The 72,089-nt window shown below is 37.5% G+C and overlaps 2 protein-coding genes across 3 annotated transcripts; one reads left to right on the top strand and one right to left on the bottom strand.

Annotated features, from left to right (window-relative positions):
* Nucleotides 1–27,794: 27,794 nt before the first annotated feature.
* Nucleotides 27,795–33,712, top strand: LOC121970226 (transcription factor LHW-like). 2 transcript variants are annotated; one of them, XM_042520790.1, is made up of 10 exons: nt 27,795–28,365; nt 28,678–28,872; nt 28,967–29,039; nt 29,624–29,665; nt 29,789–29,848; nt 30,000–31,733; nt 31,843–31,944; nt 32,917–33,057; nt 33,147–33,272; nt 33,372–33,712. In XM_042520790.1, exons 2-10 carry the CDS (start codon nt 28,841–28,843, stop codon nt 33,525–33,527), a joined length of 2,466 nt encoding a protein of 821 aa, XP_042376724.1. In that variant the 5' UTR covers nt 27,795–28,365; nt 28,678–28,840; the 3' UTR covers nt 33,528–33,712. The 2 variants fall into 2 exon arrangements, with proteins under 2 accessions (XP_042376724.1, XP_042376723.1); XM_042520789.1 differs by having other exon boundaries at nt 27,795–28,256.
* Nucleotides 33,713–70,861: 37,149 nt separating this feature from the next.
* LOC121972510 (pentatricopeptide repeat-containing protein At2g29760, chloroplastic-like) lies at nt 70,862–71,455 on the bottom strand. The gene is made up of 2 exons (XM_042524170.1): nt 71,205–71,455; nt 70,862–71,120 (listed from the first exon to the last, which is right to left on the bottom strand). The coding sequence occupies exons 1-2, from the start codon at nt 71,453–71,455 to the stop codon at nt 70,862–70,864; spliced, it is 510 nt and encodes a 169-aa protein (XP_042380104.1).
* Between the last annotated feature and the right edge of the window lie 634 nt (nt 71,456–72,089).

Raw genomic sequence — 72,089 nt, forward strand, 5'->3', positions numbered from 1 at the left:
TATTTGAAGAAAATCCCTCTTTAAACTCTATAAGAACAAACGATGAAGAATTACAATTTGAGTTAGAGAAACTAACACTAAATGAGGTAAATCATCAAGGAGAAGAAAATCAAGAAAGTGATGGTGAGAAAAATGAACCTTTGCCACTTGAACCCGAAATTATAACAAATCAAGACTCAAGACCTACTAGGACTCATGTAAATCATCCCTTAGATCAAGTAGTAGGAGACATTACTCAAGGAGTGAGAACTCGATCTTACTTTAGAAATGAAGGAAGTCAAGTTGCCTTAATATCTCAAATAGAACCAAAAACCATTGATGATGTCTTGTTTGATCCGGATTGGATTTTAGCAATGCAAGACGAATTATCTCAATTTGAGAGAAGTCAAGTTTGAGATTTAGTTCCTAGGCCTAACAACAAATCAATTATTGATACAAAATGGGTTTTTAGGAACAAACTTGATGATAAAGGGATAGTGGTGAGAAACAAATCTAGATTGGTTGCTAGGGGTTTCAATCAAGTAGAAGGGTTGGACTATGATGAAACTTATGCACCCGTAGCAAGATTGGAGTCAATTAGAATGATGTTGGCCTTTGCCGCCCACAAGGGCTTCAAATTGTACCAAATGGATGTAAAATCAACATTTTTAAATGGTGTAATAAAAGAAGAAGTATATGTTGAGCAACCATCGGGATTTGAAAATTTGGAGTGCCCAACCCATGTATATAAACTTTAAAAGGCCTTATATGGACTAAAACAAGCTCTTCGGGCTTGGTATGAACGATTATCAACATTTCTAGTATCAAAAGGGTTTCATAGAGGAAAAATTGATCCTACTTTATTCTTGAAAAATAATGGTAATGATTTGTTTGTGGCCCAAGTATATGTAGATGACATTATTTGTGGTTCCACAAATAAAGACTTTTTAAATGAATTCATTAATCACATGGAGAGTGAATTCGAAATGAGTTTGGTTGGTGAGTTGACATTTTTCCTAGGATTACAAATTAAGAAAACAAAAGAAGACATTTACATTCATCAATCCAAATATGTCAAAGAGCTATTTAAGAAATTTGGAATGGAAAATGCAAAGGAAATATCTATTCCCATGGCCACTAGTACTAAATTGGATAAAGACATTGAGAGGAAAGAAGTTGACTCCAAGGTATATCGGAGTGTTATAGGAAGTCTTCTCTATCTCACGGCTAGTAGACCCGATATACTTTTCGCCGTAGGTATATGTGCTAGGTATCAATCTTGTGCCAAGGAGTCACATTTGAGTGTCGTTAAGCGAATTCTTCGTTATCTCAAGGGGACTCAAAATGTTGGTCTTTGGTATCCTAGAACCGAAACTTTTGATCTAGTGGGCTATATCGATTCCGATTATGCCGGATGCAAGTTGGATCGCAAAAGCACTAGTGGTAGCTGTCAATTTCTAGGGTCCTCTTTAGTAAGTTGGTCAAGTAGAAAACAACATTGTGTAGCTCTCTCTACAACCGAAGCGGAATATATTGTCATGGGAGAGTGTGTATCACAATTATTGTGGATGACTCATACTCTAGAAGACTATAGACTTACCTATAACAATGTTCAAGTACTGTGTGATAATGTGAGTACAATCAACTTAACCAAAAATCCCGTTCATCATTCAAGAACGAAACACATAGAGATTAAACATCATTTTATCCGTGATCATGTAACTCGAGGTGATATCATTTTGAATTATGTTGGATCAAAATCAAACTTAGCCGATATCTTCACCAAACCTCTTCCCGAAGTTAAATTTAGCTTTCTTAGAAGAGAATTGGGAATGTGTTGTATTGATTAAATCAAATCCTCCATGGTCACTTTATAGGTAAAGCTTTTAGGTTCTTCACCTTAATTTTTGCCTCTCACAAACACATAGGGTTATCTTCTTTGTGTGATTTAGATGGGGGGTGAGAGGTTAGGAACATTTATCTTGGTCATAATGCTTGTTATGATGCATTAAGTTGGCCAAGAAAAATGATTTTCACATGAAACATTCATTTGTCCAATCATAGGGAAAGCAAGTGTACAACTCATGTGCCCGTTGCCCTACGATTATGATTGGAAATTTTCAAAATACCATATAACAACTCACTTCTGAAACATTGGTTGAAGTGTGTTATTGGATGGGGATTATTATGAAACAGGTAGATACAAACTTCCTCATATCTTTGAAGTTTTCAATAATTTGTGGTTTTGTGAAAATTTTCACTAAGGCGAGTTCATTTTTATTAAACTTTATTTTTTTTATAATTTGGGACATACATATAGTGTCTATGCAAAATTTCGTGATTTTTAGAGTAGTGTACAATTAGTTATGCTTTTCCAAATCTTGGTTCTAAAAGTTTTTCAGATGTGCAGAAATATCAGGCTTCCCAATCGATTGGTCAATCGATTGGGAGGCTCGCACTTGGCCACAGAAGGCATCTGAATCGATCAATGGATTGATTCAGAGCACCTCGATCGATCAATGGATCGATTGAGACGCTCGTCGGTTTTCCACAGAAGGCATCTGAATCGATAAATGGATCGATTCAGAGCACCTCGATCGATGAATGGATAGATTGAGATGCCCTTTTCGGTTTTCCACATAAGGTGTCTGAATTGATCTATGGATCGATTCATCCGTTTGTTCGATTTTCACAGAAGCATTGTGAATCGATCGACCGATTGATTCACTCACTCTCAATCGATCGGTCGATCGATCGAGATCTTAAAACCCGTCTTAAACCCTTAGATCCGAATCGATCCCCTCATTCTATTTCTTCCTTTTTCTCTCTCTCGACGCGGTCTTGCCCTAGGCGACTTCCCAGGCGACATTTTCGTCTGTCTCGATCGTCACTCCGGCGTGCTTCTCCGGCGAAGGGGAGCTATTCCACTTCTCTTCCAGTTCTCTCTCGACGCACTGGGCAGCTCCTTTCTGTTGGAGGATCTTGCGGCCTGCTTGAAGGGGGGTTGGATAGACGGTGCCCCCAAATCCTTGCTTCCTATGATGTTAGCGCAACGGAATACAAACAAACACAAATAGAAAGCTAAACACTAAATACAAGAATGGAAATGCAAACCGCTAACACGATTGTTTACGTGGTTCGGAGATAACTTGCTCCTACTCCACGGCTGTCCGTAAGGTGGACGATCCCTCAATCCATCGGTAGATTAGTCCCGGAAACTCCGGCTAGCTCAACCTCCTTGTGGGTGGAGAAACCTCACCACAACACTCACCAACAACACTTGGACACAAGGGAACTTTGAGCACTTTGGTGACTACTAATTAGGCTTTAACCAAGTCTAATTTCGTCACCTTGGCCGGCCATACCAAGATCCTTCTTATAGAGCTTGGAACAAATCAGAACCTGATTTGCCCGTTACCAGTCGACTGGTCCTTGCACCAGTTGACTGATGCCAGCCCAACGACTCTCCAACGGCTATCTACCAGTCGGTGGTCCAGGACCATCGGTGATCGAGACCGATCGGTGATCGATCATTTCGAACACAAAACCTCTCTGTGCTCACCCCGGTAGGCGGTTCGATGCCGATCAGTCTGACCTAAACTTAGTTTCCCATCCCGAGTACATTTCTCTACTTTCGGACCCTCACGACTCACTTGACTCTTCTTTGCGGCCTTGACCTCTTGCCTTGAGCCTACTTCCTTTGGCTCGTCCCTCGGATGCATCAAGCCCGCGGCTCGTCCCCAATGCCATCCTTGGCGTATGCCTCAAGTCGCTTCCCTCGGCCCTTGTCCTTCGTTGCCTTGTCCACGGTCCCTCGGATGCTCCATCCTGGACCCGAAGCCGTCAACCTGAGTCACATGTGTCACCTGCAGTCCTGCACAACTCAAGTACACATATCAAATAACGAGGGTAAACCTAACTTAAACCTTTTGCCCAAACACCAAAACACATGGTCCCGCGGACCATTGGGATTGCTCCAACAATCTCCCCCTTTATGGTGTTTGGCAATACGTTTAAGTTAGGGAAAACATATAGCAAATAAACATGCTAAAAACAATGGACTTACGATGCCAAGGCTACACACTTGGACTTACACCGCCGAATGGACTTACGTTGCCAAGACAACACACTTGGCAACCGCCGAATGTACTTACGTCGCCAAGGCTACACACTTGGCAACCGCCGAATGGATGTATCATGTATTGGAACCTATCCCAAAGCTCCCCCTACACCTATGCTCCCCAATGAGCTAGGATTTTCCCACAGAGCTTTTTAAGAACCTATCCCAAGGCTCCCCCTACTCAAAGACACTTTCAGGTTTTCCCAACTAAACCTTACTTCTCCCCCTTTGCCTAACATCCAAAAAGTTCTCCAACAATATCTCAATTGTTGAAAACTTGTCATCTAAATTGACCCTAAACTCATGTATTAATCCTCCTTGGATCCCATACATCTAAGCGAGTTGACATGGTCACAAACCAATGCTGAAAACAATTTCAGACTGGTATCAGTCGACTGCCCTAAGTGCCAGTCGACTGGCCCCTTCGACACAACCTTACGGAACCATTACGTGGTGAAAAACACTTGTTACCGGTCGGTGGTGTCGGTGGGTCATTGCCCTCGTCGAAATGAGCTTACGGAGACATTACGTGCTCAAAAATACTTATTACCGGTCGATCGGTACCTATTTACGAAAAATCAGCCTTTTCAGGCCAACTTCAGAAATACACCAGAAATTCCCTAGACCTCCAAAAATTCTCAAATTTTGTGGAGAGGTCTATTGTACCCTTGTCTACTTGGGAAAAATACATTACAAAATGTATCTATCACCAATCCCAAGATTGACACAAAATCCAAAACTAGCTAAATGGTTCAATTGAACCTTGACCTAAAGTCCTAGTTTTGGCTTTCTCTTGATGTATTTACCCATACCAACCCACAATGCATCCCTAGCATTGGTTTATATGACATTTATACATCCAAAACCAATTTTCATGTTATATGACCCCAATGTCATATTTCCTTGCATGAAACACAATCCATGTGTGTCAAATCCCTAGGTTTGAGACTCAAGTCCGTCTCTAAACCATTTGGCACACTCCATGGATCCTCTAGACCCCCAAGTGGAACCCACCTGAGATCCATTGGCCATGGGTCCCAAATTTACTCTTGGAGCTCCCCCTAGAGCTCTTTACCTTAGTCACCTCCCTAGGTGACTCATCTATTGTGGCTACACCACAATGATGTCCCTTAGAAGATCTCCTTATCTTCTTGACCTTGGACACATCATCCTTACCATAGTCATATGCAACCCTAGCATATTTATTTTTGGCCTTGGATGACTCTCCTTTGCCCTTATCATGTGCCACCCTAGCACACGGTCTCCTTTTAACCTTGGAGGGATTAGATTGGTATCCCAAGCCCGATCTATCATTGTTGGGTCTTTGGCTCCCCAACACCATACTCAATCCCTTAGATCCAATAGTGAATCTCTTAAGAAATTTTTCCAAACCATCAAGCTTTGCCTTCAAAGCTTGATTTTCCCTTTCTAGGTTCCTAAACCTAGAGTCAACATGTCCACCTTGGACATTCCTAGACCTAGCCTTTCTAGGCATGTGTCTCCCCTTCTTTGGATTAATGCCTTGGGCCTCCTTAGGTCTACCATTCCTAGGTTTTTCATGAATTGGCCTCCTAGGGTTTTGATCTACATTAACCCTATTCCTATCATGATACTTAAATCCAAAATTTTGCATGGGTAAATAATAAGAATTATTCCTAGCATGCATGAGAGTATAAAAATTTGAATTTGACTTTGAATTACAATTCAAATTAGGGTATACCTCCCTTACCCTTGAAGCTCCCCCTTGACTCAAGCTCCTCTTCTTCTTTTCCCACTTCTTTAAATGCGTAAACTTCTTGATTTCCCCCTTTTTGGGGCATTTGGTGTGGTAGTGTCCCTTCTCCTCACACGTGAAGCACACAATGCGCAATCCCCTCCTTTGGGCTTCTTCATTCCTACAACTCTTGTTAGTGTTTAAATTAACTTGAATGAGTTTAGGATTTACCTTCTTCTTACTCATTGGACACCTACTCTTGTAGTGTCCCTTCTCATTGCACCCGAAGCAAATGATGTGGTTCTTTGACTTTGCTTCGATGGAGGTGTTCACTAGGTTGACTTCTTCCAAGATTTCTTCTTCATTTGTCTTGGACTCTTCTTCAACCCTTGAGGATGTAGATGATGTTTCATCTTTCTTCTCCTCCTCGGTTGTTGAGCATTGCTCAACTTCCGGTTGCTCCTCCTTTACTTGAGCTTCAATATCCATTTCTTCGAATTTTTCTTTGTCTTCTTCTTCTAGTGTAGGCATAGGTTCTTCCCATTGAACCTTCTTGACCTTGCTCCACAACTCATGGGCATTCTCGTATTCACCTACATGACTTATCATGTTAGAAGGTAAAATTTCAATCAATATTGATATTACCTTGTCGTTTGCCTTCGACCGTGAGGTTTGCTCCTCCGTCCAATGTCGTGGTCGAAGCTTCTTTCCTTTCTTGTCTTTCGGAACTTCGAATGGCTCTTTGACCACCATCATGGTGTCCCAATCCGTGTTGAAGAAGACCTCCATCTTCATCATCCAATATGTCAAGTCTCATAAGCCTCCGCCTTCAAACTTTGGCGGTTCTATCAAGCCGGTCATCTTATGCTTCCTTGGCGGTTAGTCCAACGGAGAGCGGTCTCGCTTTGATACCACTTGTTGGAGGATCTTGCGGCCAGCTTGAAGGGGGGTTGAATAGACGTCACCCCCAAATCCTTGCTTCCTATGATGTTAGCGCAGCGGAATACAAACAAACACAAATAGAAAGCTAAACACTAAATACAAGAATGGAAATGCAAACCGCTAACACGATTGTTTACGTGGTTCGGAGATAACTTGCTCCTACTCCACGGCTGTCCGTAAGGTGGACGATCCCTCAATCCGTCGGTGGATTAGTCCTCGGAAACTCCGGCTAGCTCAACTTCCTTGTGGGTGGAGAAACCTCACCACAACACTCACCAACAACACTTGGACACAAGGGAACTTTGAGTACTTTGGTGACTACTAATTAGGCTTTAACCAAGTCTAATTTCGTCACCTTGGCCGGCCATACCAAGCTCCTTCTTATAGAGCTTGGAACAAATCAGAACCTGATTTGCCCGTTACCAGTCGACTGGTCCTTGCACCAGTCGACTGATGCCAGCCCAACGACTCTCCAATGGCTATCTACCAGTCGACTGGTCCCAAAACCAGTCGACTGATCCCAACCATTTCGGGCACAGAACCTCTCTGTGCTCACCCCCAGTCGATTGGTTCCAGTACCAGTCGACTGGTACAACCCTAAACTTAGGGTTTCCCATCCCGAGTACATTTCTCTCGCACTCGGACCCTCACGACTCACTTGACTCTTCTTTGCAACCTTGACCTCTTGCCTTCAAGCCTACTTCCTTTGGCTCTCGTCACTCGGATGCATCCAAGCCCGTGGCTCGTCCCCAATGCCATCCTTCGCGTATGCCTCGAAGTCGCTTCCCTCGACCCTTGTCCTTGCTGCCTTGTCCACGGTCCCTCGGATGCTTCATCCTTCACCGGACCCGAAGCCGTCAACCTGAGTCACATGTGTCACCTGCAGTCCTGCACAACTCAAGTACACATATCAAATAACGAGGGTAAACCTAACTTAAACCTTTTGCCCAAACACAAAAACACATGGTCCCGCGGACCATTGGGATTGCTCCAACACTTTCCTCGTCTTCGCGTCCTCACACACAATGCGGACTCCAAACCCTAACCCTAGGTAAAGTTTTGCTCTCCTCCTTGTTGTTCTTTTTGCTCCTATTTTTTGACCTAATCTATATGTTTCTTGTGTGTCTGTGTGCATTGCATTATTCCTCATGCATTGCATTACTTGCATTGCCCTTGAATCTTTGCTTATCCTTCCCGTTCACTGTCAAACCGTGTGCATCTCGTGCATTTATTTTCTATTCCACAAAAAGAAACAAAAGGTTCATGAATCGGGCGAAGGATCGACTGTACCTTCCTCATGTCCTCAACCTCCCACTGATCCTAGGTTTCCAAATGCTGCAATGCAACAAGCTTTCACCAAAAACGCTTTCAAACTTATACCCCCTAGATCAGTTGATTTGCAATACTATAGAACATCTTGTTTTGATACCTATAATAGGTTCAAGCATTATAAACTTGACTCCTTGTTGACCTGTGAGAGGGACGTCAATATAGGTCTTGTCTCCGAATTCTATAATAATTTACACACTTCAGATGGTGTAAATTATCGCACTCGTGTTGCAAAACGAAGCCTGGACTTCTCTTATTGTTGGTGCAACCTTAGGTCAAGGTTGACCTGGTTGACCTGACTCGAGTTGACCTGACTCGAGTCGTGTTTTGATGTTTGACGATGTTTGACGAGAAGAGAGTTGTATTCTTGATGTTTGATAAGAATAGGTGTTTGGGAGATTGTAGGTGCAACCTTAGGTCAAGGTTGACCTGGTTGACCTGATTCGGGAAAAGTCCAAGCAGGGAGCTTGGCACGCGAAAAGTCCAAGTGTGGAGACTTGGCACGGGAAAAGTCCAAGTATGGAGACTTGGCACTGGAAAAGTCCAAGTATGGAGACTTGGCACGGAGAAGTCCAAGCAGGGAGCTTGGCGAGGAAAGTCCTAAGCGGGATGTTAGGCGGTGGAAAGTCAGTGAGTGAAGCGAAGCGGTGGGAAGTCCTAAGCGGATGTTAGGCGGTGTGGAAAGTCACGGTGAGTGAAGCCGGCGGTGGAAAAGTCCTAACTGGATGTTAGGCGGTTGGAAAGTCCGGGTGAGTGAAGCCGAGGCGGTGAGAAAGTCCTAGGCGGGATGTTAGGCGGTGTGGAAATCTGGTGAGTGAAGCGGTGAAAGTCCGGTGAGTGAAGCCGGGCAGGGAAAATCCGGATGGATCAAGGGTGATCGAACATCCGGTGTTGGGAAGTCCAAGTAGATCGAGGGTGATCGGATACTTGACACGAAGAGGAAAGTCCAAGTGGGTGAAAGGATTGACCGGACACTTGGTGGGAAGTCTTAGCAGGTCGAGGGCCGGATGCTAAGCATGATGTACCAATAGGTCAAGGTTGATCGGATATTGGTTTGGAAGGTTTGGGACTTGGTTTGGGCAAAACCAAGCTCGGATCGATCTGCGACCGATCGGATGTCTGCTGTGTATTAGATCGGTCTGCGGCCGATCGGATGACAACGAAGGCGGCGTCGATTACGTGAGCTTGCGATCGGCCGGGACCGATCGGGCGATATCTGATCGATGCTCGCCGGCCGATCAGTGACGATCTTGAAGTGCGAGGACCGCACTCGATAAGCCACGATCGGTCGTGGATCGAGCCTCCTGATCGGTCCCCACGACCGATCGGATCAGCCCCAGACCGATCAGGCATCGATCCGTTGAGAGACAACGGCTAGGTTCTGCGTCTTCTATATTCGTTTTTTCTTCGCAGGTATAAAAAGCTAAAGGGCTTCGCTCGTATTCGCTTCCTCCTTAGAACTTCTGTTCTTGTGCTCTAGAGCTTCTGCTCTTACCTGCTATCAGAGCTTTGCTGAGCTCCTCGCAGCTGAAGCTTCGCGTGAGCTTCTCGACTGGATTCTCGTCAGCTGCTGCTGGTGTGAAGCTGCTGCTTCATCACTCCAGTCAACAAGAAAGGCAAGCAAGTGTTTCATATTGTCTTTTGCTTTCTTGTATCTGTTGTACTCCTATCTTGCTTGTGCAAGAAACATTGTGGCGAGGTTTCTCCACCCAGAAGGAGTATATTGTATTAGCCGGTTCTCCGGGGACTCATCCACCGACGGATTGACTGGACTCGTCCACCTTACGGACACGCCGAGGAGTAGGAGCCCTAATCTCCGAACCTCGTTACATCGGTTTGTTTGAGGTTTGTCTTCTTTTCCTTCGTTTCTACGTGTTATTTTCCGCTGCGCTAACCTAGTTTGTAGAAACGCGACGATTTTGTGTCGGCTATTCACACCCCCCCTCTAGCCTCCGTACGAAGGATCCTATCAAGTGGTATCAGAGCGAGGCCGCTCTTCGACGGATCAACACCCGGGGGAGCACGGGCTAGAGATGGATCTCTATGGAGAAGATGTCACAATTCAACCCTTCTACGAGTCTCACGACAACTTCACATATTGGAAGGTAAGGATGATGTATTTTCTTAGGACTAATATGTTAAATTGGTTTTGTGTACAAGAAGGGTTTTCCCCTCCGATGGATGAGGAAGGAAAACCTATCAAGAAGAAGGAGTGGACGAAAGAGCAAATCCGACAATCCGAAATCAATGATGAGGTAACGAAAATCATTGAATTTTCTTTACCTAATGATATTTTGTGTAAGATAGGAGGATACAATAATGCCAAGGAGTTGTGGAACAACTTGGCCAAACTCCATGAGGAGAGCCCCACTTCAAGCCATGAAGAGGAGCCTAGTGAGCCAAGTAGCTCACATCGTGGAGGTGAGGAATTAGAAGTTGAGGGCTACTCAACATCTAAAGAAGAAGAGGAGGTGAGGTCTTCTTCAAGATCGGAGCACGAAGAAGAAGCTTCTACCTCCGGGAGGGATGAAGAAGAGAGCATCCATCCATCCTCAACCCTAGGTAACTCAAACACTTTAAGTTCAAGTAAATTGCATATAATGTGTTTTGAGTGTAGGGAATTTGGACATTACAAGAGTAAATGTCCAAAGAAGACTAAGAAGACTCCACCGGCGCCAAAGATCAAGGAAGTCGGAGTCCCGACATGCAAGAGCAAGAAGCACGTGGTGTGCTTCCAATGCAAGCAACGGGGACACTATAGGAGTCAATGTCCAAGGGGGAGGCAACCTCACAAGGACAAGAGGCCAAACACGTGTAAAGGGGGAGCTAAGGCAAACCCTAAGGTAACATTTAAAGCTCATTCTTGCAATTCTAGTAGGATGCATGCTAGTAGTCTTATTGCCATTGTCAATAATGATAAGCATGTTAACACTAGAAATCGATACATGTGCTTAGGAGCCAAGCATGTTAGCCTAGATAAGAACAATTCTAGAAATGCTAACCCTAGAATTAACTCATCTAAGGCTAAGGAAAATCTAGATAGAAATCCCAAATCATCTAGACATATGCCTAGGAATACCTCAAAGAAAAATGAAAAATTAAAAATTGAGGTATTAGAGAAGGAGAATCAAGTCTTGAGGTCAAGACTTGATACTTTGGAAAAGGCTCTTAAGAACTTGGAGAAGTCATCTCTAGGGTTTAAGGGTCAAAAACCAATGTCCAAGGACAAGAAAGGTTTGTGTCACAAACCTAAGTCTCAAGTGGTCAAGCCCACTTATCATAATGTTCCATTCGATTATGGAACAAAACCTAGGGCTAGGAAGACCAACACCAAGGTCACAAGGGGAGTCACCCCTAGAGTTGATCTTGATGAGTCCCAAATGGCCAAGGCTTTAAAGCCTAAGAGGGTCATTAGGAGGGTTGCTAGGGAAGTTATCCCTAGTGAATATTTAGTGAACCCAATGAGCTCTAATAGGTATTGGGTTCCTAGGAGCATCTTCTCTACCCCATAGATGGGTTAGAGAGTGTCAACTCCGATTAGAAGGGTAGTTAACCCAACTTTGAGGAAATTGACACTCAAGGAGCATTTTCAAGGTTTTGAGAACTTTTGAAAATGAAATGGAATTATCATTTACTCCTTTGAAGAGTTAAATGTGCCTAAAGATTGGAAATTTCATTTTTAATCTCAATTGGCACAATTTGGGAAAATCTAGAGAACTCTCGAGAAAAAAAAAATGAAACATGCCAAGTTTTGAGGATAAATTTGATCTTTAAGTGACATGAATTAATCTAGAGTTCAAGAAGTGTCAAAATTAGGATTTTGGCATTTTGAGGCAATCTAGGATTAAATTTGAAGTTAGCCAAGTGGTTAAGGATACTTAGATAGGTAATCTAGGTATATTTATTTATGCTAAATCTTGCCATGATTGTTTGCCCTCACATGTCATGACATCATGTTTAGTTTTATTATCATTTGAAATGTCATGATAATGCTTAGGCTAGTTTTTATGTCATGTTTATTTAAGTTTCAAACTTTATGCCATGACATCATGACATTGGCACATATTTTCATTTATGATACCATTTTATGCCATGTCATCATCTCTTGCATTAATAATCAATTGAATTGATTTAAGGATGAAAAACACATTTTGATATTGAGATCAAATTTGTGTTTAGAAAATGCATGAGACCTTAGTCTAAGATACCTAAACCCATATCTCACATGAAAATTGCCATGGATGTGTTTGATACACTTTAGATGTGTGTGAGATATTAGAATCATGAATTAGGATCAAGGTGCATAGTTCTTGTACCTAGATGAGCCTAATTCAAGAAATGGAGGATCATAGGGAAAGCTTGTGTACAAGTCATGTACATTAGCCCTAAGATTATGGTCCTAAATTAAAAAGGTTTAAAATCATTTTGAAATTGATTTGGAAAACCTTGATGAAGCCATCTTAGTGATTGCATTCATCATTGAACATTGTGATACAAAGTTGAGTTAAACTTGAACTATTTCAAAGTTTTTGAACTTTGTATCAAGTTTGAAAAATGGAAGTTATTTTCATAGAAAACTATTTTTCCTTGATAGTATATGTTATGAGGAATGTATCCTCAAAATTTCATAATTTTTGGAATTTTCTGGAATTTGTTGTGAGTTTCTGAATTTCGGGAGAAGGAAATCAGAACTCGAGTCTGTCCAAGGCTGGATCGGTCACTGGACCGATCCAGAGGGGTTCTGATCGGTCCGGTGACCGATCAGGCGTGCTGAATTTGCTGAATTTCGACTGTGGTCTGAAATTTCAGCTGTGGAGTTGAGTTTCGGGTTTCTAAAGGTTTGAAACTCTCCAAGACATTGTTGGTGCAATGGTCAAGGGGGAGTTGACCTTTAGGGGGAGTCTTAACTAATTGTCAAGGGGGAGTTTACTTTTAGGGGGAGTTCTTACTCCTTAAGACTTTTGAGGATTAGTGATATGGGAATGTCACTAAGTTGAGTGTTGAGTTTAGTATCAAGGGGGAAATTAAGGGTTTCAATGAAAGGTATGGGACTTTCATTAGGAAGAAACTCTTGGGTTAACCTAAGGGGAGAGATGTCCAGAGAGTGTAGGTTTTGGAAGAATGTTCAAGGAAGAACATTGGAAAACCTAAGTTAGATTATCGGGTTAACCTAACTTGATTTTGGATTTTGTCAAACATCAAAAAGGGGGAGATTGTTGGTGCAACCTTAGGTCAAGGTTGACCTGGTTGACCTGACTCGAGTTGACCTGACTCGAGTTGTGTTTTGATGTTTGACGATGTTTGACGAGAAGAGTTGTATTCTTGATGTTTAACAAGAATAGGTGTTTGGGAGATTGTAGGTGCAACCTTAGGTCAAGGTTGACCTGGTTGACCTGATTCGGGAAAAGTCCAAGCAGGGAGCTTGGCACGCGAAAAGTCTAAGTGTGGAGACTTGGCACGGGAAAAGTCCAAGTATGGAGACTTGGCGCTGGAAAAGTCCAAGTATGGAGACTTGGCACGGAGAAGTCCAAGCAGGGAGCTTGGCACGAGGGAAAGTCCTAACTGGGATGTTAGGCAGGTGGAAAGTCCTGGTGAGTGAAGCCAGGCAGTGGGAAGTCCTAACTGGGATGTTAGGCAGTGTGGAAAGTCCTGGTGAGTGAAGCCGAGCGGTGGAAAAGTCTAACGGGATGTTAGGCGGTTGGAAAGTCGGGTGAGTGAAGCAGACGGTGAGAAAATCCTAACGGGATGTTGGCGGTGGAAATCTGGTGAGTGAAGCCGGTGAAAGTCCGGGTGAGTGAAGCGGGCAAGGAAAATCTAGATGGATCGAGGGTGATCGAACATCGGTGTTGGGAAGTCAGTAGATCGAGGGTGATCGGATACTTGTAAGAGGAAAGTCAGTGGGTCAAGGATTGACCGGACACTTGGTGGGGAGTCTTAGCGGTCAAGGTGACCGGATGTAAGCATGATGTACCAATAGGTCGAGGTTGATCGGATATTGGTTTGGAAGGTTTGGGACTTGGTTTGGGCAAAAAACCAAGCTGGATCGATCTGCAGGCCGATCGATGTCTGCTGTGTATTAGATCGATCTGGCGACGATCGGATGACAAGCGAGCGGGCATCGATTACGTGAGCTTCGTCGGTGCGGGGCCGATCGGCATGGACCTGATCGATGCGGGCCGTCGGCGATATCGATCGATGCGGCCGATCGGTGGCGATCTTGAAGAGTGCGGAGAACTTTCGATAAGCCACGATCGGTCGGTGACCGTCGGGCCATCTGATCGGTCCCACGACCGATCGAGCCTGATCGATTCCGGAGAGAAAGCGCGATCGATCGTGGACCGATCGAGACACTGGCGTTCGCGCGGCGTATATTCCTCGTGTTTTCTTCGCGGTATAAAAGAAGCTCGAGGGCCGTTCTTTATTCTTCTTCCTCCTTAGAACTTCGTTCTTGTGCTCTGAGCTTCGCTCTTACGCCATCGAGCTTTCTGAGCTCCTCGCAGTGAAGCTTCGCGTGAGCTTCTCGACTGGATTTTCGTCAGCTGCTGCTGGTGTGAAGCTGCTGCTTCATCACTCCAGTCAACAAGAAAGGCAAGCAAGTGTTTCATATTGTCTTTTGCTTTCTTGTATCTGTTGTACTCCTATCTTGCTTGTGCAAGAAACATTGTGGCGAGGTTTCTCCACCCAGAAGGAGTATATTGTATTAGCCGGTTCTCCGGAGACTCATCCACCGACGGATTGGTAGGCTTCGTCCACCTTACGGACACGCCGAGGAGTAGGAGTTCATCTTCGAACCTCGTTACATCGGTTTGTTTGAGGTTTGTCTTCTTTTCCTTCGTTTCTACGTGTTATTTTCCGCTGCGCTAACCCTAGTGTGTAGAAACGCGACGATTTGGGGTCGGCTATTCACACCCCCCTTTCTAGCCTCCGTACGAAGGATCCTAACACTTATGAGATTCTTCAATCTTATCTCGAATGTCTACCTTCAAACAATGATTTTGTCTTTTATCCAAATCTTCCCGATGAGCTGCCTCCACCTTTTGAGCATATTAGCATTGCATCCATGCATAAGTTCTTCTTTGGCCGTCCTCGTCCAGATGGGCCAGATGCTCATATCACTAAGTTTTCTTCTCTTGAGTTATCGGCTGAAAATGCCGCTTTGTTTAAAGTGATCATCAACTGTCTTTTCCCCATTGCCTCTCGTGCCCTAGCCGCTCTACGACCGCCTCATATGTTTGCTCTCTATGCCATTCGTCATTCCCTTGACATCAACATCGCTCTGAACATCTTTCATTGCATCATTCATTTTACCCAGCCGTGCAGCAGACGATACATATGCATTTCGGGCATCTTATCACAGATTGGCTGGCGTCCCAGAAGATAGATGTCTCCCGGGGACGGTTGGAGCACATGTCAGTGGCTTATTCTCGGATTTCTTCACGCTCTTTCAAGAAGTCGGGTCTTATTGGTGGTCTAGCTGGAGTTCGATGGATCGATGACCGTGCTTTTGGGGAGGGACCCCGGGCTCGCCACAGGGGGGATGCACAGGCCTTGGCTCCTGCGGAGGATGAGGCTGAGGAGGAGTTCCACGGGCCAGCTTCTCCGACTTTTGAGGAGACGGTTTCCACTCGCCTTGAGGAGCTGACCCTGGAGGTAGCCAACCTGCGTACCACGATGGATACCGTGGTCCAGCAGCAGACTTCGATGCAGCGGACTCTGGATACACTAGTGGACTTAGTAGGCTCGTGGGTGACGGTTCACCCGTCTCATTCTTGGCCATCCACCGCCCCTGTTCCCCCTGCTGAGGATGCCCCTGATCCTGACTCTGCGGCGGTTCCTACTCCGGCCACTACACCCGCTCCAGCTGCTGATCCTGATCCCACTCCTCCTAGAGACGAGCTTATCGAGTTTTATGTTCCTGTGTGATATGTTTTTATTTGTTGTATGGATGGTTGTTCTGGAGTCCTTTTTTTGTGAACTCTCTTTTATTTTGACTGTATGATATACTTTTATGCTAAGCTCTCCTTTTGATTCTGCATTTCAGTGTTGTTATGTTCTGTTGATATATGTGTGTTTTAGGGGGAGCATTCCTCGGATTTATCGTATTTGCTTTGTGCACTTATTGAGGGGGAGTTATTTGCTTTTGATTTTTGACAAAGGGAGAGATCTATGTTGAAGTTCATGCTTATTGCTTATGCTTATCTCAGTAAATTAAAATCAAGCTTACTGCAATTATGCAATTATTATTTCAGCAAGCTACAATCATTATTTATCATTGTATTGGAAACTAGCCTAAACTTAAATAGATTGTCAAACATCAAAAAGGGGGAGATTGTTGGTGCAATCATGCCCTGGAAGTTTCAATGTGTTGACAATTATTTAAGTTTAGGTTAATACGGTGGAACTAACATGCATTGTGAGTTTGCAGGAGGAGTTTCTTGCAGGTCAGAAGACCAGATGCAAGAGAAGTCCAAGAAGGTCGAGAACTGGATTCTTGGCAAAAAGAGTTCTTGCAGGTCAGAAGACCAGATGCAAGGCAAGAGAAGTCCAAGAAGGTCGGGGACCGGATTCTTGGCAAGAGAAGCTCCTGCAAGTCACAAGATTATAGACATGGCTGTGCGGCAGATTGCCTCTGAATCGATCAGCCGATCGATTGAAGGTAAGGCAATCGATTGGCTGATCGATTGGTAAGGTTCTGCGCAGCACAGAATGCGTCTGGATCGATCAGCTGATCGATTCAAGGTACTGAATCGATCGGCCGATCGATCTGCGAACATTCTGTGCGAAGCACAGAATTGTTTTGAATCGATCAGCCGATCGATTCAAGGTATTGAATCGATCGGCCGATCGATTCACGAAGCTGCGATTTCAAGAGTAAGTGGCTGAATCGATTCAAACGCTGCCCCAACCGATCCAAGTCAAATAAAAGTATCTGCACCGTTGATCTTGACGCGATGGCTTCCAACGGATACTTGTGAATCGATTGGGATATAATCTCAATCGATCCACGGCGACGGCGGCGTGAGAAACGGCTAGTTTTCTCAACGTTTAAAACACGGGAAGAAACTGGAAAATAAACAACAACGAAAAACATACTGTTCCATTGCTCTCCAAGTCTTTTGAAAGCTCTCAAGTGATCAAGATTCAAAGAAAAGGGTTCAAGCTCCTCTCCACTACGTACTGAAGTCTCACCTGCAAAGAAGAAGCCGGTTAAAGCTTGTAATCCTTCTCTTCTTCTTCTTTGTAGTGTTTGTAATATTTACTTTGAAGAGAAGGGAGAGTTGTATTTCTGTTAAGGTTTCTCCACCTTCGGTGTGATTCCGAGAAGGAGGGTTTTTGATAGTGAAAGAGTGTGAGTGGTGTGGATCCTTGGATTAGTCACCTCCTTGAGGAGGTGAATACCAAGTAAATACCGGTGTTAGCATTGCCTTCAGATTTCCGCTGTGCAAAACAAAGTTGGTCAGCAAAAGAAGTGAGTCATTCACCCCCCCTTCTAGCTCAACCGATCCTAACAGTTTTGACCTACTTTTGGAGGGGCTCATCTTTATCACTGTATCAGCGCACTTATTTTTTAAAAAGACTCATTTTTAAAAATACATGTAGTTCACCCCTCTCTCACGTACCTATGATCCTACACTATCTGCATCACACTTGATTGGGCGCATTGTAAAAACTATTATTAACGACATGCCCTAACCGTATGTCATTGATGACACACTATAGAAAGTCAAATTTGTTATAGTGAATGTTCATATGATGACTACAAGATTTAATATATAATCATAAATTAGTGTAATAATATCACAAACATAATAAAAATTATAATATAAAGTCAAATTTTTACCGTGAATCCAGTTGAGCAATATATAATCATTATTATACGACCTATTGGACAAGAGCATTTCCCTAAAGAGTAATGAAATATATGCCTCAATTACTTCCCATATTAGTCTGTAAATATGTTACCTAAGACACATGTGAGAAAGACATTTATTGTCAATAAGTAATCTTCCTCGCATAGGAACTCAGAAGTAGGGCATCTCAGATTTTAAAGAAATTCTATCAGGTAAGCCGCATGTTATTCTCGTTTTTTCTTTTTTATTTCTTTAAATTTTCCTTTTATATATTATAAATAAATCAAACTTAATGTATTTAACAAAAGCAAAAGTCAAATTAAAAAAATATAATTACTTTAATCAAACTTAAATATTATTACATAAATGTCAACTTACTATTAGTACCCCGTGATAATTTTGATGTGATCAATAAAGTTAAGTTATGTTATGTTATCTTTTAATGTCTTGTGTCTAAGTGTGCAGGAACTTAGGAGTACAGGAAGTTGAGCAAAAGATGCAGTTAGCTAGAATGATGACACGGAAAAGAGCCAACGGGTTCGGTGCGTTCAAGGGATGAGACGCTGCAAAAAAGTACGCTGGCGGACGAGAAAGAAGTGTGCAACGTTTCCGAGGGACGAAAAGCCGGAGCAGAAGATTGCTCAAGAATGCTGGAAAATGGGTTCGGGTGAGCCCTATTCTGGATGGGTGAAATCACCCAAGCGAGCGGAGCCAAAACGGAAGACACGGACTGATAGTCAACTGGAGGTTGACTGGAGTCCGAGCGCTTGGACCCCTTTGGTCCAACCAAGGGTGCCTCGTGTTGGGATATGCCTGATGCAGTGTGTGCTAAAACATATTTCATAAACATATACAGTAGAAGAATTAACGTAAATAAATCTAATTTATTACAACACACACCACATGCATGCAGGATACAATCTCACAGATAAGATCATAAAATAAAAATGAAAAGAATAACCATTATTCTAGATATACCTTACGGATGACTTGTAACGAGAAGGGCAACAACCATAACAACGTTGTCGAACATCGTCTCTGTTCGTATCCACGACGAGATCTTCAAGACAACTCCATGAGTATAAGCCTCTCTTTCGGAAGTTACTAGCCACGAGCGAAGAAAAGGAATCAAGAGGAAGAGGAACTTCCTTGTTTGTGGCTCACGGCAACAAGGAGAAGGCTCTCCTTGTTGCTGGTGGGTGGCGACAAGGGAAAAAGAGGGGAGAGGGAGAGAGAATAAAAGTTGGGTTATGGTTTCCCAAAAATCTTATCAAGCCAACTAATAATCTCTATACTATAATTCTCTCTTAACCATATCTATATATATTCTTCATTAATGAATTGGATTAGAAAGTTCAAATCCAACCCACTATCCCTTAACCAAAAATTAGCTCATTAACCCCTTTGGTTTAGTTCACAATGAAACTAAGATAGTTCATGACTAATCCATGATTAAACTAAATATGGTCCAATTCTTCCATAAGAGATGTGATCATCCGTGCTTCTATTGCGATAAATATTTTCATATTTATTTTATGTATAGTATAACCAAATATTTATCTCTTGATATAAGAATTCTATTCTTTAACTTGTTTTACGTGTTTTAGATACTCGTTAGTGTGTGTGACCCAATAGGTTCCCGATTTATCTTGGTCATCCATAATTAACTACTTAATTATGGAACAATTATGAGTGACACTTAGTAGTACATCATGATCCCCAATTAGCTGGAACATCATAGTTGATCTCAGAATTAATTCTGAACCCTTCAGCAGCTACAGTGAGTTGTGCCTCGTTCTTTTCACTCATCTTATACCCACTTGATTTAGGGAATGATCTATGTGTATGTCCCCACTAGACTGATTACGTCACACCTAGCCCAAGTAATACTTTCTTGTTCTACGGATTCAAATTACTCATACATGTGTACAAGAGTCTCATACTCTTAACATGTGATGCTTTGACCAAAGAGTTTGAGTAATAATCCTAACGAGTGATCATAAGATATACGTCTCCTCCCAAGGAGGGGTGAATCCTCTATAGGCTATTCAAACACCTTCGGGCACTTTGACTTATACCCAATCCTCCTGGGTCCACACCTCGATGAGATGCTTGCTTAAGATGTCAAAATATTAGTCTTCATGACCAAGATGACTTGTATACTTCAAGTCGAAGGAAACCTTGCACTCGAGCTGCAGTAAGAGCTTCACAGACATATATGTATATGTAGATAATCATATGAAGTCTTACAGCGAGTCACTCCAATGAACTAATTACCATAACTAACATTCACATTTAACTCTCGACATCCCAATGCCTCCAGCCTGTGAGAAAGCAGCTGCTTGGCCGAACCAAGGAACATAACCCGTTTTAGTCTTACAGAATTAATGATGTCTGAATGCGTCAATTCGACAACTAGGAATATTTCAATACATTCATAATTACATATGTAGAAATAATCACAAGTTGTGATCCAATTATAAATTCTCTCATACTATGAATTCTATGGGGAACATTCAGTAAATGAGTTTAAGACAATTAAACATATAATATGTACTTAAATAGTAAATCTATATTTATCAAATAAATAGTAAAAACCTTAAGGCAATTGCTTTAGAATATCTCTCAAAATCTAACACCTCGACCAGGCGCCCCTGATCGAGCGCTCAGAGCTATTCCAAGTGGTCGGACCAGAAATCTTATCTTTCGGCGGTTGCGTACCCGTTGCGGCATGGATAAAATTTTATCCACACCTAGGTGCCCGGAGTCGTTCCAGGTGTCTGGACCATGCCACGTCAGCAATGGTCAATTTTGACCAGTGGACTATAAATAGAGCCCTGGTCTTCTCTTTTTAGAAAAACACACTCTGTACTTCAATTCTCTGTCTGCTTTTAGTTTAGAAGCTTAATTTCTATATAGGAGGCTGATCCACCTCCGACGTTTTGTTCGAGTAATCTTTTGATCGTCAACTTTCCTTAGAATAACAATCCTCTGATTGTCAATCAAGTAAAACCTTGTGTGTCTCGTACTCTTTTTATTTCGATTATTCAAGTGTGTAACTTCTTTAAGCCCGATTATTTGAGAAAGATATTGTTGTTTGTATTGGACAGGATAATTCATCCCCCTCTTGTCGACCGCAAGGAACCAACACTTACTTCAATAGCATTCAATCTTATAGTCTTAATTTGCTTCTTCCTTGCTTTTATTTTATCAGCCTCTTTTTCGCCCTCAATTTCATTGCAAACTAATAGAGTTATATTTTCTTCTTTCATATCAAAATCAATCTCCTAAACTTTATCTCCAAGTTACCCCCTTCACTCTCATTTATTTTTCTCTTGGTCCCGGACTAATGCTAGCCAATTATGTGTATCTTTAGGGCTAGACCTGAGATTATAGTGACTTCTTTCACGTCCTATCCTCGTTACATTGGTTGAAACAAGGTAAGGATGAGAATCTTTAGCAAGGTGGTTAGTTGGATAAGAAAAACCTTCTATTTCTAATGTGACAACTAATTCTTGATTAAATTTCACTAAACTTTCATTATTGAGGGTAAGCTTTTGGATTTGTTTTTGCTTTTCAATGCAATGAGAACATTAGTTTCTTCCTCTGAGTCTATATATAATTGTGAAGCTGATATCTCATCCTGTTGCGGTGTATACTCAAATTTAATAAGGAGGGGTGCCTAGTAAATTTATTTCCTTGAGGTATGAAGAATATCAACAATAATATACAAAATCAATAACGATATATAATTAATTAAAAACCTTTAACTATATAAGATGAATTTAGCATGTGTTGAAATATACATAATGGTTACCTGATTATGTAAGACTCCTGCTAACTTTGCCTTTATTTTGTTTTTATGAGAATAAGTAGACTTTCCACTTACTTATCATTGGTATTACGATGTTGTTTGCCACTTGAATAGGGGCATGCTCAAGAAACCAAGCATGTAATTCAACAATTAGTTATTGTTAAATATTTATAAAATAAATTAACTAACCAATAAAAACTTAGACCGACAAATCCCTTCATATATTGTAATGAAAGGATAGGCCTACGAGTCTTCGATACAAAAACACTCCCAAATATTGAGAGTTGAAGAGTCATATAATTATATACTGTCTCAACTCAATTATAACTTCCTGGGTTGTCAAAACCATCAACAATATCTATAATTCTTAAAGGTACCTTACATATACTAGATGCAAATAAAAGAGAAGAAAAAAGATACAAAATATAAAAATTATAAAATAACAAAACATCGGTATCTGAATCAACTCAAAGACCATATATCCTTATTAGATATTTCCAGTTTGGCGATTTAGCTCTTTATTTAGAAAAAATATTTTGAATAATGCACCAAAAATAACATTGGAATATATCTGGACATGCCGGTCTCTATTTGGGATTTCAAGGAATAATACATCTTTGGTTGTAAAGGATATGACGACGTTGGACAATTTGAATGTCTCTTCTTCCAAATCTAAATTCTCAAATATATTCATTGATAATCTCCTAAGATGTTGAATTTCTGATATGGTGAGGAATAACGCAAAAGGGATACTTTTATAACACTTATGTGTTTTTCGTAAAGTATAACTCCTAAATGACCATTTATCTTTATTTTATAAAAATTTTAGAACAAAAATTTATAAAATATCTCAACTTACACATCCAATGTAACTTGTCCTCCAAAGTTGATAATTAAATCTCACTTGCTTAACTTGATGCAATTCTTTTACTTTCCTACCGTATAACAAAACAACAATCAAGTTTTATAAAATTCAATCAAATATCTTTAGTAAAACAAAATTAAATTAAATTTAGTCACTAACTTTCTGCAATGAATGAAAACATAAATAACAATTATGAAATTAGAATAAATGCAAACATAAACAACATAAAATCTAAAAAATATTAAATTTATTGATAAATTAAACTAAATTGATAGACTAAAAAAAACAAAATGATAAATAAGGGTAGATTAGAGATGATATAACTTATTTAGATTAAGAGAACTTTAACACATTTTAGGTGGGAAGTATGACATAGAAGAAATCAAAATGCACTTTGTACAGAAGTTAAATAATATTAACAATTCATCTTGATAGTATTAACATATAGAAATTAAGTATGTTTTAGGCAATATATCTTGATAATATTAATAAAATTAAATATAAAGAATGTGTTTTCATAAATAAAATTATAATGAGAAATAGATGAACAATTAAAAGAAATTTATACTCAAAAATTTTTACCTTTAAAGATAATGATGTATGCTTCGACATTCTCATAAATGTGCTAATACGGCGCGATGGGACAAGGAGCTAATGTGATGACAGTAGTGAAGCCGAAGTTTGACCTAGAAGCTTTCGGAAACATAGTAGTTGATGAAAGATATTATTTGGATTTCAAAACTATTAGTGAATGATACGATTTGGACTTCAAAATTGTCAGAGAACAAAGAAGTCAATGAAGATGCCGATGGAGATGAAGAAGACAGATATCAGGAGGATCGATGATGCAGGACTTCACTGGTGAAACGTTAAACGATGAGAACGAGCAGGCAATGTGGTTCAGGAGGGGGAGTTAGGGGTTTGCGTTTTTAAAGATGAAGCGGAACTTCGTCATGAGTTTTTTATGGTAAAACTAAAGTGGTTCAGGATGTCATTTTTCCTTGCTTCGGACGAGCAACCGAGGTGGGCAGCGACATGGACAAACAGGCGACATGGATGAGTGGTAAAATCAGTACAACATACTGATTTGGTAATTTATAAACTATGCTAAGCAATTTAATAATTACGAAACCTTACCTATGCGATTCAGGAAAAAGCTGAATATATTTTTGTTCATTATTTATTGAGATAACGAATATATTCTATGTCCTGAATCTTATGGCATAGCACAAAACAGTCGTTATTAGCATGAAATCTCCCCCCTGAATACCCTCTTCTATTACTATTTAATATATCAAAACAGTGTAATTAGCGTGAACACTACAAATTACTACGTAGATGATGTTTCTGTCTAGTTTCCGTAGTGCGCCTTGGAAGTGGATTAACCACTATACCTCCATGTCACCACTTAGTGCCATCTTAGTTGTGTAGTTGAGCTTGAAAATGACGACTTGAACTCTGTTAGGAATTGGATTGCGTCAACCTCATCCAACTTAGAAAGCATTTTTTAATGCTATCTGATACCTTAAAGTATGATTTCTTTAGATCTTGCTTTAGATCCATAGTAGAAAATCAAAAGTATGATTTGCTTTTACAAGGACGGCATTAAACTATAGAGGTGCTTTTGGTGCTCAGAAAGTGATGACAGCTTCGCTAACTGAGATAAGTGACACCTACAATATGAACATTGATCAACATCAATAAGCCGAAACCAACCAATGTTAATGTAGCCACTAGATAATTATAGTTTGCACCCCACAATGACAATGATGGAAGATTCATGAGTGTTCACAAGTCATATCTGTACCATAGTATCAGTCTCCACTCGGACCTTATACATTGCAACTACTATCAATCGGTCTTAATGCATTGAGGGATAGTTACTTCCAATAGCAAAAGAGTCACTTTCTTCCCTTTTAATGATTTGTTTGTCTACTTTGTCTATAGCAATGTGATTTAACTACAAGTGGTTTTTTAATGACTGGTCGATTGTAGGGCTTGCTCGGTGCTGATCAGTATGATTTCACGTTAACTAGGCTTAAACCAGGTTTTTCTTTGGGACCACAAGAATAGACACATTCTAAATGAGGTGAACCACAATTGTCATCAAATCATCCTTGTCTAGGTCCACTAAATTGTCACTTATCAGTGAGAATGGGCACCTTGACTTGCAGAGGTAATGGTCCCTGAATGAGCTAGTACATGTATCAAGATATTGTTTTAGACGTATATAGCTTTCTCTAGATCAAGTACTTGTAGGTTTTCACAAGATCCTTAACTTTAGCACAACAAAGAAACCCACATTTTTTTTCCAACCAAAGGAAATGTGGCTTCCATGTGTGGCCTACTGCATATCTGTTTGCACAAAGAATACTTTTTCTAAAATCATCAAAAATATGCTCATCCATTAAAGTTTCCCCATGTCAATCCAAATTTTGCAGATCCAAATCACCCATCAGTCACATGTACTGGCTCACTCCATGTCTCACATTTCCCTGTAGGGAGTCTGTATTGGTTTGTCCAAGGGTTTGGGACAAAGCCACAAGGGTTTAGTGTCTGGAAGCAAAATAAAAAGAAAGGACAAAAGCAAAAGGAAGACTGCAAGCTTCTTGCAAAAGAAACAGGAACTGATTAGTTATCTCCTTGGTTTGTACTAATCCAAATCAGAAAGGATGAGGTTTCAGAAGCAAACAAGTCTTAATCTGCCCATAAACAAATTACAAAAAACAGATGAGAATGACAATTTTACTCCTTTTTTTTAATCTTATTCTAATCTTGGCTTTGGCTGTGACTTTGAGCCATATCAGAATCAATTTCATTTTGGAACTTCCCTCAACCATCCCTTAACAAGATGCAAATCTGACCTTTCATCAGTATTTCCAACATGTTATAACTCTTAATGTTTTTGCAGTATTTCCATTTAGATCATGTCCAAACAAACAAGGTACATCATAATTGCCATCATCAAGCACAGACACTTTTGGCTGAGATTTTTCTGATTTAACTAAAAAGAAAGTGAGATCCACAATTATGAACTGGTGTGACCTTAATCCACCTACTTGTTTTATGGTGATCAACATCACCCTCTAATGCCAGTGGGCCTTAGATTGAGTAACAAACAAAAAGGACTAGTGTCAAAGCAAAACATTTGCTTTTTGTGGAGATGGTGTATAAACTCTATAAGCCAAGGTCAAGATTCTCATACAGATATGTCTTTTACTGGCGTCTCTCTTTTTGTTTGTTTTTCACATTTTTCCCGTTGCCCTCTTAGATTGAGTTTCATCAAAGTAAGTTTTCGTCAAAGGAAGTTTCCAATGTAGAAATACTAATCAATTGGAAAAACTGGATTTTTTTTTTTTTTAATTAGGATCAGTAACAAACTGGAAAAGAAAAATGAAAGGGGGACAACAGAATCAAAACCCTCCCTCAAAAGGATAAAAGGAAAGTAGCTGTGAGCAAAACAAAACACCACTCCCAAAATCTTCAGCTGCAAATTTTTTTCCGAGTATTTTAAAGCAAAAGGAAACGATTGGGGGCAATTACCTGACCATCCGCCGCTAACATTGCTTTGAAAAATCAACCCCTTCCCTCCCTACCATTGAAGGACTGCATGATTAACTAGCGTACAAAGTTAAAAGATGACCTACCTACTTTCTGGGTTGTAAATAAGTTGAGTTGTATCTAGCCGAGCTAACCTAGCCGAGCCGAATCGGGTAAAATTTTAAAGTATTTAAGTTTATTTAATAAGGTAATCGACTTGGGTCGAATTGAATTTAAATAAATTAAATCTTTGAATTAATTATTTAAATTTAACTTAATTTATTTTTTATAAATTTAAGTCTGTTTAAAATTTGATTCGAATTTAATTTATTTAGATATTATCAAATTCTTCATTCAAATTTGATTTCATTTTGATTCGAGCTTATTCATGTATTATCGAATTCTAAATTTAAATTTATTTAATTATTTGAAATTTTTAGTTATTAAGTTCAATAATTTAAATTTATTATTTATTTTATTTTTATTTTTTTATTTAATATATTAATAAAAATTTTATTAATGAAGATGACTTGTAAATATTATTTAAAAATGTTATTTATAAATATTATTTATGAATATTAATAAATAATACATATATATTTAAATTTATCTATTCAATTTAACAAGCTTTCAAATTTATTTATTTAATTATTCTTATTTACATTAAACGCATAAACACTAAATTTATTGAAAAATGTTAATTTACTAAGTGGGCCCACTGCTGTCTAACCCTCTTCCCTCAGTGGCTCCCTCGTAATTTAACTAAATGTCGGGGTCTACAAGCAGGGCCTCTGCCCTTTGGATGTGACTAGATCGTCCGCATGAGGATCACCATGCAACTCTAAGGCTCCAGTAAAGTGGAAAGCAAAATTAACAAAAAAAAAAAAAAATTTTCACGGTGAGAAAATGTCTGTTATTTACTTTATTAAAATTTTATGAAGAAAAGATTTTTATCGTTTACTTCATTAAAATTTTCTGAAAGAAAAGTAATGTAATCAATCAACAAATAATTTTGGAGCTAAAATTGATCATCTCAAAATCGGACGGAAAACAATAGATGGAAAAAAATAACACATGTACCCCTTTTATATTCACAAAATTACATCATATACCAAAAAAAATGACACATGTTACTTTTTTAACTCACAAAATTACACTATGTACTAAAAAAATGATGCATTCATCCTTTTTTATTTACAAAATTACATCACAAATATTCACCTTCCTCTATCATTATAAACAAATATGCAAAAAAAAAAATTTCTTTATCTTTTCTTTTTTTTTCCTCCAAAAATAATTTTCTATTGATTCTCTTTTTTCCTCATCCACACTCTAAGTAAACATAGCATAAGTCTCACCGCTGATCATCGGCCGAACCCATCACGAGAGCACGTCTTCCTGTTACGGTTCTGCAAATAGCTAGGTGGCGTGGCATTTTAGTTATTATGATGACAATCAATGGGTAATTATTTTTACGGCTCTGATTAAGCATTTATAATTAGAATTCCGTGATACCCGCAGATCCACGAATAGGAAGACGGGGTCCAGGTAGTTTTGAGGAATGCTTAAATTTATAACGGTTTCCATTTTTGCCCTCGTAGGGGAGGAATGATGATGGAAGCCGACGCTTTAAAAGAGTGGCTCGCACTATGAAGGCCTCTTCCACCGCAACGTGCTCACTTCGCGCTCCGAGGAGGCGCTCGAGAAGCTTCCCTCGTGCTCAAGCTCGTCGATGGGTGGCCGGCGACAAGCGGTAAAGGAGGAGGAGGGCGAAAAGGCGGCACGGAACGGAAGGAAGAGGGGCGGTCGGGTGCGGAGCATGCAGGCCGGCCGGGGCTCTCGCCGCCGAAGCTAGACAGGCTCAGGTCACGGAAGCGACGTCGCGTCGACGTCTCTGTTTCCATAAATAGCTCTTGCATCCTTTTCGGATTTGGTCGCCCGCTGCGGTGAAGTCGGGATCTTCGTTTTTGTTCGCTCCGGAGTGCGTTCGTTTGTTTCATCCTCATGGGGTTGCCGCTAAGAGAGGCGTTGAGGCAACTGTGCCTTGACTATGGGTGGTCCTACGCTGTTTCCTGGAAGTTGGATGTCTTCCAGAATCGAATGTAAGCTAGCATGTCTTGGTTGCTGCCCCTTCTACTATTTCGCCGGATAAGTTTTGGCGAAGATAGGGCTTGTTGATTGGGTTGTGCACAGCTTGGCTGATAAAGAAAGGTTTCTGCTGTTAAATTGTTAACGTGATGATGAGCCGTATCTGACATGTTTTTTGGATAGATGTGCAGAATAAGTTCTTGTTTACATTGAATTTTCCTTCCTTTTTCATTGGCATATAGCAACGAAAAGATATAAGATTTATTAGGTAGGAGAAACTGGAAACTTGTTGTCTTGATATTTGGTCTTGCTTGGATTTTGCTTTGTTAATTTTAGCTGTACTCATTTCAGAACGAGTGGAAAGTTTATGATCTTTTGATCGAATTGAATGTTTCCGCATTTTTTTTTTATGAAGACTGTTGTGAAATTTCACAGGCATTTGATCTGGGAAGATGGATACTATAATCAGAAGCCTAGCGTTTCAAGCATCAAAATCTCAATTTCTCTTCCCAAGCAAGAAGATTTGGGTATCAATAGTTACTTCTCTGAGCTAGGCTGTGAAGCAGATGATCCAATAAAAGTTCTGGTCGACAAGATTATGGCATCCCATGTCCATTTTGTCGGAGATGGGTGGGTTTATTTGCATCTGGTCTTTCTTGATATTCACATTGATTTATACATTTCTTCCTATCAGGACAATTACTTAAGAACTTGTATTTTTCAGGTTAGTTGGACAAGTGGCTTCATCTGGAAAATATGTATGGATCAATAAGCATAGATTTGGTTCAATATGTAAGGTATATATCCTGATTGTTATGCACGTCTTCTGTTTGGAATTCTTATTCAACATTGGTTGTCTAGTCAGCATTATTAGTATATAAAACTTTGTATCTTTGCTACCCCACTTGAACCAATTTTTGTATCATTGCGTTCTTGTATTAAGGAAGCAGGCAACAAGAATAGATCTGGTTATTTGGTTGGAATGGTAATCTTGTTGTTTATATATTAGGCTCTTTTTTTAAGTTCTTGAAAATGACTGATTAAGATAGCATAAGCAATCTGTCATGACTTCTATCTGGTCCTAAATCTGAATCAAATTACTCTTACACTACTTGACATGATTCCTTTGTTTAATATACACAAACTAAATTGCATTCTTCTCTAGATTCTTCATAACTGCAGTATTCACCATGCAAACCAATGTATATCTTAGATAGTTAATGTTCATCTCATGAATAAGTATTCATGTTGGATCTGTATTACCTCAATCAATTGCTTTATCCAACTTTGATTAAGCACCTACACGTCAAATTATTTAGGATGGAGTGTTTTTGATTGTAATGGCTTGTTTGCGTCCTAATTGATTTATTTATTCTCTAAGGGTCTTGCTGAGTTGAACTGCCAATTTGCTGCAGACATACAGGTTAGGCTGTTCATCTTGCTGTTTCTTATTGTTCTCACTCACATATTCTTCTAAAATATAATTTTTTTTTACATTAATTATGTTATTCTCAACTTAATTTATGATGTGTTGATTGTGTTGCAGACCATTATAATTATTCCTGTGCTTCCATATGGGGTTATACAATTTGGTTCTACTCAGATGGTATGCTTTTCCCACTATACTAATTTGGAATGGTTCATATTACTAACTTGATTTATCTTGTACTTTTTTCCCTTTTGCTTCAATTTGCAAATATTGATAAAATTCGTTAAAAATGGACTATGGGGTTCTGATGTGTGTATCCATATTACAGGTTACCGAAAACATGGGATTCATTCATCATATAAGAAGTTTGTTCACAAAGATAATTTATAATTCAAATGATCTTCTATCTGAGGGTACCCAGAAATCTTTGACAGAAGAATGTCAAACATATACATCATGCAGGTCAACTTTTGGTTCTCGATCTACAAATGCATGTCTTAATGTGGATGACAGGCCAAATGTCACTTCTGATTGGTGCAACCCTGACTCCCTCAAACCCCAAGCCCCAAGATCCTTCTCTGAATATGTTTCCTTAGTTTTGTCGCAGTTCAATAAGAAAGTACAACCTTGTGCTTCTCAACTAGTGCCAATGAAAAAGGCTGTAAAGATGGCATATCCTATAGGCAAGCTTATCTTGCAAAGTGAAGATGGCATATTTCATATGCCAGACATACAGTGTATCCAACAGGTACTACTAGATGATACAAACTCCAGATGTCAAAATGAGCATTCTATTTCCAACTCAGTTTTACTGTCTAATACAATAAAAATCTTGGAAGAAGAACTCATGTTTACCTCAGGTGTCAGACCTTTAGAAGCTGCCAACAATGTTTCTGACATTGGCAATATTAATTCAAGTTCAAATTCACCTCGAGTTACTAAATATTTAAGTTCATCTACTAAGCTATCTTTAAGTGGAGCACCTCCAAATTTAGACCAAAGAAGCCATGTGCTTAGACTTCGAAGTACATGGACATCAGAGGTTACCATGGAGCATCCTTTCTCATGCAATGAATTTGCATATACTCAATCAAATGCAGAGGTAAAAGAAAATGATGATTCAGTTCAAGCTTCACATCTTTATTCTGGTGAATCCAGTGGTCAAGTTTCTTACTTTGATATGCTCCCTAGTGTTCTTCAAGAATGTACAATACACGACCTGAAACCTGTTCAGAGTGATCAAATAGGTAAAAATGTTGACTATGAGGAAAATGGCACTTGTACTCGCATACTGTGTGCACAAAATTTGAAAGAATACAAGCTTCTTCCCACATCGAGTCAAACTTCATCATCTTTGTTTGCTTCAAATGATGATACGTTTCATATGTCAGATGTTAACCAGAAGACATATTGGATAAATGACAATTTGACCGATGTGGTGCATAAGAATTTTACAAATGCTTGTAACTTTATTGATTTACCTAGTCTCCCAGCAGAAACAGATGCTCCTCCCATCCTTGATTCTTTGAATGAACAAATCTCTTATGCTGGGTTGTTTTCCATAGATAACAGTAATCAATTATTGGATGCAGTGATTTCAAAGATCAATCCAGGTGTCAAACAGAGATCAGAAAGTAATGCTTCGTGTAAGAGTACAGTCACTGATACTTATAGTGCAAATTGTGCTAGAACTCCCAATCATGGTGAAGTACATTTGGCAAAGCACATGAAAGATGAGTTTGTTGGTTTTGCACCATTAGTGGTAAAAACAGAGCCTTCACACATAAGTTATGGCAGATCTTCGTGCAGCAGTGAGAAAAATGGAGAGAACTATCATGAGTCTGGGTTTCATAAGTCTCAAATCAGCCCATGGGTTGGAAGCTGTCACAGTGCTAAGAATGATTATGCATCAGATTCAACTAGTAAAAGGGTTTCAGAAATAGGTAATCTGAACCGAAAGAGGTCTAGACCTGGAGAGTGCCCTAGACCAAGGCCAAAAGATCGGCAAATGATCCAAGACCATATCAAGGAGCTTCGAGAAATAATCCCGAATGGTGCAAAGGTACTTTGTTGTAACAAGAAACTCTGAACCTTAGTTTCCAAGTTATGCTTGTTACTATGTAAGAGCACTGGTAATTTATTTTTGCCTTTTGATGTTGGTGGTGGAGCAGTGTAGCATTGATGCATTATTGGAAAAGACTATCAAACACATGCTTTTCTTGCAAAGTGTGACAAAGCATGCTGAAAAACTGAAAGTTGCTGGAGAACCCAAGGTGTGACTTCACTGCATGCTTATTATATGCCATGTGTTTCCTTGTTTAGATATGCCAATAGTGACATAGTTCTTTGCCAAAACTTCAAGCCAACACATTACTGTCAGTCACTATCATGATTAAGGTGCCTATCCCAACAAATTAGAGTTAGTTATACTAATCTAATCACTCTATTGAACTTTAACGAGACTACATCACTAATATTCAAATACAGTAGTTCATTTTTTATTTTATTAACAAATATTTTCTTTAATCTCCTTCAACCCCTTGTATTTTATACTCCAATTATTCAACCCTTCTTACTATCTAACATGTTTATTGTTTGAATCTGTTTTTCTCTTGGTTTGTCAACTATTGAAGCAATAATAATTGCTCCCAAATGTTAATATTTATTATTATTATTGTTTTCCTTACTACTAACTCTACACATTCACCTCAGCATTACAATCTATCATGCATTAACTTTGTTAAGTGTTGCTTCCAAACAGTTCTCATCCTTATCATTCTTCTAAAATTTTTCTTTTAGCCTAGCAGGTACAGGACGGCTCATCTCTATTTTGACTATACATTCTTTACTATTTTAATGATATCTTCACTAATTCACCTTTATTATTATTATTATTATTTTAAAGTTTTCCACCGGTAAATCGGGAACGCTTAAGAGAAATTCATCCATTAATTTGCCGGACTCGATCCTTAGAATATCTCTTTATTATTGAACAATAGATTGAAGATATCGAATTTCTTGCTGACAGAGATTTTATTTTATTCCATCTTCACTATGCCATCATTTTTTTCTTTATTTTTATTGAAATTACATTTTAGATATTCAAATTTGGTTTTGTTTATATTAAAACCATTAATTTTTGTAGTTTTCAACCCAATTCAAGCTCTGAATTTAATCTAACTGTAATCATCAATTAGTACAGGGTGGTTTCCATTTTATCAGATTCTTGTATCATTCCCATGCAGATCAGCACTCATCAAGGTGGTTTGCTCTTGAAAGACAACTTTAATGGTGGTGCAACATGGGCATTGGACGTGGGAACCCAACCAATCACCTGTCCCATTGTGGTGGAGGATCTGAACCCACCTCGTCAATTGCTGGTAGAGGTAAACCATAATACCCTACGCTTATACAAATCCCTCCACGTTTATTCCTCATCGATAAAGCTAAAGCCTCAAGTTGCATTTCCTCACAGATGCTATGTGAGCAGGGATGTTCCTTTCTGGAGATCGCTGACTTCATCAGAGGATTGGGTTTGACCATACTGAAAGGGGTGATGGAAACCCACAAAAACCATGCCTGGGCACGGTTTGCTGTCAAGGTACTACTCTTGATTGTCCCCTCGCATACAACAATAAAAGACTACTGTGAATCTTGCGCAAATCCAATCGCTAAAACTAGGCTGAACAATTATGTGCAGGCGAACAGAGACGTGACTCGGATGGAGATATTCCTTGCACTAATGCAACAGTCAGAACCCTCAGCTGGAAGCAGCATGGGACTACCAAATGCTGGTAATATCAACATGCCTCACCCTATTCTCCAGCCAACCTCTGTTCCTGAAAGAGTCATTTGATTAGTATTCCGGCTCCAATTGAAAGTTGTTTATGCTCATGCTTGTTCTGAATGCCGGCGGCAAGCTTGTCTTGCAGCCACTTCTGTTTTTTTTGACTTGTTCTTGTTTCCCTCTCTTAGCACTTGTTCTTATTTCCAAACATGTAGATAATTGTGCAGGACTGAATTCAGGTTGTTGTTTGTTTCTTTTTTTGATTTTAAAGCATGAAATATAGAAATACAAAATCTATAAAACTCACAGTGATCTCCTATAGTAGATTTTGATCTTCGCTTGTAGTCGGAAGAACGATTACGAATGAATCGGAAAGCTCTTCACGATTCACAAACCAAATCTTACAGAGGTATGTTCTTCTTCGCCGATTACTTGCTCACCACCTCTACCTTTTAATTCTTTGGACGTCTCTTATATAAAGGCAAGCGACAATAATATCGCTCATAAAGGAGGAAGATGAAGGGGAAGAGGCATCCTTTTATTTTCATAACTCCTATATCTCTTACTTGTTCAAGTCAATCCATAAAGGTTAATTAGTCACAAACATAGATAATATTTTAATCAAGTCACAAAGATCAGAGCAAAACATGAATTAGTCATAAAGACCAAATAAGAATATTCATTTCATATTTTAGTAAAAATGGCTCGTGCAATAATAAGCACACTGAGCAATTAATACTAAGAAGATTGTTATAACTTACATAACTGGTCTATAGAATAAATCAAACCCTAATTAAGTTATTTTTATTTATATCAATATGAATATTTTTAATCCCTTGTAATGACTATTATGTCAATAGCATGTTCCATATTCAAATATTCACAATCATTTCTATACATAATAGAAATGGATCGACCAGTGAATAACATCAAAAGATATAAATCTATTTAATCTTCCTTTTTAGTTAGAATCTATTCATTCTAATAAGTCACTTTCCTAGTTATGCTCCATAGACCAAATCACCCATAACCAATTGGAAACATGCTAAAGTAGCATACACTGATTGGAACTTTAAATAGACAGTTAAATAGTTACTTAGGATAAGATTGAGATTAACTTGTAATCTCAAGGGTCTCACATAGTAGAGAAGCAGAGACTCGTTCTCTTACTAATCTTATTGTCGCCATAGCATATATGTTATGAATCACATGCTACGATGTTATTCTCTTTACTAAAAAGAGCGTATACTTTTTCTCAAAATTTAACATCGTATAGATTTCGATTTAAACATACCTAATGTTTAATCTTGAATTCAATCTATGAATTCCAATATAGCCTTAAGCAGATTCAGTAAATGGTGAGTTCATTTACTCTGATCATTACATAAATGATCTCATCTTGACACAATTATCAAGGCGATCTTAACTTATGGGTATGTCTCTATTCACAGCTACATAAACTATCTCATAAGTAACAGTCTTATCTCTATTTATACTTAACAAATAGAGATAATTGTCCATGTGAGTGGACGAATCTCAACCTGCTAACATACTCGTCGAGACTTTTCTCCAAAATGTAACAATATATACACTGAATAGATTATAACAGTTTACAATGTGTTATATTTTAAGAAGTCATAAAGACTTTCCATATCCTTAAAATGACTCTTTAGTTAATGACTTAGTAAAAAAATTTGTAAACATATTACGTGTAGGGATATACTCAAAAACTATCTATTTCTTGTCAACAATATATTTTACAAAATTATATTTAATTTCTATATGCTTGTCTTTGCTGTGATATTTGGGATCTTTGGAAAAAGTTATAGCAGCTTGACTGTCACAGTACACTATAACAGGACTCCCACTATCCTTAATAATCTTCAAATACTTCAGAAACATTTTCAACCAGACATATTATTGCACAACTAATGTGCAAGCCACATAACTTTCATTTGTAGGTTCTGTGCGATCGACAAGAGGGGGTGAATTGCCTTGAAAAAACAAGTATACCCTTCTCAAAATTTACGATTTTGATTAAGACAAACACTTGAATAAAAGAAACTAAAATGCATAAAATAAGTATGAGACACAAACGATTTACTTGGTTTACAATCGGGGAGGTTGTTAATCTAAGGCAAATGAAGCTCAACTACTCGACTCCTTCTCCTACACAAGTCGTAGATGGAGAAGCCTTATACAGGACATTAGCAGCTCAGACTTTGAAGAACAGAGTAAAATAACTCGAATACAGAAAGTGTTATACAAATGAAGAGCACAAGGGCTCCTTTTATAGACTCATTGGTCGAAGTGACCGTTTGTTGACGTGGCACAGTCCAAACGCCTCCAGTGAGGCAAATTCTATCTCCATGTAATAGCGAAATGATAAGAATTTATCCACTCTCGAGCGCCCGGACCTGCTACGGGCGCTTAGACATCTGCTAACATTGCCTTAGCGATGATCCACAACAACAGGCACCTCTTCGGCACCAAACTAGACCAAGCGCCTGGACCAGCTCCGGGCACCAGGACTCTGGGCGCTTGGACTTGGTCCAAGCGCTCAGACAAGTGCTAACTTTAGAGTTGACTCTTTGTCCGACCTTCCGCTCTGGTCGCTTGGGTGATGCTCCGACCTTCTAGAGTTGAGCTCACCCGAACTCAATTCTATTCTTCTCCTCGAGCAAACCTCTGCTCCGGCTTCTCGTCCCTCAGAAATGTCGCACTCATCCTTCTCGCTCCATCGGTGTACTCTTCTGCAACTTCTTGTTCCTCAGATGCACTGAACCCATCGACTTGAATCTCTTGTCATCTTTCTCATCCGCTGCGTCTTCCATTTGACTTTTTACATTCCTAAGTCTCTCTATACTCAAACGCAAGACATCAAATAACGTAGAGTCTAACTTGATTTAGTTGATCACATCAAAATCAATGCGGAGTATTTATAATCTTCCTCTTTTTGATGTGATCAATCCAAGTTAAGTTAGAATTAAAAAGAACAGTAAAATAATTACAATTAATAAACATGCAATGCAATTAATAAATACGTAATATTAAAACAATTAATATGTAAAAAAAATATACCTTCCCCTATATTTAATCTATTATTTTCTCCTTTTGATCACATTAAAAATAAAGGTAAAAAATTTGAAGGGATACAAAAACAGTGATTAACATGTAGCAAAATTCTGAGAATTATTTTTTAAAAATTTGAATTTTTACAATTTAAACATTATTTTTGGAAGAATTAATTTTTAAATTATTTTTAATTGTTAACAAATTCTGAAAAATTGGGTCATGGTTAAACATACTTATCGAAAAAAAAAGTGATAAATTTTTTACGAATAAACAAAATTAATATGAGTAGTAAAGAAAAATACTTATTAAATAGATGTTGTGCTCTAAAATTTTTGTAAAATTTTTTGAGTATGTAAAATAAGAAGTATATCTGGAGAAAAATAAATTTTTAAAAATTGAATGTTCAAAAATTGTTAATATTAAAAATTTGTATTTTCATAAAAAATTCATAGAAAATTAAATAATGGTAAAAAAAATTTAAAAATATTTCCTTTACCAGATAACATGATGTTTTATCACAAGAAAATAAATTTTTAAAAATAACTCTGTGAAATAATTTTAATTTTAAATATACGATTTTTGTTGAAAAATTCATAAAAAACAATATAGTAGTAAAAAAAAATAAAATATTTTCTACATATAAGTAATAAAATCATTTTTCATGAAAAAAATTAAGATTTAATTAATTTTGAACAAAAAGGAATCAAAAAAAATTATTTGAAAAAGTTAGACAATTTTGAGCATGCAAATAAAATATTAAAGTAAATAAAAATTAGAACATGCTTGAAAATTTATATAATTTTGGAATTCAAAATATATTTCTATCTATTAGATTAATCAGATGTTTTCTAAGAATAAATTTTCTTTCTACTTTTGTAATTTGGCTTTTATGGTATCTAAAATACTAATTAAGCATTCGATGATATTTGAAATAAAGCATGTAAAAAATTTGAACATGAATTATCTTTTTTTAGCAATTATATTTTATCTTTTAATTTTATATTTTTTACTATTAATTTCATAAATTCTTATTTTAGGCATGCATTGTTTATTTTACATTCTAAGTTAATATTAACCTTTTTTAGAGAGTCAACCTTGGGTTGTAATTTGCATAGGGATTTACTTAGCATTTTAATATACTCAAATAATTGATCAAGAGGAAGCTAACATACCTTACTTATCATATCAGTTTCGTTGTCTGATGCACCCCTTTCGTTGTTGTTTTCTTCTGAAAATTCTCCACTTCATTGATGCTCATCTCGGATGAGTCTTCTTTATCTTCAGGTAGGTATTCGACTATACATATTATTTCGACAATTTCCTTGGTCTTGGATTCATTTGATGATAATTCGGTGTCCATCGAGGAGATGGATTCAGCTTCTTTTGATTCTTCATAGAGCTTCAAGAACTTTTTCCAAAGTTCTTTTGCGCTCTTGCAATTGCTGATTCTGTCGAGTTCCTGAGCAGGCAAAACGCTCAGAATGTGGAACTCAACCTTACCATTAGCCATAAAATTATTGCACTTCTTTTCAGTCCATCGATGCTTCTCAAATTCTTTTCCTTCTTCTCTTTTGGGCATATCCAAACCGTACTTAATCGTTAGTAAAATATTGAAATCGGTTTTAAAGTATACCTCCATTCGACATTTCCAAAATGTGAATTCCTCCTCAAATACTGGTGGGTAGATGCTAGGTCCAATCATTTCTTGTGTGCTTCGGTTGGCAATTAATCCTTTTGAAGTAGCCTCATTATGATACTAATTATAGGTCTCATGCGGCCGGTAAGAGAGGTGTGAATTATCCTAAAGAAATAAGTATACCCGTCTCGAAACTTATGATTTTGATTAAGACAAACACTTTCATAAAAAAAAACTAAAATGCATAAAATAAGTAAGAAACACAAACGATTTACTTGGTTTGCAATCGGGGAGGTTGCTAATCCAAGACAAATGAAGCTCAACTACTTGACTCATTATTTGACACAAGTCGGAGGCAGAGAAGCCTCGTACAGGACGCTGATAGGCTCACTGTTCGAAGTGACCGTTTGCTAACGTGGCACACTTCGAGCGCTTGGACCATCTTCGGGTGCCCCAGCGAGGCAAATTCTATTTCCACGCAACGGCTACACAACAGTGATGTGATAAGAATTTATCATCTCTCGGGTGCTCAGACCTCTGCTGACATGACCTCAACGATGATCCACAACAACAAGCGTCTCTTCGGCGCCAAACTAGTCGGGGCGCCCGGACAAGTGTTTGTTGGTGTAATTTGCACTAACGGTCTAACTCAACTTTTGATAAATGACAAGTGAGTTAAGTTATGTGTTATCGTAATCTAACCTTGTTACCGAGTGTGTAGGGTTAACTAACTTGACGGATCAAGAGGATCTAACATCAGGTGCGAAGTCCAATCAGGATGTTCAATTCCCGAGTGGCGAAGTTCGGAGTGTGATTCCTGTAGGAGATTGGGATATGTGATTCCCGAGTAACGAAGTCCGGATGTGCGATTTCGCTAGGAAGACATGGTGGGTCAGATTGACGTTAAGGAGGTATTTTGGCACACGATAAGTAAGTCACTAGAAGAGAGTGACTAAGTGATAATGTGTCTTGGTTAAAGGGACAGTAGGTGTCGATCCAATTTAGGTTCATTTCTGAAACCTAAATTGAGACCCTGACTAGATCCTGGTCTAGAGGACAGGGTCTAAGTTATAAATTAATTATATTATTATTGTGCTAACTTTATTTTGTAGGTTAAATATTATCGTGTTGGACTAACCTAACTTGCAGGGCAAAAGGAGCAAAAAGACCTCGAGTGAACAGAACCCAAAGCGCCTTCAAGCATTAGAAGGCGCCTTTGCACTGTGCATGAAAGGCGCCGAAGGTGCCATAGAAAGTGCCTTCCAAGGGATAAAGTTCAAACTTCGTCGCAGATAAGGAGCAATGAGCTCAGGATCAGATTTACCACGTTGGAGTCACCTTCAAAAGTATGGAAAGCACCTTCCACACTCTTTATAAGGGTGTCTCGAGGAGCATTCAAAACACAACTTCTATATGAGCTTCTATGTATCCGATTAGCTTTCCGACAGCTCTGGCTTCTTGCTGCTACCCTGCTACAACTCTACTATGGCTGACTGCCGTCGAGAAGTCGACCAAATACTGAGCTCGAGCCGATTGCCTACGAAACGTGTTTGGTAACAAAGTATTAATTCCTGTACTTAATTACTGCAAACGGAAAGTGTAGCTTGTTACACTTTTTGATACTTCCAATCGATAGGTCTATAAGACTTGGGTCTTGGAGTAGGAGTCGCCAATGACTCTAAACTAAGTAAAACCAAACCGTGTCTTTTACTTTTCTATTTTTATTTGTATTTCTACTGCACGAACTTGAATTTCAAAACCGAAAAGATAAGATTTTTGAAAACCACGTGATTCACCCCCGCCCTTCACGTGTTAGAGTGTATACTAAAAGCCTAGCTTTTGTAAACATCTATTTATGAAATAAAAGAATCACATTGGTCAAATGTCTACATTTTATTTGTTAAGTGTAGTTGTTCAATTAATTTATATTGTAGTTAACATGGTGTCTGGTGTCACACACAGAAGATCATGTTATCAGTTCTTTATAAATTATAAACAGTTGCTCACGACTAAGATGGAAAGGAACAAACCATTGGAATAGTCGTAGTGTAATTAGGTATTAGTTTATCTTAACTAATAAATTACATTAGTACACTCTAAGTGTATTAAGTAGGACTATTTAAGGTAAGTTCTTTTTATACTGACTTAATAAAAGAACTAGACCTTAGTTATTATGGAAGTGTGTGCTCTTAATCCTAATATAATAACAAGAACATATATTTAGTACTTATTTCTTTAACTTATCAAAGGGCGAGATTTAGTTCGATAAATCAATAGGCTCGATAAGTTGGGAAATAATATTACTTATAGTGTGTGTTGTTGATTATAGAAGGAATCTGTGTCCTAGTTATCTAAGTTGAGAATGTCCCCAAGAGGAGCTCATAAGGATTGCCAAGTTAAACCCTGTAGGTGGACTTAGTCCAACATGACAATGAAGTTGAGTGGTACTACTTTTGGAGCTAGATATTAATTAAGTGAGTTGTCAATAACTTACTTAATTAATGGACATTCGTTATCTTAAACACCGGGAAACTAACACACTCATATATGAAGGAGCCCATAATATAATTTGGGATTGGTGCGGTAGTGCAATAATAACTCTCTAGTGGAATGAGTTATTATTGATGAACTTGGGTTGTGTGTTCGGGGCGAACACAGGATACTCAAGCTCATCAGAAGGCTAAAACCAATTTCTCCTCTAGGTCCCTGTCGTAGCCTCATTAAAGCCTCAAGTCCACCCATATAAATGTTGGAACCCCAAGGTGTTTTGATATGATCAAACAAGCTAAGTTATGTCATGCGTTTGTTTAACCCTTGTGTCTAAGTGTGCAGGAGCTTAGGAACACAGGAAGTCGAGCAGAAAACGCGGCTAGCGAGAAGGACGGCACGGGAGAGAGCCGACGGGCTCGGTGCGTCTGAGGGACGAGGTGACCGCGGAAGAGTACACCGGTGGACGAGAAGAACGTGCGCGGCGTTCGAGGGACGAGAAACCGAGAAGGAAGGCTGCTCGAGGAGAAGGCCGAAACATGGGTTCGGGTGAGCCCTATTCCGGAAGGCTGAGATCACCCAAGCTAACGGAGCCGGAGCGAACAGACCCGGACCGAAACGAGCTAAACCGGAGCAGTGGAACCGGACCACAAAAAGTCAAAAAAGTTGACTTGAGGGGTCCGGGCGCCCTGGGCGCTATTGAGGGTCCGGGCGCCCGGAACCCCTCCGGGCGCCCGGAGCTGACTTTTGACCAGGATCGCGTCAAACGCGATCTGATCGTTGGGGGATAAAATTTTATCCCCCCAGGGCGCCCGGAACCCCTTCCAGGCGCCCGGACCAGTACTATAAATATAGTACTGGTCTGCACAGATTAATCAACTCACTTGTAATCAATTCCTTCTGTGCTTTCAATTCTGTTCTTTTCATTTGTGCTGTCAACGTTGTAAAGAGGCTACTCCGCCGAGAGGAGAATTAGATAGTGCGCTTACATTCCTTGGATTAGCAATCCCCTGATTGCAACCAAGTAAAACTCTGGTGTCTGCTTTTCTTTACTTAGTCTCTTTTATTTATTTATTACAAGTGTTCATTATATAGTTGAAATTCGAGAAAGGTTCGAGTTTTATTTTGTAGGGCAATTCACCCCTCCCTCCCCTCTTGCCGACCTCCAAAGGGACCAACAATAAAGTCCTTAGTGTCCAAGAAGAGGCCGACCCATGGCTTAGTGACCAAGCCAAAGAGGTCGGCCAATCTCCTTCACAAAGGGGCCGACCCTTTGCTTGGCGTCCAAGCAAAGAGAGGCCGACCATGATATGCCAAATTAGGAGGGGTGTTTTGAAATTTTAAAATCTTCTCTTTGTAGAAAACTACAAGTTTTAAAAGAGAGATTTTAAAAAATAAAACTTTCCTTATTTGAATTAGGTCACATGGTTTAAAAGAAAGTTTAAAAGTTTTAAAACTTTCCTTTTTTAACCATCCTCATGGTTTTAGAAAAAAGAAAGAGAAGTTTTAAATTTTAAATCCTTTTAATTTTTGTAACTATGTTAAAAAAGGAAATTTTAGAAGAGAAGTTTTAAATTTTAAAACTTGGTTTTAATTTTTAAAATTTGGTTTTAATTTTTAAAACTTTCCTTTTTTAACATCCACATTGGGAAATTAAAAAGAGAGCTTGTAAAATTTTATAAAAGTTTTTCTTCTTTACTTATAAAATTTTTACAAAAGTATTTCCTTCCTTTTAAGTGGTCGACCCCTTGCTTGGGCGGCCACCCTTGCTTGGTGCCCAAGCAAGGGGTCGGCCAATCAATAGATCATTCAATCATTGATTTGGTGATTGATTCAATCAAGAGGAAAGAAAAGAAAAAATAAAAAGAGAAAAGGAAAAACAAGAGGAAGATTTTAATTTTTGTAAAAAGTCTTTCCTTATTTGCCTTGGGCAAGTAATATAAAAGAAGGGGGGAGAGGTCTCATGACACATCAATTCTTATTCTCTTGGTGGAGTTCCTCATTGTGGCCGACCCTCTCTCCCTCTCTTTTCCCTTTGCCCTCTTTTGCTCCTTGGTAGTGGTGGTGGCCGAAACTTAGAGAAGGAGGAGAAGTTCTTTGGGTGGTGTTCATCTTGGAGGATCGTTGCCCACACAACGTCCAAGGCGAGGCGAGGAATACGGCAGAAGATCTCGAGGTCATTAGCATACAAAGAGAAGGTATAACTAGTAATTTTCTTCCGCATCATGCTAGTTATTTTTCTTTGTATGAATTCTAAACACAATAGGCATTAGATTCTAGTTTTTCGAATTGTAATTCGAGTTTGTGTTTTCTTTTTATTTTTCGAATTTGTGATTCGATTGTTCTTTTTGGTTAGACCTAGAGTTATATAAGGAAATTAAATATTAACTTTCCTTAAAAGGCTTTGTCTAGGCGATGGTGGATGCTTCCATATCCAAGAAGGTCATGTGCCTCGCCATGCAGTCCTGGAAGTCAATTTTGGAAATTAATATTTAATTAAATTTATAACATAGGTTGATTTGGATCAATAGTGTTAAGTTCCGCTTGCGATCCAAATCTAAACCATTAAGAACAGATAAGTTAAATTTGGAATCAATAATGTTAAGTTCCGTTTGCGATTCCTAATTTAACTTCTAAATAACACAATATGTTGTTTAGGAAAGGTTCGACACTTGTACAAAATTTTTGTACAGTGAAACCGGTATGATCTTCCTAGGACCAACCAACATCACGTGCATCTTGATCCAACAAGTGGTATTAGAGCTAAGTTCTACTCTGAATTGGTGGAACCACCAATTAAATCGGGGAATGATTTTAATTCTTTTTCATATTTCTATTTTATTGTATCTTGTTTGAATTGGTTAAATTTACCTTTTCATATAACTATTTTTTGTTCGATTTTTACTTAAAAGTGATGCAACACCACTCAAGTCGTCGATATATTTTTTTTCTCTCAAGCACTACTAATCCAAGATCAAGTCTTAGTACCTCCTTTTAGCTTTTCATTTTCAGTGATCAATGGCTCAACTTGAGAGATTCAGCACCATTCATCCTCCTCTCTTCAACGAAAACAATTTTCCGTATTAGAAAAAGAGGATGGAGATCTACTTAAATATGGACATCGTGTTGGCGCAGCGGGGCCGGTAAGAAGACGCAGTGTCTGTTAAAAAAAATAAAACAAAACCTTTCTCTATTTTTCCAACTAAGATTAGTAGCACTACCACAATAATTATAAACGTAAATGAACAACTAATACAATTAAAAGAGGCTAACAGGTTTAACTTGGTTACAACCTAGGTGGTTGATAATCCAAGGTGATTGCAAAGCTCCACTAGAAATTTCTCCTTCATGTAGGCAGAGAAGCCTCTTACAATCTATGAAAAGCTCAGAAAAGACTAGGAAATTGATTACAGCAGTTGTTGTCCTATTTCCTAGCTACAGGGGTCTTTTTATAGCTCCTTGAAATCATATCCGTAGCTTGAGGGCGCCTCCAATGTGGATGGAGGGCGCCTCCAGCAAGGCAACAGCGGATAAAGTTTTATCCGTTGCCAATGGCTACTTTCGCCAGGTCGAGGGCGCCCTTCATAGGCATGGAGGGCAACTCCCTTACTTATGGAGGGCGCCCTCCATGCTTATGGAGGGCGCCCTCTGCCTGAAGATGGCGGAGGCGCATGGGGCACCTCGGAGGCGCCTTCAACCTCTGTTAAGGGCACTTCCAGCAGGTTTGCTCAGCTCCTTTCGCTCTCCTACTGCTCCGATCGCCTAGGTGATTGCGACCAACCGAAATAGGGATCGCCCGAACCCAATTTCTGACCTTCTCCTCGAGCAGGCTTCCGCTCCGGCTTCTCGTCCCTCGAACGTCGCATACATTCTTCTCGTCCACCAGTGTACTCTTCTGCAGCCCTTTCGTCCCTCGGATGCACCGAGCTCGTCGGCTTCCTTCCCGTGACATCTTTCTCGCTAGCTGCATTTTCTACTCGACTTCCTGTGCTCCTAAGCTCCTGCACACTTAGACACAGGGATTAAAACCAAACATCACCTAACCTAACTTTGTTGATCACATCAAAACAATCACAGGGTCCAACACATCGAGCAATGGTTCACTATCTGACACGGGTACCGGGCGCCTGTAGACGAAGTAACAAAAGTACCACTTGATCTGAAAATATGGAGTCCAGAGAATAAGAAAAAAGTCCAAATTGACTCAAAAGCATTAAACACGATCCAATGCAGACTCATGAAAGAAGAACTCAACCAAGTCGGCCCGCATGAGAATGTAAAGGAGCTATGGGACAAGTTCATCGAACTACACGAAGGAACCAACAACTCAAGGGTAATGAAACATGATCTATTATTGAATTCTTTATTTAATATTAAAATACAGGACGGAGAAATCACAAGCCAATGACACGCGAGGATCAAGGATATCCTCAACGACCTACACATGATCGGCCATCAACTCGAGAATCAAGATGTAATCAAGTATGCTCTGAGCTCATTCCCTCGAAACTCGCTATGGACATCGATAGTAGATGCCTATAAGGTTTCAAAGAACCTCTCAAAATTAAAGTTGGATGAATTATTTTGTGAATTGGGGGTACACGAACAAACTAACAGCCCAAAGGTTGAAAAAGGAATTACTTTTCTTGCAAGTACTTCGAAGGGAGCTAAACCCGAAGTAGAAACTGAATCCGAACCAGAATTAGACGAAGAAGAGCAACTAGTGAACATGGTAAGATGTTCACTAGAGGCCAGAAAAGCTTCACCAAACGCGACATGAAGAAGATGTCCAAGTCTGCATCCAACAACTCAAAGGTAAACGTCACATGCTACGGTTGCAACAAGAAGGGGCACTTTAAACACAAATGCCCGAACGAAGACAAAGCAAAAGAAAGCACTAAAGGCAACTTGGGACGAGTCTTCTTCGGATGGATTGGGAGCAAACAAACCGAATCAAGCAAGTTACCTCGTACTGATGGTAACCGAAGGTGAAACAGATCAAGAGACAAGTCAGAATACGAGTCAAGCAATGGATCCGCATCCGATTCAGACGAACCAACTAGGGTAAAATTTAATTACATTGTAAATTTCTTTAAAAGTATTTCATGCCTAAACAAAATCTTAACTAAAACTGAAGAACACGCTAAACCAAGTTCAAAACAGAAATTCAACTCAAGTTGTAAATCTTGAGGAAGAAAATTCTATTTTGAAAAATCAAGTTAAAGAGTTAAAAACAGTTGGAAAAGTTTACCTCAGGATCCAAATATCTAAATATGATACTTGGATCCCAAAGAGCTATGTATAATAAATCTGAACTCGGATACAAGTTTAACTCAACATTTAAATCATTTTTAACTCTAACTTAAAATAAAAAAAATTAACCAAAGTTTAGATTCCGAAAGCATGCCTAACCACGCAAGTAGGACTCAATCAGTACTATATACTAAAAAATAAAATTTGCTACATAAATCAAATAACTCACTCTTAAATTCAAAAATTAAATCTTCAAAAATAAACTTAAACCTAAAGAATAAAATAAAAACAAATAAATTTAAATTAAACAAAAATAAAATTAATCTAAACTCAAACTATAATCATGTTTATTATAACTATAAAGTAAATCGACATAAAACTAAAACCTAAAAGTTCAGTAATCCAGGAGGAGACTCCAAATTAGTTGACACTTACAAAAAAATTAATAATTTATTCAGCTAGGTAATTAGGACTAGAATAAATAGGGATAGAAATTTAACATGATAAATGGTACTGAAGAAGTTTTGGATGATAATAGGTTAGGGAAGTTCAACCTATGCATATCTAGAAAGATATGGCTTTGACCTGGTGCATTTGGTTTAGTGTAACTAACTGAAGCTACCCTTACTAATTCTAATTGGTTAGACCAAAGTTTTATATTAAGTTCAGTGGATAGGACTATTTAAAAAATTTCAAATGCGTGGTTACTCAATGATGTCGAGGTGACTCACCTAGCTTAAAAGTTTATCCAAAGAATATTTATTTGTTGAATCCAAAGCTAAATTTGAATATAACATAAGTTAAACCAAATTCTAAAATTCAACTTAACTCATCTAATAAAATTATAAAATTCACTGATTAAAAATATAGATTGGATGAAATGATTAAGAATTCAAATTAAAATTAACATTAAATTCAAATTAAAAATAGAATTAAATTTAAATTTAAATTAGCTGAATTCAAATTAACTTCAAACTAAATTCACACTTAAGCTAAAATTTTCTTTTTCTGACTCTTTTGTAAAAATCTAGATAGATATTAGATAGTGGTTGCTCCTGACACATGATTAAAGATCAAGCAATGTTCACAAAATTAACTTTCAAAAGACTAGAAATAGTTGACTTTGGAAACAACGACAAACTGAAGGTAATTGGGATAGGTAACATTGAGCTAAAATCTAATTTCATTATTCATAAAATACTACTTATTGAAAATTTCAAATTTAACCTACTCAGTGTTAATCAATTGTGTGATTTAGAGTATAAAGTTATATTTATATCCACTGAATGTGTAATTAAACATATGAAAGACCCTACAATAAAATTAAAAAGACTTAGGAATAATAACATTTACACAATTAACCTAGCTAGTTTCTCACTTAAGTGTCACCTGACATAAAAAGAGAAAACATGATTATGGCATAGGAGAATATCCCACACTAACTTTAGAAATCTCATCAAACTAAATGGTTTAGTTAGAGGACTACTAAAACTACACAACTTAGACTCAATAATTTGTAATGCTTATTAACAAAGAAAATATACCAAGTTAATCCACAAACCAACTAATCAAATTCAAACCAATTCAACACTTGACCCAGACTAGATCATAGTCATGTAGGAAGAACTAGCCCAGTCTAAAAGAAATAAAGTCTGGGATTTAGTACCATTACTTAATCATAAAAAGATAATAGAAATAAAATGGGTACTTAGAAATAAATTAAGTGAAAAAGAGAAAATTGTTAGAAACAAGGCTAGACTAATAGCTAAAGAGTTTAGTCAAGTAGAGAGACTTAACTATGATGAAACATATGCTCTAGTAGTCAAACATAAGTCTATTAGAATGTTACTTAGCTATGTAGCCCATAAAGGATTTAAGCTTTATCAAATGAATGTTAAATCCACCTTCTTAAATGAGCAAATAAAAGAAAAAGTTTATGTATGTTAACCACTTGGGTTTGAAATTATTGCTCATCCTGACCACACGTTTATACTAAAGAAAGCTTTGTATGGTCTTAAACAAGCATCTAGGATCTAGTATGAAAGGTTGACCGCATATATAATTTCCAAAGGATTCAACCATGGTCAAATTGATCCAACTCTATTTGGAAAATCAGTCAAACAAGATATCTTCATAGCCCAAGTATATGTAGACAACATAATTTTTTGGTCAACTAACTCAAAATTTTTGTAAGATTTTATAACTTTAATAAAACAAGAATTTGAAATGAGCCTAGTAGGTAAACTAACTTATTTCTTAGGATTAAAATTAAACAAACAAATGAAGGAAATTATGTTTACCAATAAAATACATCAAAGAATTATTTTAAAAATTAGAATGAAAAATACTAAAGAAATAAAAACATCAGTGACAACTAACATAACTTTAGATAATGATCCAAATGGAAAACTCATAAATCTAAAATATTATACGAGTGTCATAGGCAACCTTTTATTCTTAACTGCAAATCGACCTGATATTTTATTTGTAGTTTGTATGTGTGCTAGATATCAAACTTGTACTAAGGAATCTCACTTAACTAATGCAATTTAGATATTCGAAAGGCACACCAAATGTAGTAATTTGGTATCCTAAAACACCTAATTTTTAACTAATAGGTTACTCTGACTCAAATTATGCCTGTTGCAAACTATATCGTAAAAGTACAAGTGATGAATGTCAATTATTTGGACTATCACTTGTTAGCTGGTTTAGTAGAAAATAACACAGTGTTACTTTATCTTCTACTGAAGCCGAGTACATAGATATGGGTGATTGTATAACACAACTATTATGGATGATGCACACATTAATAGACTTTAACTTAGAATATAAAAATGTAAAAATTCATATTGATAACATCAGTTCAATTAACTTAATCAAAAATTCAGTGCATCATTCAAAAACCAAATATATTAAAATTAAACATCACTTTGTTAGAGATTATGTCGCCAAAGGAGACATTGAACTCAATTATGTCGAATCCAATTCAAATTTGGCTAATATTTTCACTAAACCACTACCAAAATCTGAATTCAGTAATCTATGAAGACGATTAAGAATATGTATGATAGACTAGGACTTCTATTTTTAAAATAATTTTTCAAATAATTTATAAATTCTAGGGAAAATTCTTTACTTATATTTTATAAAAATTCTCATTTTCTTAATATTTTAAAATTAATTTTGACCTTAGACTAGATCGAATCCATAAAAAATATGTTCCTATAGATCTAGGAATTGAGCATCTCGCAAACACAATAGTTTACCTTGGTTGTGTATTCATAAACTTAGAACGACATGAGATGCATAGGCTTATTACTTGGACTTCAAATGTTTATATCAGTGCATCAACATACGAAAAATACTAAAATTATAGAGATCAGATTAAGTCATCCATTTTAGTCAAACACTAACTGGATACATTTACTTAACTTAACTAACCAAATGAATACTGCTATCTTCTGATAGTTAGTTAGTAACTAACGGTTAGACATTTAAATAAATTTTTAAATGAATATTTTTTATAATATATCAGGTTTAGGAGGAGGATAATTGAAAATGAGTTTTAAAATAATTTATTTCCTTTTCTAATACTTGGGACAAAAATCACTTTCAAAATAAAGATCACTTTCCTAATCCTGCTTTCAAAGTTCTTTTTGCAAAATACTTTCAAAAATACTTTTAGGATACTTGCTTTGCAAATTTCTTATACTTTTTCAAACTATCTGTTTTGAAAAATGCAAGTATTTTTGAAAATTATATTAACATGTGATGAAAAATATTTTGAAAGATATTTTTGAAAATACTTTGAAAAATTTGTGAAAATTTTTATTTAAAGGTTATCTTTTTATTTTGAAAAATATCTTAGAAAAATCTTTAAATATTTTTTAAAATTATGATGTAATTATTTCTAAAATTATTTTTGGATAAAGTTTTTTTTTAAACTATTTTCAAAAATATTTTGAAATGGTAATTTGCAATGTAATTTTAACTATTTTTGAAATCTTTCTTGAAAATTAATTTACAAATTTAGTTTTATAAATAGTTATGTTGCAAAATCAATTTTTAAAATATTAAATAGTAAAAAATTCTTATTAAAGTACTTCTAAATTTTTACTAATTTCTCCCTCTAATAGACCTGCAAGTTTTTTATTACTCTACATAAATTATTACTTGTCATATATTTGCAATACTTATCTTCATTATTTTTTATTAATGTCAAAGGAGGAGGGTACGAGTTAAGTAAAAAAAAGACAAACTAAATTTTCAACTTGAAAACTTTAATCCTAAAATGATCAAGAAAATAAAACAGCAATTAATCTTTCTTAAGTTTTTTCTCTTGAATCAATTGTTATTACTATTTTTTCTTATCTTTTCCTAACTCTAACTCATATTGTCATTGTATCAAAAAGGAAAAGATTATTGATGCAATTTACACTAACGGTTTAACTCAGATTTTGATGAATAACAAGTGAGTTAAGTTAGGTGTTATCGTAATCTAACATTGTTACTGAGTGTGTAGAGTTAACTAATTTGACGGGTCAAGAGGTCTTGATACCAGGTGGGAAGTCTAGTCGGGATGTTCGATTCCCGAGTGATGAAGTCCGGATGTGCGATTCTAGCAGGAGATCAGGATGTGCAATTCCCGAGTGGCGAAGTCCGGATGTGCGATTCCAATAGGAAGACCTGGTGGGTCAGATTGACTTCAAGGAGGTAACTTGACACACAGTAAGTAGGGGTAAGTCACTGGAGGAGAGTGAGTAAGTGAGGACACGCCCCGATTAAGGGGACAGTAAGCGTCAGTTTAATTTTGGTCCAGGAAACCTAAATTGAGACCTTGATTAGATATTGGTCTAGAGGACAGGGTCTTAAGTTATAAATTAATTATATTATTATTGTGCTAACTTTATTTTGTAGGTTAGATATTGTCATGTTGGACTAACCTAACTTACAAGGTAAAAGGAGAAAAAAGGTCTCAGGTGAACAGTACCTAAGGCGTCTTCGCACTGTTCATGGAAGGTGTCGTCGGTGCGATGGAAGGCGTCTTTCAAGGGATAAAGTTCAAACTTCATCGCAGATAAGGAGCAACGAGTTCAGGATCAAATTTGACACGTTGGGGGCACCTTCAAGACTATGGAAGACGCCTTCCACGCTCTTTATAAGGGTGTCTCAAGGAGCATTCAAAACACAATTTCTATACGAGCTTCTACGCATCTGATTAGCTTTCTGACTGCTCTGGCTTCCTACTACTGCCTTGCTACAACTCTGCTACGCTCGACTATCGTCGAGAAGCCAACCAAACACCGAGTTCGAGCCGATTGCCTACGAAACATGTTTGGAAACAAAGTATTAATTTTTGTACTTAATTACTGCAAACAGAAAGTGTAGCTTGTGACACTTTTCGATACTTTCTGTACTTGATCCCCTCTTCCGACGATTCTGGAAGAGATGTTTTAGTGGATTATCCATCGATAGGTCCGCGAGACCTAGGTCTTGGAGTAGGAATTGTCGAAGGCTCCAAACCAAGTGAAATCGAACCGTGTCTTTTACTTTTCTATTTTATTTGTATTTCCGCTGTGCGTACTTTGATTTCAAAGTCGAAAAGATAAGATTTTTGAAAACCACGTGATTCACCCCTTCCCCCTCACGTGTGTCTCGATCCAATAGTGTCAACTTCAGAGTTTACTCTTTGTTTAGCCTTCCACTCTAGTCTTTGGGGTGATGCTCCAGCTTTCCAGAGTTAAGCTCACCCGAACCTAACTTTAGCCTTCTCTTCGAACAATCTTGTGCTCCGGCTTCTCTTCTCTCGGAAGTGTCGCGCGCATCCTTCTCACTCCACCGATGTACTCTTCCGCAGCTTCTCATCTCTCAGATACACCGAGCCTGTCAACTCGATTCTCGTGCAATCCTTCTCATCTGTCGTATCTTCCACTCGACTTCTTGTGTTTTTAAGTCCCTGCACACTTAGACACAAGACATCAAATAATGCAGAGCATAACTTGAGTTAGTTAATCACATCAAAACCAACACGGGCATTTACACCATTGTCGACAAGGCTACATAAGTCAATCCATATAACTTCCATTGTCGACAAGGTTATATAAGCCTGCCTCTTACTATTCCATGAGATGACGCCTCCATTTAGCAAGAAGGTACAGTTAGATGTGGATTTTCTGTCATCAAAGTCTCCCACCTAATCTGCATCTGTATAGCCCTTCAGACTCATCTTAGAATCTCAAAAACTAATACAATAATTTGAATACCCTTTTCACCGCTTTCCAGTGTCTCGATCCTGGCTTTGACTGGAAACGATTAACTAATCCAACACCATAGCTTATATCTATTCAACTTTCATATGGAGTAGATGGAACAAATTTAGAAGGCACTCGGTTAAGTATATAGGTTGCAGCTAATAATGCATCTCCCTAATAGGAAATAGATAAATTAGCTCGAGTCATCATTGACCTAAACATATCTAGAAGAGTTTGATTTCTTCTTTCAGCAACCCCATTTTATTGTAGAGTTTCAGGGATAGTTTGTTATCTAATAATCTCTTTCTCATTACACATTATCTTGAACTAATCATACCAATATTCACCTTTGCGGTCAGTGCACAAGGTTTTAACCTTATGTCCTAATTGATTTTCAACTTCGTTCAAGTAACAATTGGAGTAATCTAATGCTTTAGATTTATGAGAAATCAAATACACATGATCAAAATGTGTGAAGTCATTAATAAATATAATAAAATAAGAACTTCCATTTCTAGTTTTCACATTCATTGGACCACAAATTGTTGGTGTAATTTTCCTTGGGTCAAAGTTGACCAGTTTGACTAAGCTTGAGTTGACTCAAGCTTGAGTCTTGATGTTTAAATTTTGATGTTTAACAATGTATGGAGATTGCAGGTGTAATTGTCCATTTAGGGAAATTATTAGTGTAATTCTCCTCTGGTAAAGGTTTGACTAATTTAATGTGAAGAAGAGTCAAATAGATCAAGGTTGACCATATGTTTGACTGGAAAGTCATAACTAGAGGTTAGGCAAGGGCAGGTCTAACGGGAAGGTTGGCAGAAGATGAAAAATCTAAGTGGGTCAGTGTTGATCGGACACTCAGTGTGGAAAGCCCTAGTGAGTAAAGTCGAGCAGATGGAAAATCCTAGTGAGTGAAACTAGGTAATGGAAAGTCTTGGTGAGTGAAGTCATGCAGTTGGAAAATCCTGGTAGGTGAAGTCAGGTGAAAAGCCCTAGTGAGTGAAGTTAGGCAAAAGGAAAGTTCTAGTGAGTGAATTCAGATAGTGAAAATCCATGTGGGTTAAGGCTGACTGGACACTTGGTGTTTAGAAGTCTAAGTAGGTCAAATGATTGACCTAACACTTAGTGATGAAGTCCTAGTAGTTCAAGGTTGACTGGATGTTAGGTACAAGGAAGTCCCAACAGGTCGCGGTTGACCAGATGTTGGGCAAGGGAACCCTATACTTGAGTTTAACAAGTTAGGGTTAGTCAGTCGATGGACTGGGAGAGTGCTGCGAGTAAAGGCAGTCCAATCGATCAGCCGATCGATTGAGATCTACGCCAATCGATCAGCCGATCAATTGGGAAGTGCTTTTAATGCAAGGAGCTTAATCGATTAAGTGATCGATTAAGAGGAAATTGCGTGAGCACAAAAGGCCTCCCAATCGATCAGTCGATCGATTCAGTAAGGTTTTCTCATAATTTTGCGAGGCAGCCAGAATCGATTAGTCAATTAATTCCGCGAAAATCTACAAGATCACAAAGGTGCTCTGAATCGATTGGTCGATCAAAGCTTCCCCAATCGATTTGGTCAATCGATTGAAATATGACCATTACACAGGATGCGAGGTTCAGATGGCTGGGATCGCTTGGATCTGATGTGGCAATCGATTGAGAGCAAACTTAATCGATTAGGAGCCCTAAAAGCTCAGATATAAAGGCGACGCGAGTTCAAGCGCAACAACTCTTTACTCCATTTTCTCTGCTAGTTCTTGGAAGCTTAGGGATGAGGTGTTGCTGCACTTCCAAACTTACAAGAGGCATTCACAAGCAACAAGAGATCAAGCAAGAAGGTTTTTCATTTGTATTTGTATATTTACTTCTTGTTTTGAGTTGTATTTCTTGTGTGAATTGTAAGAGGTTTCTCCACCTCTAGATTGTTTTTGAGAAGGAATATTTTTGATAGTAGAGAGTGTGCTAGGTGTGGATCCTTAGATTAGTCACCTCTTCTTGAGGTGGATACCAAGTAAATTCTAGTTGTTAGCATTGGGGAGTTTGTCGCTTCAAGTTTATCTGCTGCAACAACATCTACAAAGTGAGCAAGTGAGCAAGAAGAGCTATTCACCCCCTCTAGCTCCGAAGTGTCCCAACAAGTAGTATTAGAGCGAGGTCGCTCTTCACTGGACTCATCGCCAGAAAGGGTAACGAGCTAGAGGAAGAATAAGAAGTTGAACCCCAATTTTATCAAGTCAAAGACTTCATCAAAAGATTCAACTTCAAGATGGATTTCCGAGATGGACTCGGATTCAACACAAGGATGCATCCACCATTCACATCTATAAGTTTCGATTCTTGGAAATCAAGAATCGAAAACTTCTTCATGATGGAGATAGAGCAATGGTTTGCTCTAATACAAGGCTTTGAAACTCTAAAGAATTCAAAAGGCAAAATTCTCAAGAAAAGCAATTGGAGTAAGGAGCAAATGCTAAGAAGCGATGCTAACGACAAAGTGACCAAATTATTGGTCAATTTATTGTCGTGCAACATCATATGTAAGATTAGGGATTATCAAGATATCAAGGAGCTTTGGAGCAAGTTGGCAAGAATCCACAAAGAACCCTCCACTACATAAAATCAAGAAAAATCCAAAGAGGACAACTCATTAACTCAAGAAGAAGAGGAAGGAAATTCGGAGGTTGAGAGATATTCAACATCCGAAGAAGAAAGTGAAGAAGAGTTATCCTTAAGAGAGCACGAAGACAAAGGAAAAGGAGTGTACTCCTTATTTTATGTGCATGAGGATGATGATGAAGAGGCCTCCACCTCTAGAATTAAGGGGAAGTGTCAGTCATTGACACCGGAGCAAGAAGAGCCTTATACTTCTGGGTCAAATGGAGAGGAAGATGATGTCACCTCCATAAATCAAGCAAAATCAAATAGAGGATTTAATGTCACCCCTACATGTGAAGGTATAAAAATTTTAAATTATAATAATATAAATCACATTATATGCTTTGAGTGTAGTGAAAGAGGAGACTATAAAAATAAGTGCCCTAAGTTGACCAAGAAGAAGGGTTAAGTGGTACCCAAGGCTAAGGAGAAGCCAAAGGAGGTTGATTCTGTGGTATGCAAAGGCAAGGAGCATATTGTATGCTTCTCTTGCAATCAAAGAGGACATTATCTAAGTCAATGTCCAAAAGAGAAGAAACCAACCAAAATCAAAGGAGGAAGCTCAAATCAATGGGGAGCACTCAAGAGCAAACACAAGATATCATTTATTAAAGCAATTCCTTTGAAAAATGATAAAAAAAAAACATGCTAGTTTAAATATATATCACTTTAATGTAATTTATTATGAAAATAGGAAGCATGATAGGGTTAAAGAAAAATATGTGGCATATCATGCTAAAACTATCTCACCTAAGGTTAGCAATGTAGATAATAATTTAGACAATAATTCTAAGGATCTTAGATAAGGCCTAGAAATAGAAATGCCAAAGGAAATCTAGAAAAATCCACATCCAAGGATTTAATAATAGAAAACCAAGTCTTGAGGTCAAGACTTGATAAATTGGAAAAGATCCTAAAAAGAATGAAAAATATCTTTAAGGGGTAAAATGGACAAAACCTAGGAATATATAAGGAAGAGTCATTCAATAACCATAGAGGTTTGGGATACAAAACTAAAGCCGAGAAGAATGAGCCTTTATACAATAGAGTTCCATATAGTTATGGAATTAACCATAGGTCTAGGAGTCAAGTCAAGGTTACAAGGAAGGTCATCTCTAAAATTAATCTTGAAAAGACTTATATGACTAAGGATTCTAAGAAGTCTAAGAAAGTTACTAAAAAGGTCACAAGGGAAGTTTTCTCTAGAGTTGACTTAGAGGAATCAAGTATGACCAAGGCTTCAAGAAGCCTAGGAAGGTATCAAGGGAAGTCATCCCTAATGAATACCTAGAACACCTAAGGAGCACCAATCAGTTTTGGATTCTTAGGAGTATGTTCTCTACACTCTAGATGGGTCTAAAGAGTGTCAACTCTAATTGAAAGGGTAGTTAACTCAACCTTAATGAAGTTGACACTTGGAGGTATTTTCAAAGTTTTGTACTCCTTAAAAATGAGAAAGTTTTAAATGCTTACTCTTTGGAAGAGTAGATGGGCCAAAATTTGAAGATTTGGACTTAATTAAAATTGACACAATTAGAAAAGAGTCAAAAAAATGTCAAGTTATGATTTTGGCATTTTTTTGGGGAGGCAAAGGGGCAACTTAGAATTAATTTTGATTTAGTAATTAATTATGGATACTTAGATAGATAATCTAGGTATATTATCTATGCTAAAATTGTCATATTTTGTTTGCCCATCATATGCTATGACATCATAATTTACATTCATAATTGTTATAAAAAATAAAAATATCATGTCATGTCATACATACATCATGTAGTTATAGTAAGTTTTCTTTTAAAAATTATTCATTTTAATATATGTCATAAAACATCATGCATTATTTTAATTCCTTATAATTAAGAACAATGGCATTAATCAACAAGTGGCATTCTGGGTAGATGATCAATTTTAAAATGCCTAGATAGAAATACATGATCTCTTAGTCTAGGGTAAAATCAAAATCTATATCTTACAAAGACCATAAGTTAACTTGTATGTGTTTTAGTCACATTAGATACAAGTGAAATACTAAGAGGATGAACAAAATTCAAGATGTTATTTAGTGCATGTTTTTGAGTTTTAAATTCATTAAAACACATAGTTTATATGTTATCCAATCATTGGGAAAGCTAATGTACAAGTCATGTGCATTTAGCTCAAAGAACATAGTTAGAAATTAATTTTGAAAATCATTTCAAAATATTCTTAAAAAACTTTGGTGAAGGCTATCTTTTGATAGGAATCATCATTGTATAATTAGACACAAACTAGAGCATAACATTAAAGTTTTCAAGAGTTTCCAAGTTTATGTCAATATTTGAAAAAGAGATGTATTTTCATAGAAAATTATTTTTCCTTAATAGTATATGACATAACTAATGCCTACATAAAATTTAGTGAATTTTTTATAAATGTAGAATTAGTTAGAAATTTTTAAAATTCGGTCTGATTTTGAAATCAGAAATTTCATAAATCCAATCAATTAGTCGACCGATTGACATGTTCAATCGATTCAGCTGATCGATTGAACTGGAGTTTCCATGAGCAGTAGCTAGCAGAATCAATCAATCGATCAATTCAACCCTGCCTTGATTGATTCAAGTGCATTTCCCACGAATAGAAGCTCGTGGACCAATTGGATAGCTTTGATCGATTGAATCCCAACTTCAATCTTTTGGAAAAGTTGATTTTGGTTGAAATGGTATGATTCCAGTCCATTAAGCCACTTTTAGTCGTATTAATCATCTCTAACCCTATGAAACTCATTTATGAACATTTATGGGTAGTTTCATGATAAAAAATAAGATTAGAATGGTTAAGAAAGACTATGTTGGAGTTTAGGATGAGATTTGCATTCAATATTGATCCTTGAACCTTGGAGTTTAGGATGAGATTTGCATTTAATATTGATCCTTGAACCTCAAAACTTTAAATTTTGGATTTTCTAAAGTTTTAGGAACTCCAAATCATTGTTGGTGCAATGGCAAAAGGTTAGAGCATGTTTTGAGAAGGTGTTAATCCTTAAAGACATGATTTAAAATTCATTTCCAAACATGATGAGTGTATGCTCTAGGATGAGCATTTGGATACAATGAAGGGTATGAGACTTTCATTGTGGTGTGTGAACAACAAGTGAGGTTGTGACCAACATGTGGATAACTCTTCAGGGGAGAGTTTTTTGATGTGTGCCAAAGGGGGAGAATGTAAAATTTAAGTTAGGAAATCTGTATTACTTAAAGGGGGAGGTTACCCTCTTGGAAAGAGGAAGAATAAAGGAAACTCTCATTCATGCTTTGACAAAAAGAAGAAGTTGAGGCTATGGGATTATCTTAACCTAAACATATTGTCAAATATCAAAAAGAGAGATTTTTGGTGTAATTTTTCCTAGGTCAAGGTTGATCAGTTTGACTAAGCTTGAGTTAACTCAAGCTTGAGTCTTGATGTTTGGGTTTTGATGTTTGACAATATATAGAGATTGCAAGTGCAATTATTCGTTTAGGGAGATTGTTGGTGTAATTCCCCTCTAGTCAAGGTTTGATCAATTTGATGTGAAGAAGAGTCAAATAGGTCAAGGTTGACCATATATTTGACTAGAAAGTCCTAACTGGAGGTTAGGCAAGGGTAAGTTCAATGGGAAGGTTGGTAGAAGATGAAAATCTAGGTGAGTCCGTGTTAACTGGACATTTAGTGCTGAAAGCCCCGGTGAGTAAAGCCGGGCAGATGAAAAATCCTAGTGAGTGAAGTTAGGTGATGGAAAGTCCTGATGAATGAAGTTAGGCAGAAGGGAAGTTCTGGTGAGTGAAGTCAAGTAGTGGAAATCCAGGTGAGTCAAGATTGATTGGACACCTAGTGTTTAAAAGTCCAAGTGGGTCGAGGATCAGACGTAGGAAGCCTGTGGTCCTTTGTTTGAGGGGGGGGGGGGGGGGGGGATTGTTCGGGTTCTAAGGTTGCAAACATGGTCCTGTTAGAGTGTATACTAAAAGCCTAGCTTTTTGTAAACATTTATTTTGAAATAAAGAATCACATTGGTCATATGTCTACATTTATATGCTAAGTATAGTTGTTCAATTAATTTATATTGTAGATAACATGATGTGTGGTGTCACACACAGAATATCATGTTATCAGTTCATTATAAATTATAAACAGTAGCTCACGACTAAGATGGATAGGAACAAACCATTGGAATAGTCGTAGTGTAATTTGGTATTAGTTTATCTTGACTATAAAATTACACTAATACACTCTGAGTGTATTGAGCAGGACCATTTAAGGTAAGTTCCTTTTATACTGACTACATAAAAGAACAAGACCTTTGTTATTATAGAAGTGTGTACTCTTAATCCTGATATAATAACAAGCACATATATCTCGTATTTATTTCTTTGACTTATCAAAAGGGTGTGATTTAGTCGATAAATCAATAGGTCCGATAAGTTGAGAAATGATATTATTTATAGTGTGTGTTGTTGATTATAGAAGGAAACTGTGTCCTAGTAATCTAGGTTGATGATGTCCCCAAGAGGAGCTTATAAGGATTGTCATGTAAATCCTGCAGGTGGACTTAGTCTGACATGACGATAAGGTTGAGTGGTACTACTCTTGGAGCTAGATATTAATTAAGTGAGTTGTCAGTAACTCATTTAATTAGTGGGTATTCGATATCTTAAACACAGGGAGATTAACACACTCATGATAAGAAGGAGCCCAAAATATAATTTAGGATTGGTGCGGTAGTTCAATAATAACTCTTTAGTGGTATGAATTATTATTAATGAAATTAAGTTGGGTGTTCGGGGCGAACACGTGAAGCTTAATTTCATCGGGAGACCAAAACCAATTTCTCCTCTCGGTCCCTATCGTAGCTTCTTATTTATAAAGTCTTATACCCACTCATACCCACCTTCTTACCCACCTTAAGGTGGCCGATGAAGCCTAGCTTGGAGCCCAAGCTTGGGCCGACCAAACCAAGGTGAGATGGTTTAAATAGGTGGTCGACCCTAGCTTGAACCCAAGCTTGGTGTGGCCGGCCACATTAAATTAAAAAGGATTTTATTTTTTAAAAATCTTTCTTATGTGGAAGCCATGGTTTTAAAAGAGAGTTTAAAATTTAAATCTTTCCTTTTATAGCTTTCTACAAAAGATTAAGTGAAAGGTTTGATATCTTTCCTTATTTGTAGTTAAAAGGAAGATTTTAATTTTTGATAAAACTTTTCTTTTTTGTAACCATTCTCATAATTTAAAAGAGAGTTTTAAAATTAAATCTTTCCTTTTATAGTTTCTACAAAAGATTAAGAAAAGATTTGATATCTTTCCTTATTTGTAGATTAAAAGGAAGATTTTAATTTTAGAGAAAATTTTCCTTTTTGTAAATCATCCACATGTTTTAATAGAGAGATTTTAATTTATAAACGTTTCCTTTTATGACCAACCATGAAGGGAATTTTCAAAAGAAAAATTTTTATTTAAAATTTTTGGAAACAAATTAGAAAGTTTTAATTTTGTGTTTAAAACTTTCCTTGTTTGGAGGGATTAAGGTGGTGGGTCATATATAGTTTGAAAGAGAAATTTTATTAAACTTTCCTTTCATTGGCAATAAGAATAAGGAAGTTTTAATAAAACTTTCCTTATTTGCCAAGACCAAGGAATATAAAAGAGAGGGTAGAGGTGCTTCATATCATAACAATCCATCTTCTATTCCTCTCTTCCTTGGTTGGTGGTCGGCCCCTCTCTTCCTCTCCATCTCCTATTCTTCTTCCTTGGTCGGCAACATCTTCATCTCAAGGGTTTTGGTTGGTGGCCGGATTTTGTTAGAGGAAGAAGGAGAGATAGGAGGCTTTGTTTCTAGCATCCCTTGGAGCTTGGTGGTGGTGGCCGAACCTCATCTTCTCTTAGAGTTCTTGTGGTGGTCGAAACTTGCTTAGAGAAGAAGGAAGCTTGGGTGGTTCTCGTCTCGGTAGATCGTCGCCCACACGATGTCCGAGATAAGAAGAGGAATACGATAGAAAATCAAGAGGTTGGTGCTTACAAAGAAAGGTATAACTAGTAATTCTATTCCATATCATACTAGTTTTCTTTGTATAGATTTTGAAATACCAAACACAAGAGGCATATGATTCTAGGTTTCAAATTTGTGATTCGAGTTTGTGTTCTTTTATTTAATTTTTTTTTTTTGATCTTGTGATTCGATTGTTCCTTTTGGTTAAACCTAGGGTTACTATAAGGAAATTAAATATTAAATTTCGTTGAAAGGCTTTGTCTAGGAAGTGGTGGATGCTCTCATACCCAAGAAGGCCTAGTGCCTCACCATGTTTAACCTGGAAGCCAATCGTTGAAATTAATATTTAATTGAATTTGTAACATGGGTGGATTTGGATCAATAATGTTAAATATCATTTGCGATCTAAGTCTAAACCTCTAAGAACAGATAAGTTAAATTTGGAATCAATAATGTTAAGTTCCGTTTGCGATTCCTAATTTAATTTCTAAGGAACACAATAGGTTGTTAGGAATGGTTCAGGACTTATACAAAATTTTTTGTACATGGGAACTGGTACGATATTCCGAGTATCAACCAACAATTGGTATCAGAGCTAGGGTTTGCCTCTGTGTGTTTGGTTTTCAATTTAATTATGCACATGTCATACATAATTTAGGCAGGATAATAGTAGGATGTGCTAACTCTATGGTTGTAGGCTCCAACTATTATGACTTATAGATATTGTGTGTGATTGGACCCTTGGACATGTCAAGGGCATTTTTGTGTGTGCATGATTGTATGTATTAAATACAGAAAGAGCTGTATTAGTTTTAGGATTTTATATTTTTGTTTCGATCTAGATTACATGTACATTCCTTTGTGGAATATAGGATCGATATATGTAAAATTCTATTTTTGTCACAGATCGTATCCTTGCAAGGCGTGGTACTTTTTGAGGACCAGAGACACAGCAGGAAAAGAAGCAAGACAGATGCGGCGACTAGACCCGATTGCGGTGGCTAAAGATGGCAGCAACTAGGGTTGCCAGCACACGGAGGACAGTGATGGAAAAGGCCATAATAGTTGGAAAATTATTTTTCCATATTTGTTGCTTTATTTCCTGTGATGTATGCTTGCATGGCTAAAATTCCTCACCTTAAATAACTAAGTGGGAGAGGGATTAGTAAATAAATTCTACAGTCTCCATTACTAGTTTGTAAGTGATGGGACAAACTTGCGTGTTGGCTCTGAGTGCCTCCCTCCCCATCGGATGAGTTTGTTTGCAGATCACTAGATCAAACTTCATTTATGGATGATTATAGGAAATTAGTTAGGAGCATGTGATCTTCTCCATCTGAAGGGGCACAATCCTATTTAATGGACTAAGTATCAAGTAATAGTATATACTTAGGCATATTTAATAGTATCCTCCCCATCGGAGTCACTGCTATTATTTATACGACTGAAGGACCAACTATTAATTTTATTTGTCATAAAGTTAGGTTGACAAGAATAAAATTAATGGATAAAACCTCCTCTTACGAATGTTTGATTTTGTATACGTCCACACTATCGTGGCATGCAAAATTCACGGTGTTTGAGGTGTTGGTAAATTTAAATAATATTATTTGAGGAATCAATATTATTCTAAATTTAGAGTCTTGACCAAAACTTACTTTGTGATTCTTAGAATGACTTTCAACCCACTGGCTATTATACTTACTGGTCCCAACTACATAGATTGGAAAAGAAACTTGGACATTATCCTAACTGCTGAAGGTTATAAGTTTGTACTGTTAGAGGTCTGCCCTAATGTGCCTAATAGAGATTCTAATGAAGAGGAGATTGAGTATCATAGGAAATGGGTCAAGGCAGATGAGATGGCGCGGAGTTACATTTGGATTTTATATCAAATGTCCTGCAACATCAGCATCAGACCATGCCTACTGGCCATGACATGATGTACAATCTCAAGAAACTCTTCGGACACTAGAATCGGGCTGACAGGTAAGACTGTATGATCTCTAGGTACTGGACTAAAAGAAGGAATGAAGAAGTCGAAAGGCAAGTGCTTCATTTGCAAGCAGTCTGGATATTTGTAGGCGGACTGTCTTCATAGGAAGAGAACAATATAAGTATAGTAGTTGGAACATGTTTAGTGGTGTTATCTACCGGTACCTGACGTGTAAATATGATAACCACTGATCATGTCTGCAAATCATTGCAGGGGTTCCAGGAAATCCGACAACTACACGAAGGAGAAATCACTGTTTATAAGGGCAATGATACAAAAGTAGCAACTGTTGCAGTGGGAGATGTTTATAGGAATAAAATATTGGTTTTAAGAAATTGTCTTTATGTACCAAGTTTTAGAAAGAACTTGATTTCAGTTTCTAAACAATACAAGGATGGATATTCTATCTATTTATGATAGCAAAGGTGTTATCAAGATAAATAGGGAAGTTATATGTTCTGGTACGTTCATTGACAATTTGTATATTCTAAATCCAATAACTCCCACGATGCAACAAATGAAGATTAATAACACATCTTCTAAATCTAATAAGAGAAAGGAACCTTCAGAAATGAACCAAACATATCTTTGGTATCTAAGGCTTGGTCATATTAACTTGAGTAGGATTCAAAGGCTTATAGCTTATGGACTCTTGGGTTCATTAGTGTTGGAAAACTTTCTAACTTGTGAATCTTCCTTGGAAGGTAAAATAACAAAGAGACCTTTTAAGGCCAAGGGGTATAGAGCCAAAGATGTGTTAGAACTGGTTCATTCTGATTTATGTGGTCCTATGTCTATCCAGGCAAGAGGTGATTTCGAATATTTTATATCTTTTATAGATGACTATTCGAGATATAGGTACATTTACTTGATGCACCGCAAGTCTGAATGCTTTGATAAGTTCAAAGAGTACAAGGCTGATGTGGAGAAACGTCATGGTAAAAGTATCAAGACACTACGGTCTGATCGTGGTGGTGAATACCTCTTTAGAGAGTTTAGGAATTACTTATCAGAGGCTGGGATTCAATTCCAATTGTCTGCACCTGGTACACCCCAACAGAATGGTGTGACATATCGAAGGAATAGGACTCTTATGGAAATGGTTAGATCGATGATGAGTTATTCAGAATTACCAAATTCATTTTGGGGATATGCTCTGGAAATAGCAGTGTACATTCTGAATATGATACCTTCTAAATCAGTACCCTTTACTCCCATAAAATTGTGGAAAGGGCGTAAGCCTAGTCTGAAACACATTCGGATTTGAGGTAGTCCAGCACATGTGCTGAAGGGAGACACTGACAAAGTTGGAATCACGTACAGAAGTTTGTCTGTTTGTGGGATATCCTAAAGGAACAAAAGGTGGTTTGTTTTATAATCCTAAAAATCAGAAGATCATTGTTAGCACCAATGCTCGATTTTTAGAGGAAGATTATGTAATGAACCATAAGCCCATGAGTGAAATTGTTCTAAAAGAAATGAGAGAGAACATGCCTATTTTAGTACCAACAGTGCAAGATGAAATATCACAAGAAACTGCAACACTTATCACAAATGATACACAACAACAGATAATGCCTCGTCGTAGTGGGAGGGTTGTAAGGCAACCTGAAAGATTCATGTTTTTGGGAGAGTCGTCGGACTTGATCCTAGGTAAACATGAACCTGATCCCCAAATATATGACGAAGCACTCCAAGATAAAGATGCAGTATCTTTGCAAAGATCAATGAATACATAATTAGAATATATGTATTCTAATAAAGTCTGGGAGCTTGTAGAATCACCAAATGGTGTAAAAGCCATTAGGTCTACAATAGAAAAAGAAGGACAGATGGGAAGGTCGGAACTTTCAAAGCAAGGCTTGTTGAAAAAGGGTATCGATTATGAGGAAACTTTTTCACCGGTAGTCATGCTTAAGTCTATCCAGATTCTTTTATCTATTGTTGCTCATATGGATTATGAGATTTGGCAAGTGGATGTCAAGACAGCTTTCTTTAAAGGAAGTCTTGAAGAAAGCATCCATATGAAGCAACCAGAGGGGTTCATTGTAAAGGGCAAAGAGCATCATGTATGTAAGCTCAATCGATCTATTTATGGACTGAAGCAAAGATTCAAGGTCTTGGAACATCCGGTTTAATAAAGTAATCCAGACCTATGGATTTATTCAGTGACCGGATGAGTCTTGTGTATACAAGAAGTGTGATGGAAACGTGGTAGTTTTTCTTATACTATACGTAGATGACATTTTTGATAGTTGAAAATAATATCAAAGTGTTGTTGGAAGTAAGGGTATGGTTGTCCAAGCAATTCGATATGAAGGACTTGAGAGAATGCGTACATATTATCGGGATTAAAGTAATAAGAGATCACAAGAAAAAATGTTGTGCTTATCCCAAGCTTCATATATCGATAATAATCCTTGCTTGTTATAACATGCAAGACTCCAAGAAAGATTTTCTACCCTTTAGGCATGGAGTATCTTTATCTAAAGAGATGTCTCCGAAGACATCAAAAGAAATAGAAGAGATAAAGGCAGTTCCTTATGCTTTAGCTATAGGAAACCTAATGTATGCTATGTACGAGACCTGATATCTGTTTTGTCGTGGGCATGATTAGCAGATATCAAAGTAATCCAGGACAAGGACATTGGACTGCCGTAAAGCATATAATATAGTACCTGAGAAGGACTAGAGATTATATGCTGGTATACCAAGCAGATGATCTACTCCCTGTGGGTTACACGGATTCTGACTTCAAATCAGATAAGGACAAATAGTAAGTCAACTTCGGGATTTTGTGTTTACTTTAGGAGATAAAGTCATAACAATGGAGGATTGTTAAGCATAGATGCTTTTTCAGACTCCACCATAAAAGCTGAGTATGTGGCAGTCTTTGAGGCAGCCATAGAAGCTGAATGGCTCAATAACTTCATGATGGACTTAGATGTGATTCCTGGTTTGCCCAAAATTATTGGTGCAGTAGCAAACTCAAAAGAACCACAAGCCCATAAGGCAAGTAAACACATAGAGCGCAAATACTACCCAATACGAGACATCGTATAACGAGGAGAAATTGTTGTCGCCTAGATTGCATCAGATGATAACCCGGAAAAACCTTTCACTAAGGCCCTTAAGGCAAAAGCTTTTAATGGGCATGTTAAGGGGTTGGGAATCAGATGTATGGCAGGGTATATGGCAGCATAGTCTTTTAGTATAAGTGGGAGATTGTTAGAGTGTATACTAAAAGCCTAACTTTTTGTAAAGAAATAAAGAATCACATTGGTCATATGTCTACATTTATATGCTAAGTGTAGTTGTTTAATTAATTTATATTGTAGATAACATGGTGTGTGGTGTCACACACAGAAGATCATGTTATCAATTCCTTATAAATTATAAACAGTAGCTCACGACTAAGATGGATAGGAACAAACTATTGGAATAGTCGTAGTGTAATTTGGTATTAGTTTATTTTGACTATAAAATTACACTAGTATACTCAGAGTATATTGAGCTGGATCATTTAAGTTAAGTTCTTTTTATACTGACTGCATAAAAGAAAAAGACCTTTGTTATTATGGAAGTGTGTGCTCTTAATCCTGATATAATAACAAGCACATATATCTAGTATTTATTTCTTTAACTTATCAAAGGATGTGATTTAGTTCAATAAATCAATAGGCCCGATAAGTTGAGAAATGATATTATTTATAGTGTGTGTTGTTGATTATAGAAGGAAACTGTGTCCTAGTAATCTAGATTGATGATGTCCCCAAGAAGAGCTCATAAGGATTGTCATGTAAACCCTGCAGGTGGACTTAGTCCGATATGACGATAAGGTTGAGTGGTACTACTCTTGGAGCTAGATATTAATTAAGTGAGTTGTCAGTAACTCATTTAATTAGTGGACATTCTATATCTTAAACATAGGGAGACTGACACACTCATGATAAGAAGGAGCTCAAAATATAATTTGGGATTGGTGCGGTAGTTCAATAATAATTCTTTAGTAGTATGAATTATTATTGATGAAATTAAGTTGGGTATTCGGGGCGAACACGGGAAGCTTAATTTCATCAAGAGACCAAAACCAATTCCTCCTCTCGGTCCCTATCATAGCCTCTTATTTATAAAGTATTGTACCCACCTTCTTAACCACCTTAAGGTGGTCAGCCAAGCCTAGCTTGGAGCCCAAGCTAGGGTTGGCCAAACCAAGGTGAGTTGGTTTCATTAGGTGGTCGGCCCTAGCTTGAACCAAAGCTTGGTGTGGTCGGCCACAATAAATTAAAAGTTTTTTTATTTTTTAAAATCTTTCTTATGTGGAAGTCATGGTTTTAAAAGAGAGTTTAAAATTTAAATCTTTCCTTATATAGTTTTCTACAAAAGATTAAGTAAAATGTTTGATATCTTTCCTTATTTGTAGTTAAAAGGAAGATTTTAATTTTTTGATAAAACTTTCCTTTTTGTAACCATCCTCATGATTTAAAAGAGAGTTTTAAAATTAAATATTTCCTTTTATAGTTTCTACAAAAGATTAAGAAAAGATTTGATGTCTTTCCTTATTTGTAGATTGAAAGGAAGATTTTAATTTTAGAGAAAACTTTCCTTTTTGTAAATCATCCACATGTTTTAATAGAGAGATTTTAATTTATAAAAGTTTCCTTTTATGACCAACCATGAAGGGAATTTTTAAAAGATAAATTTTTATTTAAAAATTTTCGGAAACAAATTAGGAAGTTTTAATTTTATGTTTAAAACTTTCCTTTTTTTGAGGGATTAAGGTGGTCGGCCATATATAGTTTGAAAAGGAAATTTTATTAAACTTTCCTTTCATTGGCAAAGAGAATAAGGAAGTTTTAATAAAAATTTCCTTATTTACTAAGACCAAGGAATATAAAAGAGAGGGTAGAGGTGTCTCACCTCATAATAATATCTCTTCTATTATTCCTCTCTTCCTTGGTTGGTAGTCGGCCCCTCTCTTCCTCTCCCTCTCCTATTCTTCTTCCTTGGCCGGCAGCATCTTCATCTCAAGGAGTTTGGTTGGTGGCCGGATCTTGCTAAAGGAAGAAGGAGAGATAGGAGGTCTTGTTTCTTAGCATCCCTTGGAGCTTGGTGGTGGCCGAACCTCATCTTCTCTTTGAGTTCTTGTGGTGGCCGAAACTTGCTTGGAGAAGAAGGAAGCTTGGGTGGTTCTCGTCTCGATAGATCATCACCCACACGACGTCCGAGATAAGAAGAGGAATACGATAGAAGATCAAGAGGTTGTTGCTTACAAAGAAAGGTATAACTAGTAATTATATTCCACATCATACTAGTTTTCTTTGTATAGATTTTGAAATACCAAACACAAGAGGCATATGATTCTAGGTTTTGAATTTGTGATTCGAGTTTGTGTTTTTTTTATTTTTTTTAATTTGTGATTCGATTGTTCTTTTTGGTTAAACCTAGGGTTACTATAAGGAAATTAAATATTAAATTTCGTTCAAAGGCTTTATCTAGGAAGTGGTAGATGCTCCCATGCCCAAGAAGGCCTAGTGCCTCGCCATGTTTAACCTGGAAGCCGATCTCTGAAATTAATATTTAATTGAATTTATAACATGGGTGGATTTGGATTAATAATGTTAAGTATCGTTTGCGATCCAAGTCTAAACCTCTAAGAATAGATAAGTTAAATTTGGAATCAATAATGTTAAGTTCCGTTTGTGATTCCTAATTTAATTTCTAAATAACACAGGACTTGTACAAAATTTTTATACATGGGAACCGGTACGATATTCCGAGTATCAACCAACAAAATCAACAAGAATAGTAAATCATCAAGATAGCCAATACCTTGTAGGCAACATAACATGGAGAACATTGGTTTGGTTAAGCAAACAAGCATTACATACTTGCCCATGACTAGTTCTGTAAGAAGTCTTTGGCATCTAGTATCCCACATTGTGTAAGAGTGGAAAACTAATGCAGCTAGCAGCATTTGTTGTCCAACACTGAGGAAAAAGATGTGTATGGCAAGCAACCAGGAGTAAAAAACTCATCATCACAATATGGTATCAATCATTGCTCAAATCTCTTTCCATATTGGTCAGTATATTAAAATTTACTTACAAGAAGTTAGAAGAAAGCATAAATAAACTATATAGGAAGATGTCATTAGAAGAAATACCACCTAATTATATGGTTTGACTATTCAAAGACAATCCTTTAACCGACACAATATACATTTCAATTGAATTATTGTATTATGGGAGTGAAGTAATAATCCTTTAACATGACATACATAATAGGTCTTTATAACAAATCTGTTAGCAGCAGCACATAAAAGCAATATAAGAATGAGAAGTAATACGAGAAGATGCAATTTATGAAGAAGAATACAAGAAGACACAATAGGGCTTTATAACAATGCAATTTATCTTTCATCTCAACTTAAACAAATTCTTAGTGCATAGCTCAAAATAGAAGTAATACAAGAAAAAATGAGAAGAACCACATAAAAGCAAATTTAGCAAGGAGACGCATGATAAGTAGTACACGGGACTTAAAATAAATAAATAAACAAACAAAAACTCCTTAGCTGGTGCTGCCTACCTGCTATCATTTTTTGGAGAAATATATGTTTGTTTACCCACAAAATCAGAAAAGTTTCCAAGGACCTAATTTAGGCTTCCAGATTTATTTAACAATCATTATGCATAGAAGTAACATCATTATCCAGCCTGCTTGAGTTTTTCCCTACCATCATCCATAGACTAGTGTGGTACAACAACAACAACAATTAATACAACAGAGGTGAAGCTTATAATTTGACTATTTCAAATTCATGACTTGAATGGTTCTCATATTTGTCGTATCAAAGCTGACTATTTGTGTGTAATTAATATACTTTACTAAATCAAAGATCTCCAATAAACACTGTTATAGAAGATAATTCGGTGAATGGAAAAAAAAATTAATTATAAAATCTAGTAATTTATACCTAGTAATGAATATAGTCTAGTACGCATTACGCCCATTCGGGTCGTACTTCATCAATTTCTTCGTTAGAGTAAATTGTTTTCATGAACTGTTAACAAAATTAGATTACATTAGTAAAAAAATCAGTAATCAAGAAGCAAAATCAAATAAAGAAAATTATTTGAGAAAATTGAGAATATGTTAAATATTACCATTGAGAAAAGTGAATCCTTCTTGTTGGTATCATTTCCTTCAATAATTCCTCTCATAAATGTCATCACATAAAATCCACATTATTTCACATCAGGTTGACGAGGACCCTATATTAACAAAAAATTATCAATGAACAATGCACATATAACTATTTTTTAATTAATCACAAGTAGACATATGTGTGTATATATAATATAGAAACCTTTACGACTTCCCACGTAGGCTTCTTTTTCCCTTTCCTTTCCTTATTCAAATTGAACAATTTCAAGCTCCTTCGTACAACAAGATTTGACATATGAGTAATAAATTAAATGCTTAATTAAAAAAAATACGTACTCACATATCCACTACATATTTTCAGTCCTCATGACAATTGCAATGATTAAGTGAATCGAACAAATAAATCACCTCCATATAAGGGTCGATGACAGTCAAAATCCAATGATATCTATGCACAAACCAAATAGTCAATGCATAAATTTCGTAAAATTTTTGAAAAAAACCTATTAAAAATAAAATTGTAATATTTATGAGAATCCCAAGATACACATCCTACTTTATGAAACACTCTTCGATGTGAGCATGTAAGATCTTGCCTTAGCTTAGTGTGCCTAAACTAGCACAAGCTGTGAGCAAGCTGACTACCATGAACTTATCAGGTTGCAAGCCAGATGCTCGTAACTTTAAAAATAACTACAATGCTTCCTTAAGTCTACCTCCATGTATGTATCCGGTGATCATTGAGTTAAATGAGATGATATCAGGAGCATTCATTTTCTCAAATAAGGATCGAGCTATGTCGATATCGCCAATCTTATAGTACCCATCGATGATGGCATTCCATGCTGGTGCAATCTTGTTGTTCATTGAGTCGAAGATCTAACGAGCGGACTTGATGCTTCCACCTTTTGCATACATATTGATTAGTGCAATAGCAAGATTGCTGCTCACACCAATTCTCTTGTCGATGACAATCTGATGAAGCCATTTGCCCAATTTTAGATCCTGCAAGTGTGTGCATGCCGATAGGACTGCAACCATTGCAATGGTATCTGGTTCGACATTCTCAAACATCAACTCTTTGAACACCCCAACGGCCTTTGAAGCGCTCCCATCTTTAGCATGGTCGGCTATCAAACTCGTCCAAGAAACCACATTTCTCATAGGCATTTCATTGAACAGCTTCCGAGCATCATCCACGAACCGAGATTTCACAAGTCACCCGATTATCGTCGTCCAGGATACAACATCTTTCATGTCGATCGATCTAAACACTATCACGGCATCGTCAATGCAGTCAAGTTGTACATACATATACACCAAAGAATTCACTACAAACATGTCGCAATCAAGAAAATGCTTGACAAGCAGAGCATGCACCATTTTCCCTTCCAAGGTTGAGCCTGCAAGGCTGCAGGACTTGAACATGAACTGAAATGTGTAGGCATCGAGCGTCATGCTCTTCTGACGCATTTTACGGAACAAATTGAGGGACTCTCAGGGGTAATGACGGGAAGAGCAAGCCCGAATGATGGTTTTCCACTGAAAGGTGGAGGGATCTAGAATTCAGGAGAAGAAGCTGAGAGCGTAGGAGTGCGGGGCGGAGGAGACTTCTGTGAGGCATTTCAGTAAACAAGTGGTGGACGGGGAGTGGGAGAGCGATCCGGCGATGAGTAGTTGGGCATGGAGCTGCGCAGCATGCTTCTGCCATGAAAGAACAAGAATCTACTCTAGATAAGAACAAGGTTTCAGAAACCAGAACAAATCTGTTGTAGTCCCTCCAGAATCACCAACAACAGACACATTGCTACAACCTTCTTGAAGAACTGCCCTTTCCTGATCAAGCGTAATCAAGAATCATTAGGATAAAAAATATCCAATGACATTCTTGATCACGTTCTACTAATTTCAGAGAGAGTGTAATCGCTCACCGGCTTGCTGTTGAGAGGGGATCGTCCGTTAGCAATAGCCTTTGCGTTCTTTACGCCGCGAGGGGAAGGGAAACATTGTGGTGTCGGAGGATTTGCTTTGACGTCCTTCGGAAATGTTGATTTCTCAATCACAATCTTTAGTTTGCTGCAGAATTTTTTATGATGAGGAGGAGTAA

Source organism: Zingiber officinale, chromosome 4A (genome assembly GCF_018446385.1).
Source record: "Zingiber officinale cultivar Zhangliang chromosome 4A, Zo_v1.1, whole genome shotgun sequence".
Taxonomy (NCBI): Eukaryota; Viridiplantae; Streptophyta; class Magnoliopsida; order Zingiberales; family Zingiberaceae; genus Zingiber; species Zingiber officinale.

Bases quoted from the DNA above. Each gene is read 5' to 3' on its own strand.
- LOC121970226 (XM_042520789.1), top strand. From the start codon at position 28,159: ATGGGGTTGCCGCTAAGAGAGGCGTTGAGGCAACTGTGCCTTGACTAT. The intron at 28,257-28,677 runs GTAAGCTAGCAT...GAAATTTCACAG, and splicing joins GATGTCTTCCAGAATCGAAT to GCATTTGATCTGGGAAGATG. The intron at 33,273-33,371 runs GTACTACTCTTG...AATTATGTGCAG, and splicing joins GGGCACGGTTTGCTGTCAAG to GCGAACAGAGACGTGACTCG.
- LOC121972510 (XM_042524170.1), bottom strand. From the start codon at position 71,455: ATGCGTCAGAAGAGCATGACGCTCGATGCCTACACATTTCAGTTCATG. The intron at 71,121-71,204 runs GTGACTTGTGAA...TTCTTGGACGAG, and splicing joins TCCTGGACGACGATAATCGG to TTTGATAGCCGACCATGCTA.